Source organism: Salmo salar, chromosome ssa10 (assembly GCF_905237065.1).
Source record: "Salmo salar chromosome ssa10, Ssal_v3.1, whole genome shotgun sequence".
Classification (NCBI taxonomy): domain Eukaryota; kingdom Metazoa; phylum Chordata; class Actinopteri; order Salmoniformes; family Salmonidae; genus Salmo; species Salmo salar.
The window spans coordinates 89,239,048-89,311,136 of record NC_059451.1 but is presented as its reverse complement, the minus strand read 5'-3'; the positions used below and the strand labels follow the sequence as shown (position 1 = coordinate 89,311,136).

General features: G+C 41.2%; 1 long non-coding RNA gene across 1 annotated transcript; it reads right to left on the bottom strand.

Moving 5' to 3' along the window:
* Positions 1-43,579: 43,579 nt before the first annotated feature.
* Positions 43,580-58,271, bottom strand: LOC106560803 (uncharacterized). The gene is made up of 3 exons (XR_001318675.2): positions 58,142-58,271; positions 56,618-57,768; positions 43,580-50,440 (listed from the first exon to the last, which is right to left on the bottom strand). It is a non-coding gene; the product is annotated as an uncharacterized lncRNA (long non-coding RNA).
* Between the last annotated feature and the right edge of the window lie 13,818 nt (positions 58,272-72,089).

Sequence of the window (72,089 nt, the reverse complement as noted above, 5' to 3'; positions counted from 1 at the left end):
CCATCCCCTTTTAAGCCCCCATCCCCTCCCCCACCCTCACCTACCAAACCACACATTCCCCTTAACACCATACAGATCCACCCTCAGACCCTCTGTCCCATCCATATTTCCCTCAGTCTGCCCTTCTGCTTTTCCTCATCTCTCCGTTGTGTGCTAAAAAGCTATTGTCTGCGTCATCTGAAACTCTGCTTGCTCTTATAGACAACAGTAGAAAAAAAACAGAGTGCACAGGTTTGGAACACTGAATAGAAAATTGCACTTAAGTGGTCTTCTTTTGCCCATCACCTCTAGCCTCCACCCCTCCTCCTCATGAGAAGAGCTGCAGGGGTGGGCTGCAAGGGGACGCCAGCGGGGCAATGGCAAACTTGAAAACAGCCAACATTTGCAGCACTCTCGAAAAACAAGCATTTCACACCTGAAGCCTTTCATGCAGGGCCTTGAGGCATCCTCTTTAAGGCTTTTAATTGGCTATTGCTTCAGAGCTCGTTGAGCGCACCCATTACGGAGAGGCGACAAGCAGCCAAGTATGTCGAATGAAAAGGGTCCTTCTCCCAGATGGGCCCGGTGGCATTAAAACTGCTAGATCACTTCTTGCTGTAGTAGTTCAGATGTATACACAACATCTCCTAATACTTCATTTAAACAGGGAAGTTGGGATAAGTGGGAGAGGCAGGAGTGTGATGTCTGTATGAAAAGGTTTCAAAAGGTTTTGTGTGAGGTAGTTACAGTATATTTGTCACACCCTTGTGAAATCTAAAGACAGCATGTGTAGACAAACTGCTCTATTGCCATCAGAGATAGGAGGTAGTGACAGCTAACATGATGCTCTACGTGAGATCCTCTATGAGACTGACGGAGGTGGGCTGAGTGACAGGTGTAAGAGATGACACTGTTACACAGATGCATTTGTTTACGAATGCTAGCATCACCGCTGACTGAAAAACATTGCCTTCACTTATTGTTCTCAGGCTGACTGATAACTGTTTAAAGACACATTGCCTACCCAGATAACATCAAAAGCTTTAAATAATGATGTCTGTAACTAGTCTTTCTCTGTAATCTTAGCTCTAGGATCTTTGTTCCACTTTTGCTAAGCAGCTCTACCTTGCACTTTTATCCTCTCCTCTGCCATCTGCCTCTGAAGTTTCACCCGTACCCGCCTGAGGCGCTACGAGCCTTGGATGGCATTGTTTTTAGGGCACGCTGACTCCACGGACGGCCTTGGGGGAACCAGAGAAAGTAGGTGCTAACTCTCTGGGCTGCTGATGAGGAAGGGATTGGCAGTGAGCTGGGTTGGGGCTCATGGGAAATCTGGCGTGCAAACTAATTATGTTGTGCTACCAAACTGCCTTTGATTACTAAATGGGGAGGGGGCAGGGGTGGAGCTTAACATTTATTCATTTCCTATTTATTTTATTTTAAATAAAATAAAGCGGTTCAAATTAGGGTTCTTTTGTAAGAACACCCCGTTTTATTGTAAAGTAATTGCTTCTGTGAAGATGCATTGATATGTGTTTCAGTTGGAAATGTAACCACTAAAATGAGTGGATTTCTAATGTTAAAAAAATAACACCCACCATTTGTGAAAATATGTCAGTTTTCTAATCTAAGACACATGGCACATTTTTTTTAAATGTCCATCCTCAAGTCACAAAATATCTGGCTGCTCCTCTAAATCAGGACTATATGACAGCAAATATCTAATTATTATTTCTATGTTTCCTCACCTGCCACTCACACTTTTGGGGAATGATGCTTAAAACAGGTTACCTCACAAATGATTTGCTTTATTTGTATTAACACCTCAGCTGGTGGCACAGACGGCCCCTGGAGGTAAGCAATCCGTTAGAGGTGTAGGATGCCAGTCCACTTTCTCAATAATGGAGCACAATACAATTTAAAACAAAAAGAAGCATCAGACCTGAGTGAAATACCTATTCCTGAGTATTTTTTATATTATAATTAATTATATTTGAAGTATTTTAAATCAAGTAAGTCTTTGTTTTACAAGGAATAAGGTATTTGACTCTTGACGTTAAACTTTTCTGTATTTCAAAAAAATGTATATACTGTATACTGTGTAAGTTTGGGAATTCATTAATAACATATATCAATATTTAATGCCCAAATTGTTTTTTAAACCTAAGTCATAATATAATTATAATTTTCAGTGGTCGGAGTGGCTTTGTAGCACTCCTGCAGTCAAATGACCTAGTGGCCTCAAGAGTGGAATGTTATTTATATTTTTCATAATTTCATAATTAATCAACATTATTTAAAAAAACGCTGAAAATCTGGTGTTTCTATTTCAAACTGTGTTGTTATATTTTAGTCTTCTTTGAAGTATATACAGAGTAATATCTGACATTGTACAGGTGTGATCTTTTTTTAAGCCCATAACCATGTGTGTGAGGTGTATAATTTTGTTTCAAAGTAGATTTGTTCAAGACTATCAAGAAACACTCTGTGTCACCCTGATTCAGCCCACTGCAGTAAAAGGTTTTAAGAAAGTACAATACACTGTAGAGAAACAGTGTTATAGATTTGGTCACCAATTGTCTGATTGCATACTCAAATAACTGATATAAAAATACATGATAGCTTGCATAAAATATACATAAAAAATATCATTCAACAACTTTTTTTCTAAATATTATTTGAATGTAGTTGAAGCATATGCAATCAAACCTGGAACAAAGGATAATCGGCTATACACTGTATCAGGGTAGATGCTGCTTCTCCATTTAGCCCAAATGTATTTTTTAAAGACACAGGTGGAAGGTTGCAATAAAAGGTAGCACGGATGATTATAATGGGAGATAAATCTTCTATGTCCCCTGCATTCTTTTTTATTACATTATGTTTCATTATATGTAAACGTGCTTAGCAGATGTCTCCATGCGTTGTGACTTACATTTATATTTTAGCACATAATCCATTTACGCAGTGCTACATGTCACCGGTTCAGATTAAACACATTTTGTTAAGGGTACAACGGCAGCATCCCTTCTTACAACAACCTCATCTCTCTCACTCTCTCTCTCTCTCTCTCTCTGGACTTATTCCCAGCATTTCAAGGGTTAAAAGAATTGATCTGATTTTATAAGGGAATTGGAGGCACAGTCATGGATCTAAACGTGTGGGATGGGATGCAGGTAACATCAGTCATTGACATAGAGCCACATGATATCAGACACAGAATAGATCACTGGCTGTGTGGTATACTGTACATACCCTTCCAGAGACCTCATCCTTCTTCAAAGGGGCAGACTGGTTGTGGTTAGGGAACTGAACTTGGGACTAGAGGGCTGCAGGTTAAATCTCTCCAGTGAGACACTGAGCAAGGTACTTAACCTGAGCTGCTTCAATGAACATCCCGCTTAATAAATAGATGGCATGTAAAATGTCACCACTGCATGCTGAAGTAGCAATGCTCTGGCAACATAAAAAGACAGTAACTGTAAACTACAGCTTATGGTTCATATTGCAGTATGTAATAGCAAGGTATTCCGTTACAGAGTCACTTTGAGTGTGTAGAATATTGTACATAGAAAGATGTGTAACATTAGCCGAAATAGGACAAATGATGTAAACTCTCTGCTTGCTGGATGCATGCTCAGAGCCCCTAGGGCAAGGCATAGGGATCTATGTCTGCCCTCTTTTCGGCACCTCAGTTCTCCGGTTTCTGTCCCAGGTTCTCAAGCAAGGAGAACAAATCAATAAACCAACAAGACAGTGAGTCTCAATGGATTTCACTCTGGATTAGGTGCTGCGTTGAAAAAAGCGGTGGAGAATGCAATGGCGAGATTGCATTATGACATTATTATCAAAATCCACATTGATTATTGAAGTACAAAAATAAAGGGTAATCCTACAAGTAGTAATTGAACCTAAATCCAAAGGCTCACTGTTCGTCCAGCAATGATAGCCAATGACATGACATTAACCAATGAGACAGGGGCCACTGGTTTAAGTGATCTGGCAGGCGGCATGATGCCCTCCCTGTCAGGATCGATCAATCTTGCTGAAACTAAGAGCAAGTCTGTAAATTGGTCATAATGTTGTGTTTCATCCTGAGTCTCCAACACACATTGACTGGAGGCTGGTGTCCTTCATCCCGCTGGGTCCCTGCCCTCCCCTCCTTTCATTCTGTGCACACGGCTGATCTCCGCTCTCTGAGGGGAGGGAGCCAGTGTGCCAGGGGCCAGGCAGCACCCACAACCTCTCATGGCTCACATCGCACCGTGGCAGGGAGCACAAAACAAGAGACAGGCACTAACACTGGGGTCCCCTTCAACATTCTCTCACTGCATAATTTTTTTTTGTCCAACAATGATCAATGTAGAATGCCAAGCCATTTCACTAACAAATCCATTTTTATTTTAGTTTTTGATGGTTTTTAGCAGTAGACATAAAGACAGAACATAATTGACAGTAATAAAACATATATACAACATCAAGTACAAAAACTAAATCCCCCTGTTACATTTAGACATATACATCAATCAAGTTACATTGGTACCACATCCATTTTTCAGTATGCAACGTTAGAAATTGAGAGTGGCATTGATAACCTCACAAAGAGTTGAAGTGCTATTTCTCTAGACTTACAGAATAGGGGTGGCCTCTGTCTCCAGTACATAAAGAGTTGATTTGCTATTTCTCTAGACCTACAGTATAGGGGTGGCCTCTGTCTCCAGTACATAAAGAGTTGATTTGCTATTTCTCTAGACTTACAGTATAGGGGTGGCCTCTGTCTCCAGTACATAAAGAGTTGATTTGCTATTTCTCTAGACCTACAGTATAGGGGTGGCCTCTGTCTCCAGTACATAAAGAGTTGATTTGCTATTTCTCTAGACCTACAGTATAGGGGTGGCCTCTGTCTCCAGTACATAAATGGGACAGACTTGAAAGGCCCTAAAAACCACCCTCTCTGCCCTTTTCCCACTCTGTTGGAAAGTAATCTGCTTACATCATTAGGCTAAGCTTGCTAAAACTAATTACCAGATGTTGTGTTCCTTTTTCTCTCCTCTTTTTGGTCAGCTGTTAAATACCCGCCATCATTTTCTCTCACTAGCGCCCCCTCATTCTGTGGCAACTCTACACAATAAAGCCATTTGGAAATAACAACAATTGAAAAAAGAAAACTCCCTCCTGCTATTCAGAAGACCTATCATGTGCTGTTCACCTCCCTACTCTTTCAAACTATGCGGTCATGTAGGGGCTAATAACCTGAACTGAGAAAAAGAAAATACCTGAAAAAAATGAAAGCAGGATGAACCGAGGCAATTGAGGTCCACCAGTCGCATTTGCACTTGGTAGGGATTTTTGAGGGCCTATTTTAGCTTATCACATTATTACCCATTTAGAGATAAAGAAGTGTCCCAGTGCTTATTATGGCTACTGTAGCATGCTGAGCGTGCAAACATATATTTCAATCCTCCTCCTCTATAATTCTGAGTACTGGTGTGCCACAGCACACAGAGAAGAGTTAAACAAATCCTCAACCAAATCCTGGCCATGAAGATTTATGTCACTCAAAAGACTCGATTTAAAGGTTGTCTTTGTGATGTGTATTTGTGTCAAAGGATGTTTTATTTCCACAGTTGTGTCATTGTCATTTCCTGTTCTTTATGGGCTAACGTACAGTAAATTCCCTGACGAGCTAAACGGTGTATTTGCTGTGACTCATGTTTGGTTTCCCTCAGCAAAGGACAGAGATTTCTTTGTTTTGCAATGCACAGCAAGAAAGCGAGACAATATTATACCACAACCACCACTATCAATAATAATAATAATAATAATAATAACAATAACAATAATAACAACAACAATAATAATAATAATATAATAATAATAATAATAATAACAACAATAATAATGTTGTTGTACATTAAGCCTATTTATGTGTCCTACCTTTGTTATATTTTCTCCAGTCTAAACTGTTATTATATTCAATTGTACTATTTAATTTGACAGAACATTTCTGTTTGGAGTTTTGACATTTGAAAATAACTATTATAAGACACTTTTGCGATGAACTCAGATATAAAACACTGCTTCATACGACCGTTGAATCCACATCACCCTCACACTTTAGTTGTAGTAAATAAATGCATGCCCTTCCAAATAACGTCACGCTGCTTTCTTTACAGGAGTAATGATGATGGTGAGCTGCAAAAAAAGCATTGTTAAAAATAAAACATTTGATTTAAGACTGTATTTTACTTTTTATGAAACTCCATACAACTAAACAGAAATGCTGTTTGTCCTACTCTTACCATCATTTATAATATGGTGACCTCAATAAACAAATAATGAAAACATAGACATATACTTTCTTTTTTTTTAACACTAGCTTGTGTATTTCCCTCGTATCAACAGTCTGGCAGCGATTGTGATTCATAGCAGTCATTTAAGTGATAATGCACTCATTCACTACACTAACAAACACATACCTCCTGGTTATCTGTGTGGCACAGTCGGTGCTGAAGCAAGCCGCTGAACAGGAGGCAGAAACTCAAGATGGTGTTGATTGATAAATTGACAGGTTAATTTTCGTGTGGATAATGAGAGTAAGAGCCAGAAAGACGGTAGAGCAAGTCTCTGGCCCTTTGCTCTACCTTGCATGCAGTGCCATCTATCTATTGCTGCCAGTACAGCAAGCAGAAACAGGTATAGACTATGTCAAGCCCTAGTCAACAGTTTTGACTATCTAGGTTAAACTTGTATTCAACATCCTATCTTTAGTTTGCTGGCATTTTCTCTGCCATTTCCTATTATTATCACATGTCACTTTATTCCTTTTGCGTAAAATAAAATAATTAAAATATATATATACATTTCAGTGAGGATTAAGTTACTATATTACTTGTGTCTACTGTACCAACTGATATTGCAAACAATTGTAAAACCATATAGGACAACATACATTATGAGGTCTACTGTATTGGTTCCTTATTGCATGTTTTACTCTGAAGTCAATGAAATAAGAATAAGAAGACCTTCTGGTAAAAGCACGTTTTTGATGAAAAACGTAGGGGTTACACACCGTAAGGATATGTGTCCTGCAGTAAAATGTGTACATGGCCATATAAAACAGACATTACGCTATACTATATTATTTGTTTTCACTTTACACTGTATTATTTCTGAAGTTTGTAATAAACAATTATCCTTGCCGACTGTAAAAAATAAATAAACAAATCATCCCAACCTCCAGACAGATGCAGAACTTATTATAGACTTCAACTTGTGTATCTAAAAAAAAAAGTATTTTTCACAAATCTATTCACATTATTTGAATCACGTCTACATGCATGTTCATGGTATGGCATTAGGCTACATACTTATGACTGGTGTCATTTCTCATCTCACTTTTTGATTTGAATAGACACAGTAATGGAAGATTGCGGACACGATTTCCAATGATCGATTTGACAACATTATCTACAGTAGTACTGGATTTGATTTAGTATACAAATATCAGTTTTTACTAGGTGCAATTAGCACAATCTTACTTATATGAGTGTTTTTACAAAGTAGGCAGAATTCCAGCATAGAGCTTAATTAGGGGGCAAATTCTTGGAATGGAAGAAAGGGTTTTTCTAGGGGTTAGAAAGGTTGCTAAATCTGACACACATGTTTCTGCTGCTTGTCACTGCAATGTGTCCAGTCTACAAGTCTAATAATGCACTTTTGGGGTATCTGTATCTGCCTAACCCTGTAGGATGATGCAAAAGGACTGAAAAGATTACGGGTTGATCTGTGTTCATATAGTTACATGTTTTTCCTTAATAATGAAAATAACTGTTTTCTTGATTATATATTATGTTTAAATCCTTTTCCTTTAAAACTTAAATGACACATACATATTTTTTGCACAACAATTCTGGAATTCAAAATCTGAATTATAGTAATAAACAACAACTTTTTATCAACTGGAGTACAAAACTCTATCAAAATTGGTGCTAGTGTGGTCATGGGCTACGACAATTATTGCTTGAAAAGGTAAAGAAATCTGACCCAATTAAAGTACTTCTCTGGAGCGTGTTTGTTGTATATCCTGATCCCATTGGGTTTGTGTGAATTGAATTTGCTGGCTTGTCGTTGCGGTTATATCTCCCTATAGTAAAGTAGTTGGCAGGGAAACTACAGTTTAAAACTCACCATTGTGAAGTTGCTGGCTCTTTAGCTATGCTATAAATCTGTAATCTTTCTAACAAAACATCATACGTCATCTTGTTTTTCTTTCTTTCACTCTACATGACATATCTCTACTAAATACTGTTTTATTTTCCCAGTTGATATAAGACCTTTTGTATGGTTGAGAGTAAGTTTGCAAAAGTGTTTAATGAGAAGCAATATACTGCAATACATGTCTATAACTAGTTTGTTGCTTATATCATATCAATATGGAAAAATGCAAATGATTAAAACATGAAAATGTTTAATATAAAGACTTTCCTTTAATTTGGTCCTTTGTTTGTCTTCCTATGAAGCATCATCTGGTACCCAAAGGGGAAATACAGGCATCTGAACAATTTGGCATGATTACAAAGTGCAGCTAGCTACCTGCTTAGCTTCTGTATTCACACAGACACCGGCCCTGTCTTGTAGGAACAGTGTGTGTTCATATGACAATGGAAGTCTCCCCTGAGTGGGAGGCTCACTGGGTCCACAAAATAGGATGCACTCAAACCTTCTTTTCACAAAACTTTATAAAACACAGCGAATGCTTTGTTGTTTGTTGTAAACATGTAGACAAGGTGGCAATAAAATATAATTTCTTTTTTTGTATCTCTTTCCAAAAGTTTGAACCCCCACAGTAGTACTCAACGATAGATATAAATAAATGGCAGAAGCCTAACCTTAACTATGTGGCAGACTGGGAAGGGGCTGAAGTGGGAGAAATCATTGACCCTACACTTTGACTGACAGCTACAACACTGTGCCATACATGCTGAGTGTCAACGTGTTGATGTCAAGACACCTCTAGGAAGCTGATGACCCACTTCATCCTAATGTAGCTACCATGACTTCAACTTCTCACATCGGTTGAGTTCCTATCAAGAGCTCTAAAAGGATGGCTTGCTAAACTGATTATTCATCAGCTTCTAGTAGTGAAATAGCTTGTTGAAACTCAGTATTCATACAAGTCAGGTTGAACAACCCAATTACATCAAGAGTTAACAAAAACAAAAGAAAGAAGTTGAATGTGATGTCTAACTTTTGTAGGTTGTTACTTTGCTCTTTCACAGGAACAAACTTTCAGAGATCAAAGTCTATTTTATTTTGTTTCTGAGTACTTTGTTCCTTTGTTGCATTTTCTTACTCAACAATGCATATTCATGTCATTATACAAACATTGGATACTTAATCAGATAAAGGAAACTGACACACATTTTGAAGAAGATAAAGGAAACTGACACACATTTTGAAGAAGATAAAGGAAACTGACACACATTTTGAAGAAGATAAAGAAAACTGACACACATTTTGAAGAAGATAAAGGAAACTGACACACATTTTGAAGAAGATAAAGAAAACTGACACACATTTTGAAGAAGATAAAGGAAACTGACACATACTGACACACAAATATAGAATATTATTGTCTATCTTCATAGTTACAATATTTTAAAAGATCAAACTGGACTGAGAATGTCTGCTGTGAAAAGAGGGATGAGAGGGATTGTTTGAGGTGCCGCCATATTGGTGTCAATGCTCTTGTTCACCAATAACAGCATGGTAACACCTAGGGGTGCCTCACCCTCCCATTCACTCCAGCTGTACCCTGAGGTCTGACAAACAGACAGCAGAACAACGAGAGCTGTTGATGATGCTGTGGTAAAGGAAGGCTGCAGAGGACACATCGTTGGGAATTCATCCCATCCTGGCCTCCAATGCACCCAACAGCTTGATCCTGTGTCACTCTGAGGGCATGGCTTGGCACTCTCATGATTTGCTTTTGAAATCTAAACGGTTAATTGTGACAGATAAAAAGGGTTCAACCAAACAATGGGTTAAATAATATGGGTAAAGGGAGGGGCCTTTTTAGAGTGTCAGGCTGTAAAATGAAGTACATAAAAAGCTAAAGAAAAAAATCAAGAGGGAATAATGAAATTAGGGATGGGGCGAGAGAGAAAGAGAAAGCGAGGGCTAGAGAACTTGAAGCGCTGACCCCTATCGTCCATGGTGAAAAGCAGGAGATTAGAAAGCGTTTCATGCTAATTTCCATGGAGATTTCTGTAATTTCTCCAACATTACTTCTTCCTGCTTTGATTTGTCCGTCCTGTCTGCCCCCCCACTAGTGTCGTCAGGGTGGTCCGTTTCATCATGCTGCTGCTCTCGTGGGCCCCGAGATGGCCCCTCGCTGCGCCCAGGCGTCGTGAGATTACTGAAGCGGCGCTGACATCTCTATCAACTTGCGTCACCACTGTGCCCTCTCCCAACACCCCCCAGCCTATCCACCACCTCACCTCACCTCACCCACCACCCACCCTCACCACAAACTCTCACAGATCTGTCAGATGATGGCTTCATTGGTTCACATTGCTCCCTGCAAACTCCCACCAGTCTCTTTGCACTACCCCCATCCCATCATTTATTCCCTCCCAGAACCCCCCCCCCCACACACACACACACACACCACAAGAATAATCTCCTCCCCCCTTTTCATTGCAGAATGTTTCACCTTTTGCTATTCCTCTGCCTCCTCTCTCTTTCTGCCTCAGCCTGGTTTGTGCTTCTCCCTGCCACATCAAAGAGAACCAGGGGTCATGGAGCCACAGGCATGGAATATAAATGCAACCAACTGCGTGGCAGTATGGGAAATCAATCCTCTAAAGATAGCTCCATCCACTTCATGAACCCATCATCATCCTCTATCACATATAGTATGATATAGGAACAGTTTGTGATACCATACTCTAAATGGGTTATTGTGCATGGGATTATGTGTTATTGAGAGTTTTTTGTCCATCCATAAAAAAAAAATATATATATATATTTCAGAGTTTGTTAGCATTAATCTGCATACTTGGTGCATATTTGAAAATAAGTATTGACTAGACTAGACTACGTAAGTGAATTATTGAGAAATACGCACATACTGTACGTAGACTGAGGAGACCAACACTGCGAATGCTATTCTCAAACAAAGACGTTCTAGCAATATGTTCTTCTCAAAGGGTAATAAAGATAGAAGTGTAAATAATCTAAGTATAGATGTATATGAGAAATGCAATGTAAAAAAGTGTTAGCATTGAGAGAGGAATGTGATAAGCAAAAGAGACAACTTCTCTATTCATCCAACAAAAGCTTCAATCTCACATGGGGGTGGGGGCATTGTGTTGATTCTGGAATCCTGGGAAAAATGTCAGACAGTTTATTGAGCAAAACACTGCAGCAGAAATATGTAAACAGACTTTGTTGGAAGCCCTCTACCAAAGACCTGCCAACAGAGAGTACTAGTCATGCTTCCCAATGTACGTCACTATAATGCTCCACTTTGATTTGAAAATACCTGTGAAATATGCTTGTATCTTTTACCCAGTCAGATTGACTCCTTGGATATTGATGAGAACATCCTGGGTATGATTTACTCTAGGAGAAATGTCTAAGCAACATTCCATGCAACAACCATATTGTACTGAAGACACTAAAGTTGGGTGAAAACAACTCTTGTGATTGATGAATCCGTATTCACTGCTGAGTGATGAACAATACATTTCATGATGAAAATATGGCTTTCACCAGTTGCCAGGCATCTCTGTTTAGGATAGCATGTGATGGCTCCGTGTGGGGGCCATTGGCTCCAGTTGCTTAGCGTAAGCATCAGATGAACGCTCTGCCGGAAGATGTCAATGTCTCCATTAATGCCAGGCCTGCCACACAGGCAGTGCTTGAATGACACAGGGTTTCGTGGATAGTGATGGGGGGTTGTAAATGTTAAATCTCACTGGCTGGTTGTCCCAGCCTGGCGGTCACATAGCCTGGCAACACCTATAAGGCCTATAAGACAACATTTTAAATGAACATTGGCAGCTGTATTCGTTTAACCATACCGCCACAGTGGTTATAGAGTAGTAGGATGTTAAAAAGGAAATACTACAAAACTATCACCTAAATGTGTGTGTGTGGGGGGGTCTATGTCATTGGTATTTTGAGTAAATACGTGGTTGATTAAATATGTCTAATTGAATGATTATTCTGATATTATAAAAAAATGATCCAAACTAGAGAGTGCATTTGGCTAGAATGTTCAAGCATTTTTGAGAACCATGTTCCATGACTATGACATGAGTGATAAAAGAGGCATTCAATCTACAGTGTATTCGGAAAGTATTCGGACCCCTTGACATTGCCCATATTTTGTTACCTTATTCAGCCTTATTCGAAAATGGATTAAAAAATACATTTTCCTAATCAATCTACACACAATACCCCATAATGACAAAGTGAAAACAGGTTTTTAGAAGTGTTTGCAAAAGTATTAAAAATAAAAACTTATTTACACAAGTATTCAGACCCTTTGCTATGAGACTTGAAATTGAACTCAGGTGCATCCTGTTTCCATTGATTATCCTTGAGATGCTTCTACAACTTGATTGGATCCCACCTGTGGTTAATTCAATTGATTGGACATGATTTGTAAAAGCACACACCTGTCTATATGAGGTCCCACAGTTGGCAGTGCATGTCAGAGCAAAAACCAAGCCATGAGGTCAAAGGAATTGTCTGTAGAGCTCCAAGACAGGATTGTGTCGAGGCACAGATCTGGGCATGGGTATCAAAAAATGTCTGCAGCATTGAAGGTCCCCAAGAACACAGTGGCCTCCATCATTCTTAAATGGAAGAAGTTTGGAACCACCAAGACTCTTCCAAGCAATCAGGGGAGAAGGTCATTGAGCAGGGAGGTGACCAAGAACCCAATGGTCACTCTGACAGAGTTCCAGATTTCCTCTGTGGAGATAGGATAACCTTCCAGAAGGACAACCATCTCTGCAGCACTCCACCAATCAGGTCTTTAACGTAGAGTGGCCAGACGGAAACCAACGTAGAGTGGCCAGACGGAAGCCACTCCTCAGTAAAAGGCACATGACATCCCGCTTGGAGTTTGCAAAAGGCACCTAAAGGACTGTCAGACCATGAGAAACAAGATTCTCTGACCTGATGAAACCAAGACTGGTGGTGGCAGCATCATGCTGTGGGGATGTTTTTCAGCAGCAGGAGACTAGTCAGGATCGAGGGAAATGAATGGATGAATGGAGCAAAGTACAGAGAGATCCTTGATGAAAACCTGCTCCAGAGAGCTCAGGACCTCAGACTGGGGTGAGGGTTCACATTCCAACAGGACAATGACCCTAAGCACACAGCCAAGACAACGCAGGAGTGGCTTTGGGACAAGTCTCTGAATGTCCTTGAGTGGCCGAGCCAGAGCCCGGACTTTAACCTGATCGAACATTCCTGAAAATAGCTGTGCAGCGACGCTCCCCGTCCAACCTGACATAGCTTGAGAGGATCTGCAGAGAAGAATGGGAGAAACTCCCCAAATACAGGTGTGCCAAGCTTGTAGCGTCATACCCAAGAAGAATCGCTGCCAAAGGTGCTTCAACAAAGTACTGAGTAAAGGGTCTGAATACTTATGTAAATCTGATATTATTAAACAATTTTGAATTTGCAAACATTTATAAAAACCTGTTTTTGCTTTGTCATTATGGGGAATTGTGTGTAGATTGATGGGAGGGGGAAAACCATTTTAGAATAAGGCTGTAATGTAACAAAATGTGGAAAAAGTCAAGGGGTCTGACTGCTTTCCGAATGTACTGTATGGCCACTTATCATGTTGTGCCACACTTGCTCTGAAAAGATTATCCTTCTCCAGTGGCGTGCCTACCCCAAAAGGCTTTTCCATGGTCCCTAAAACCACAATATGGAAGCTCTGTATTCAGCACAAATGTAATGCACTTAAAGGATGCCACAAGTGTGCACACCCAGCAGCACAATGAACAGGTTATGGGTTTTTCCACACTTTGATAAAGTGGACAGAGGAGTTTTTCCAGTCAGAAATGGAGCCATGATGTCTACATATCGGATGTTTTTTTTAAAAGTGCAGTAGAGTCATTTTTTCAAATGAAATCTCAGCTGAACTGATGACCGTTTACCTTGGAATAATGCAAACATCAAGGATTGCCAGAGAGTCCGTATAAAGACACATCAACTGTTTAAGTGGCACTGCATGTTGGAGTACTATGCCAAATGCACATTTTTATTTTTATATATATATATATATATTTTTTTTTCACCTTTATTTAACCAGGTTAGGCCAGTTGAGAACAAGATCTCATTAACCTCTATGGGCTAGGTGGGATGCTTGCGTCCCACCTACTCAACAGCCAGTGTAATCCCGTGGCGCGATATTCAAATACCTCAAAAATGCAAAAACTTCAATTTTTCAAACATATGACTATTTTACACCATTTTAAAGACAAGACTCTCGTTAATCTTACCACACTGTCCGATTTCAAAAAGGCTTTACAACGAAAGCAAAACATTAGATTATGTCAGCAGAGTACCCAGCCAGAAATAATCAGACACCCATTTTTCAAGCTAGCATATAATGTCACATAAACCCAAACCACAGCTAAATGCAGCGCTAACCTTTGATGATCTTCATCAGATGACAACCCTAGGACATTATGTTATACAATACATGCATGTTTTGTTCAATCAAGTTCATATTTATATCAAAAACCACCTTTTTACATTAGCATGTGACTAGCATGTGACTAGCATTCCGACCGAACACTGCCGGTGAATTTACTAAATTACTCACGATAAACGTTCACAAAAAACATAACAATTATTTTAAGAATTATAGATACAGAACTCCTCTATGCACTCGATATGTCCGATTTTAAAATAGCTTTTCGGTGAAAGCACATTTTGCAATATTCTGAGTAGATAGCCCGGCATCACAGGGCTAGCTATTTAGACACCCAGCAAGTTTACCACTCACCAAAGTCAGATTTACTATAAGAAAAATGTTATTACCTTTGCTGTTCTTCGTCAGAATGCACTCCCAGGACTTCTACTTCAATAACAAATGTTGGTTTGGTCCCAAATAATCCATTGTTATATCCAAATAGCAGCGTTTTGTTTGTGCGTTCAAGACACTATCCGAAAGGGTAAATAAGGGTGACGAGCATGGCGCATTTTGTGACCAAATATATATATTTCTAAATATTCCATTACCGTACTTCGAAGCATGTCAACCGCTGTTTAAAATCAATTTTTATGCCATTTTTCTCGTAAAAAAGCAATAATATTCCGACCGGGAAAAGGTGTATACGTACAAAGAGAGAGAAAATAAAAACATCTCGTGCCCTCGTGCACGCGCCTGAGTCTCAGAGTACTCTGACCAGCCACTATCCAAACGCGATAATGTGTTTCAGCCTGGGGCTGCCTCGATATCATTCAGCTTTTTCCCGGGCTCTGAGAGCCTATGGGAGCCGTAGGAAGTGTCACGTTACAGCAAAGATCCTCAGTCTTCAATAAAAAGAGCCAAGATGAACAACAACTTGTCAGACAGGCCACTTCCTGTTCAGAATCTTCTCAGGTTTTTGCCTGCCATATGAGTTCTGTTATACTCACAGACACCATTCAAACAGTTTTAGAAACTTTAGGGTGTTTTCTATCCAAAGCCAATAATTATATGCATATTCTAGTTACTGGGCAGGAGTAGTAACCAGATTAAATCGGGTACGTTTTTTATCCGGCCGTGCAAATACTGCCCCCTATCCCCAACAGGTTAACAACTGCGACCTGGCCAAGATAAAGCAAAGCAGTGTGACACAAACAACAGCACAGAGTTACACATGGAATAAACAAACGTACAGTCAATAACACAATGGAGATGAGGTAGTTGGATGGGCTATTTACAGATGGGCTATGTACAGGTGCAATGATCTGTGAGCTGCTCTGACAGCTGATGCTTAAAGTTAGTGAGGGAGATATGAGTCTCCAGCTTCAGTGATTTTTGCAATTTGTTCCAGTCATTGGCAGCAGAGAACTGGAAGGAAAGGTGGCCAAAGCAGGAATTGGCTTTGGGGGTGACCAGTGAAATATACCTGCTGGAGCACGTGCTACGGGTGGATGCTGCTATGGTGACCAGTGAGCTGAGATAAGGTGGGGCTTTACCTAGCAAAGACTTATAGATGACCCGGAGCCAGTGGGTTTGGCGACGAATATGAAGCGAGGGCCACTGAACTCTGTCTGAGAAGTAGTTGGTGAACCAGGCGAGGCAGTCATTTGAGAAACCAAGGCTATTGAGTCTGCCAATAAGAATACGGTGATTGACAGAGTCGAAAGCCTTGGTCAGGTCGATGAAGACGGCTGTACAGTACTGTCTTTTATCGATGGCGCTTATGATATCGTTTAGTACCTTGAGCGTGGCTGAGGTGCACCAGTGACCAGCTCGGAAACCAGATTGCACAGCGGAGAAGGTACGGTGGGATTCGAAATGGTCAGTGATCTGTTTGTTAACTTGGCTTTCGAAAACCTTAGAAAGGCAGGGCAGGATGGATATAGGTCTGTAACAGTTTGGGTCTAGAGTGTCAGCCCCTTTGAAGAGAGGGATGACCGCGGCAGCTTTCCAATCTTTAGGAATCTCAGATTATATGAAAGAGAGGTTGAACAGACTAGTAATAGGGATTGCAACAATGGTGGCAGATAATTTTAGAAAGAGAGGGTCCAGATTGTCTAGCCCAGCTGATTTGTATGGGTCCAGGTTTTGCAGATCTTTCAGAACATCAGCTATCTGGATTTGGGTGAAGGAGAAGCTGGGGAGGCTTGGGCAAGTAGCTGTGGGGGGTGTGGAGCTGTTGGCCGGGGTTGGGGTAGCCAGGAGGAAAGCATGGCCAGCCGTAGAGAAATGCTTATTGAAATTCTCGATTATCGTGGATTTATCGGTGGTGACAGTGTTTCCTAGCCTCAGTGCAGTGGGCAGCTGGGAGGAGGTGCTCTTATTCTCCATGGACTACAGTGACCCAAAACTTTTTGGAGTTAGAGCTACAGGATGCAAATTTCTGTTTGAAAAAGCTAGCCTTTGCTTTCCTAACTGACTGTGTGGATTGGTTCCTAACTTCCCCGAAAAGTTGCATATCGCGGAGGCTATTCGATGCTAATGCAGTACGCCACAGGATGTTTTTGTGCTGGTCAGGGCCAGTCAGGTCTGGAGTGAACCAAGGGCTATATCTGTTCCTGGTTCTACATTTTTTGAATGGGGCATGCTTATTTAAGATGGTGAGGAAAGCACTTTTGAAGAATAACCAGGCATCCTCTACTGACGGATTGAGGTCAATATCCTTCCAGGATACACGGGCCAGGTCGATTAGAAAGGCCTGCTCACTGAAGTGTTTTAGGGAGCATTTGACAGTGTTGAGGGGTGGTCGTTTGACCGCAGACACATTATGGACGCAGACAATGAGGCAGTGATCGCTGAGATCCTGGTTGAAGACAGCAGAGGTGTATTTAGAGGGAAGGTTGGTCAGGATGATATCTATGAGGGTGCACGTGTTTACGGATTAGGGGTTGTATCTGGTAGGTTCACTGATGATTTGTGTGAGATTGAGGGCATCTAGCTTAGATTGTAGGACGGCCGGGGTGTTAAGAATGTCCCAGTTTAGGTCACCTAACAGTACGAGCTCTGAAGATAGATGGGGGGCAATCAATTCACATATGGTGTCCAGGACACAGCTGGGGGCTGAGGGTGGTCTAGAACAGGCGGCAACAGTGAGAGACTTGTTTCTGGAAAAGTGGATTTTTAGAAGTAGAAGCTCGAATTGTTTGGGCACAGACCTGGATAGTATGACAGAACTCTGCAGGCTATCTCTGCACTAGATTGCAACTCCGCCCCCTTTGGCAGTTCTGTCTTGTCGAAAAATGTTATAGTTAGGGATGAAAATTTCAGGATTTTTGGTGGCCTTCCTATGCCAGGATTCAGACACGGTTAGGACATCCGGGGTGGTAGAGTGTGCTAAGGCAGTGAATAAAACAAACTTCGGGAGGAGGCTTCTAATGTTAACATGCATGAAACCAAGACTTTTACGGTTACAGAAGTCAACAAATGAGAGCGCCTGGGGAATAGGAGTGGAGCTAGGTACTGCAGGGCCTGGATTAACCTCTACATCACCAGAGGAACAGAGGAGGAGTAGAATAAGGTTACGGCTAAAGGCTATAAGAACTAGTCGTCTAGTGCGTTCGGAACAGAGAGTAAAAGGAGCAGGTTTCTGGGCGCGGAAGAATAGATTCAAGGCATAATGTACAGACAAGGGTATGGTAGGATGTGAATACAGTGGAGGTTAACCTAGGCATTGAGTGACGATGAGAGAGGTTTTATCTCTAGAGACATCATTTAAACCAGGTGAGGTCACCGCATGTGTGGGAGGTGGAACAAAAGGGCTAGCTAAGGCATATTGAACAGAGCTGGTGGCGCTGCAGTGAAATAAGACAATAACTAACCAAAACAGCAATGGCCAAGGCATATTGACATTAGGGAGAGGCATGCATAGCAGAGTGATCATAGGGACCAGTGAGTAGCTAGGCGAGCTGGAGACACAGCGATTCAGACAGCTAGCGGGCCGGGGCTAGCAGAAGGGCCTTAGGTGGACGTCGCGATGGAAGAGTCTGTTGCAGCCCCTTCGGATGGTTACGTCGGCAGACCAGTCTTGATGGATCGGCAGGGCTCCGTGTAGGCTGTAAAAGGGTCCAGGCCAATTGGCAAAATAGGTATGTAGCCCAAGGAGTGGCTGATGGACCTCTTCAGCTAGCCGGGAGATGGGCCTAGCACGAGGCTAGTTCCAGGCTAACCTGTTAGGGCTAGGGGGCAGCATTGACACGGCTGGATAAAAAACATACCCGATTTAATCTGGTTACCACTCCTACTCAGTAACTAGAATATGCATATACTTATTACATATGGATAGAAAACACCCTAAATTTTCTAAAACTGTTTGAATGGTGTCTGTGAGTATAACAGAACTCAAATGGCAGGTCAAAACCTGAGAGATTCCTTTACAGGAAGTGGCCTGTCTGACCATTTGTTGAACTTCTTTTCCATCTCTATCATTTACTAAGGATCTCTGCTCTAACGTGACACTTCCCACGTCGTCCATAGGCTCTCAGAGCCCGGGAAAAAACAGAATGTCGTCATTCCAGCCCCAGGCTGAAACACATTATCGCCTTTCTCAAGTGGCCGATCAAGAGACACTAGCTTATGCGCGTGACCCCGACCGCCCCCGCCTTTGGGATTTTTTTCCTCTGTTTGCCGAAAAGGAGATTCCCTGTCGGAATATTATCGCTTTTCTACGAGAAAAATGTCGTAAAAATTGATTTTAAACAGCGGTTGACATGCTTCGAAGTACGGTAATGGAATACTTAGAATTTTATTGTCACGAATTGCGCCAAGCGCGTGACACTTCTTTACTATTTCGGATAGTGTCTGGAACGCATCGAACAAAACGCCGCTATTCGGATATAACGATGGATTATTTTGGACCAAACCAACATTTGTTATTGAAGTAGCTGTCCTGGGTGTGTATTCTGACGAAGACAACAAAAGGTAATGAAATTTTTATAATAGTAAATATGATTATGGTGAGTGCTAAACTTGCCGGGTGTCTAAATAGCGAGCCCGTGATGCCTGGGCTATGTACTTAGAATATTGCAAAATGTGCTTTCACCAAAAAGCTATTTTAAAATCGGACATATCGAGTGCATAGAGGAGGTCTGTATCTATAATTCTTAAAATAATTGTTATGCTTTTTGTGAACGTTTATCGTGAGTAATTTAGTAAAATGTTAGCGAATTCACCGGAAGTTTGCGGGGGGTATGCTAGTTCTGAACGTCACATGCTAATGTAAAAAGCTGGTTTTTGATATAAATATGAACTTGATTGAACAAAACATGCATGTATTGTATAACATAATGTCCTAGGGTTGTCATCTGATGAAGATCATCAAAGGTGAGTGCTGCATTTAGCTGTCTTCTGGGTTTTGGTGACATTATATGCTGGCTTGAAAAATGGGTGTCTGATTATTTCTGGCTTGGTACTCTGCTGACATAATCTAATGTTTTGCTTTCGTTGTAAAGCCTTTTTGAAATCGGACAGTGTGGTTAGATTAACGAGAGTCTTATCTTTAAATGGCTGTAAAATAGTCATATGTTTGAGAAATTGAAGTAATAGGATTTTTAAGGTTTTGAAAATCGCGCCACAGGATAGCCGTGGCTGTTACGTAGGTGGGACGAATTCGTCCCGCCTAGCCTAGAGAGGCTAACTGGTGCTTGCTTCGGGACAGAGACGTTAGCCAGGAGTAGCCACTCGGACAGCAGCTAGCTAGCTGCGATGATCCAGGTGAAAATGTTCAGAGCTTGCGGTAGGAATCTGGAGATGTGTAGATTTGGTGGAGAAAAAGGCAGTCCGATATGCTCTGGGTTGAATCGCGTTGTGCAGACTGGCCGGAGTTGACCAGGCTAAGTTCAGCTGATGACCGCTAGCAGTGGCTAACTGACTACTAGCTAGTAGCTAGTTAGCTGGCTAGCTTCTGTTCCGGTTCTAAAGTATAGAAAATAGCAGATCCATACCACATTGGGTGAGGCGGGTTGCAGGAGAGTATGTTGAAATTGAGGTTGAAAATATAAAAAATATATGAAATATATACGAAGGAAAAAAAGATATATACACGGGACACGACAAGACAAAGACAAAGACGTCTGAACAGCTATGCCATCTTGGATCAAATGACACAAAGCGCACCAGAGAATTCCACACATGCAAAGTATAGAAATCATGATGTTAGTAAGGCTGGAGCTAGGATTTCCAAGAGCAAGATGTAACAATAATGGGTTAATACAAAAGCCAATTCTTGCCTTTCACCATATTCAGTTAACAGTGGAGGCTCCTCAGAGGATGAAGGGGAGGATCATCCTCCTCAGTGAATTTCATTTTTTTTTTTACAGTGAAACATTTCAAAAGTTATCATTTTTAGATAAAACTATACTAAATATACAGTACATTCGGAAAGTATTCAGACCCCTTGACTTTTTCAACATCTTACAGCCTTATTCTAATTAAATTGCTTATTTTCCTCATCAAACTACACACAATACCCCATAATGACAAAGCAAAAACAGTTTTTAGACATTTTTACAAATGTATTAAAAATGTAAAACTGAAATATCACATTTAAATATTATTCAGACCCTACTCAGTACTTTGTTGAAGCGCCCATGGCAGCGATTACAACTTTAAGACTTTGTGAGTATTACGCTACAAGCTTGGCACACCTGAATTTGGGGAGTTTCTCCCAATCTTTTCTGCAGATCCTCTCAAGCTCTGTCAGGTTGGATGGGGAGCGTTTCTGCACAGCTATTTTCAGGTCTCTCCAGAGATTTTCGATCGGGTTCAAGTCCGGGCTCTGGCTGGGCCACTCAAGGACATTCAGAGACTTGTCCCGAAGCCACTCCTGCATTCTTTTGGCTGTGTGCTGAGGGTTGTTGTCCTGTTGGAAGGTGAACCTCCGCCACAGTCTGAGATCCTGAGCGCTCTGGAGCAGGTTTTCATCAAGGATCTCTCTGTACTTTGCTCCGTTCATTTTTCCCCTCGATCCTGCCGCTGAAAACATCCCCACAGCATGATGCTGCCACCACCATGCTTCACCATAAGGACGGTGCCAGGTTTCCTCCAGACGTGAAGCTTGGCATTCAGGCCAAAGAGTTCAATCTTGGTTTCATCAGACCAGAGAATCTTGTTTCTCATGGTCTGACAGCCGTTTAGGTGCCTTTTGGCAAACTCCAAGCCTGATTGGTGGAGTGCTGCAGAGATGGTTGTCCTTCTGGAAGGTTCTTCCATCTCCACAGACCATTGGGTTCTTGGTCACCTCCCTGACCAAGGCCCTTCTCTCCTGATTGCTCAGTTTGGCTGGGCGGTCAGCTCTAGGAAGAGTCTTGGTGGTTCCAAATTTCTTCCATTTAAGAATGATGTAGGCCACTGTATTCTTGGGGGCCTTCAATGCTGCAGAAATGTTTTGGTACCCTTCCCCAGATCTATGCCTCAACACAATCCTGTCTCGGAGCTCTACAGACAATTCCTTCAATATCATGACTTGGTTTTTGCTCTGACATGCACTGTAAACTGTGGGACAGGTGTTTGCCTTTCCAAATCTTGTCCAGTCAATTGAATTTACCACAGGTGGACTCCAATCAAGTTGTAGAAACATCTCAAGGATGATCAATAAAAACAGGTTGCACCTGAGCTCAATTTCAAGTCTCATTTAAAGGGTCTTAATACTTACGTAAATGAGGTATTTCTGTTTTTTATTTTTAATAAATTTGAAAAAATGGCTCAACCTGTTTTGCTTCATACTTTTGGGGTATTGTGTGTAGATTGCTAAAGATTTGTTTAAAAACAATCTGTTAGAATAAGGCTGTAATGTAAAAAAATGTGGAAAAAGTCAAGGGGTCTGATTACTTTCCGAAGGCACTATATTCACGTCACCAAATAATTCCTTAAAACACATTGTTTTGCAATGAAGGTCTATAGTAGCCTCAACAGCACTCTGTAGTGTAGCACCGTTATGTAGCCGGAGGACAGCTAGCTTCCATCCTCCTCTGGGTACATTGACTTCAATGCAAACCTAGGAGGCTCATCTCACCCCCTTCCATAGACTTACACAGTAATTATGACAACTTCCGAAGGACATCCTTCAACCTGTCAGAACTCTTGCAGCATGAACTGACATGCTGTCCACCCAATCAAAGGATCAGGGAATTAATATTGCACTGAAAGTATAGGCTACAGCTAGCTAGCATTGCAGCGCAGTTTTGAATACATTCATTTCTTCAAAAATGAAGGAGAAGCAAGAGAGAGAGAATGAGAGAGCGAGAGCTAGCCATATTTCATAGTTTTTTTCACTTTCATTTTCACTGACTTAGCTAGTGAATGCAGCTAGCTAGCTTAGCGTACTCAAACAAACTGCTTAAAAAAAATTGAGGGATGCTATGTTAGATAGCTGGCCATGGCTATCCAACACTGGAACTCTTCCAAGTCAAGGTAAGCTTTTGGTTTTGTTAATTTATTGCCACCGGGGCCCGCCAGAGTTACTGCTAAACTGCTTGGTGACTGTACACTGTACTGAATGATTGTAGCAGGTTTACTAATGTGTTAGTTCAAGTAGCTATGTTGACTATGACATTATCTAATATGGTGACAACAATATAGGATGTGTGTAGCGGTTAAGATATGAAGGTTTGACTTGGAAAGGTTTTTCCACCTGGTCACAGATGGAAAAAGTGAGAGGAGAGCGTGTTGATACGTTGTAAACTTTCATTCATATGCCAGGTTGTAGCAACCTAATGATGGGTACCGGGAAAATTTGAGGATCATGTAGTAGCCTAAACCTATCGATGTTACATAGAGCTGGGTGAATGGAATATGAATGTCAGTCATCCAATATGCTGTAATAGAAATAAGGCCATGCTCATTAAAAAAAAAAGCGTCCTCCCTCGTCTTAAACGGCACCGACCGTGACTGTCAGGTAAGTGAAATACAGTCACAAACAGCCAAATCATAAGCTTAGTATTATGGGTTCACATAGAAATAAATGTACATCTGGAAACTGCAAAAGCATCAAAATTCTTGAATCTTCAGAATGCTCAAGCAGCAACAGGAATTGTGGGAACGTTTTTACTCTCTCTAACCTGCCTTCAGCTCAATATGACTAGCTGTCTACTGTACACGCTGGTTTGTTGTGATCTAGGCTGGAGGGCTGGACAGGGTAGTGTACTCTTCCCCCTAATGCCCTGTTCATTGATCTTTCCCGTAAGTACAGCTCCCTACACAAACCCACACAATCTTGGCGGAGGAGTGCTCCCAGGCACTCCTCACTTCAAAGGAGCATATTTACTCTTATAAATTTAGAGAAAGTGCAGCTGTGTATGCATCCTGCAACCTCAATCAATGACGGGGCTGGTCCTCCTGACCCCCCCTGCTGGCTAATAAAGTGCTTCTTAGGCTTGGTGGTTTCAGTCTTTGGGGTTGGCTCAAACTAGCACTTACAGTATGTTACAGTATGTTTGTTTCCGCTGCCTCTTCTCGTAAATAGATTTTAAGGTAATACTTATCTGTCGTTTCAAACACAATAGTTTAGTGGGGGTTGGTCGACAAATTATTATCCCACATTAATCCTATTGTAACTAACACTTCAGAATTTGTGTAGTAATACAACAACAAAAACTTTCAGTAATATGAATTCCATGTCTTGTCAATTGGTAAAAGGAGTCTCTGTTTAATTAAAATAAAGATTTGTCTAACACATTATATAAATGTAAACGTTGGTGAAACCTGTTTTCATGAGTTTTGTCATCATATTATCTAAAGACAAAGCTAAATAGATCATTACAATAGCTTTAATTTGTTGTTTTAAGGAACTAGATATATGTATCATGTCTACTTAAGAGATCTCTTTTTCTGTTTTCAACAAAAAAGTTTCATGCTGGGATGCAGATTATCATAATTGTCTTTCCCACTCTTCTAAAACAAATGTGTATTAAGACAAAGGCTAGAATGGGCCTTCCGCCGCTGCGAAAATGAGACAATCAGAATATTTTGTAATTACGTGCAACGATATTCTAATTACTGATGATTTAAGCTCCTCCATGCTGCTTCCTCTCCCCCTTGCTACAATTAGAAAAATATAAATGTCAGCTGTGTTTTTGTCGATCATTTCACTTAAATGTAAGTCTCCCAAGTGGCACAGTTTGAGATTTATTTTAAAAGAATGAGAATATACCGTAATTCCCCTCCATGAGAATTGCATGTGTCTTCTGCTCACCACGTAAGGTTTAAGTGATAGAAGTGGAGGTCTGCACAGATTTGCATATCTGCAAATTCAAAAGGGGATACAACTTGTCACATGTTATCTTGCCGTCTTGCTGTATTTTGACAATTAAGCATGCAAAATGGGACTAATTTCTCTTATAAAACTAACTAACTAAAGGAAAGTTACAGTGGTTTTGCAAAAGACAAATGCACTCAATTAAGCAGCATACAGTATACATATTTAGGCATGAGCATGCACATACACATATACACCATGTACGACAAAAACACAGCTGATATTTATAGGATCTTAATTTGACCTGCATTGTCACAGCAAAATAATCCTGCAGCAACAGGATTTGAACATTTAGTCCATAATGTTGCTTGATCGTGGTTAGGCTATTAGCTGGCCAAAAGTAGGCTACATCAAAAGTGCAATACTGTTAATATAACCATGTGTTAGTGTTGGTTTTCAGTGAATTTATCTAAATCACAAAGCTCATCTGCATTTGCTGCGGTGCATGAAAATTCTCAGCAACAAAAGAGTGATCAAATGAAGATCCTACATCTGTATTAACAAGGTGAGGACTGGGCCAAAATGACCTAAATTAAAACACATCTTTGGAGAGACCTGCTTAGAAATGTCCTTTACTAATACTCATCACCTGAGCAGATCTCTGTTGGAGGCCACCTGTCTACCCGGGCCAGCTCCTTCTCCACTTGACTGCACTCTGTGTGTCTACCACAACTGTGACTGAACAGCACAGACTTGCCTCCCAATCATTAATCCTGACTGCCTTCTTCGACTTCTCCTCCCTCTTAAAGAGCACCTTTCTTTCTCTCCCACTCTCCGTCCTCTCTCTCCCTCTCTGCTCTGCTAACATGTTGACAGCCGTTTGTTAATAGGTATCAGTTTTCAGCAAGCAGGATGAGAGGGATGGATGTGGTAATCATCTTTATCTCAGGCCGCTTGGCAGCGCTCCCCTCCACATGCTGGCGGACACTTGCCATTGAGTGGCTGTCAGGCAGAAAGGGTGTGGGATGCGGGCTCAGGCTGCACAGGTCACGGTCATTTCGCACCAAAAGCCACTGAAGCTAAAACATTTGAGCTACCTGCACTGTCAGTCCTGACACTCACAACACTAACAATGAGACCACCAGTACAGAGGAAAACTTCATTATTTCTCCCTGGTGGAGTTCACTAATACAACAACTGTCACTCTGTCAAGATCCACGCTGATGCATGCACCAGATATTGAATTTGATGGTAATGAGAATTGTAGCCAACATTTTTTTTAAATGCACCCTGTCTACACCCTATTTTTTTGACTAGGCAAGTCAGTTAAAAACAAATTCTTATATACAGTGACGGCCTACCAGGGAACAGTGGGTTAACTGCCTTGTTCAGGGGTAGAACGACAGATTTTGATCTTGTCAGCTCAGGGATTCAACCCAGCAACCTTTCGGTTCCTGGCTCAATGCTCGAACCACTAGGCTACCTGCCACCCCTATGTCTTAAGGTGTCCACATGCTTCCCAGCCGAAACAGTTCTGGACAGTTCATGCATATACACTGCTCCAAAAAATAAAGGGAACACTTAAACAACACAATGTAACTCCAAGTCAATCACACTTCTGTGAAATCAAACTGTCCACTTAGGAAGCAACGCTGATTGACAATAAATTTCACATGCTGTTGTGCAAATGGAATAGACAACAGGTGGAAATTATAGGCAATTAGCAAGACACCCCCAATAAAGGAGTGGTTCTGCAGGTGGGGACCACAGACCACTTCTCAGTTCCTATGCTTCCTGGCTGATGTTTTGGTCACTTTTGAATGCTGGCGGTGCTTTCACTCTAGTGGTAGCATGAGACGGAGTCTACAACCCACACAAGTGGCTCAGGTAGTGCAGCTCATCCAGGATGGCACATCAATGCGAGCTGTGGCAAGAAGGTTTGCTGTGTCTGTCAGCATAGTGTCCAGAGCATGGAGGTGCTACCAGGAGACAGGCCAGTACATCAGGAGACGTGGAGGAGGCCGTAGGAGGGCAACAACACAGCAGCAGGACCGCTACCTCCGCCTTTGTGCAAGGAGGAGCAGGAGGAGCACTGCCAGAGCCCTGCAAAATGACCTCCAGCAGGCCACAAATGTGTATGTGTCTGCTCAAACGGTCAGAAACAGCCTCCATGAGGGTGGTATGAGGGCCCGACGTCCACAGGTGGGGGTTGTGCTTACAGCCCAACACCGTGCAGGACGTTTGGCATTTGCCAGAGAACACTAAGATTGGCAAATTCGCCACTGGCGCCCTGTGCTCTTCACAGATGAAAGCAGGTTCACACTGAGCACATGTGACAGACGTGACAGAGTCTGGAGACGCCGTGGAGAACGTTCTGCTGCCTGCAACATCCTCCAGCATGACCGGTTTGGCGGTGGGTCAGTCATGGTGTGGGGTGGCATTTCTTTGGGGGGCCGCACAGCCCTCCATGTGCTCGCCAGAGGTAGCCTGACTGCTATTAGGTACCGAGATGAGATCCTCAGACCCCTTGTGAGACCATATGCTGGTGCGGTTGGCCCTGGGTTCCTCCTAATGCAAGACAATGCTGGACCTCATGTGGCTGGAGTGTGTCAGCAGTTCCTGCAAGAGGAAGGCATTGATGCTATGGACTGGCCCGCCCGTTCCCCAGACCTGAATCCAATTGAGCACATCTGGGACATCATGTCTCGCTCCATCCACCAACGCCACGTTGCACCACAGACTGTCCAGGAGTTGGCGGATGCTTTAGTCCAGGTCTGGGAGGAGATCCCTCAGGAGACCATCCGCCACCTCATCAGGAGCATGCCCAGGCGTTGTAGGGAGGTCATACAGGCACGTGGAGGCCACACACACTACTGAGCCTCATTTTGACTTGTTTTAAGGACATTACATCAAAGTTGGATCAGCCTGTAGTGTGGTTTTCCCCTTTAATTTTGAGTGTGACTCCAAATCCAGACCTCCATGGGTTGATAAATTGGATTTCCATTGATTATTTTTGTGTGATTTTGTTGTCAGCACATTCAACTATGTAAAGAAAAAGTATTTAATAAGATTATTTCATTCATTCAGATCTAGGATGTGTTATTTTAGTGTTCCCTTTATTTTTTGAGCAGTGTATTATGATTAAATGTTTTGTTTTTGTTCATTTTGGTTTTCAGCAAGGGTTTTTTCAGTTGTTCGTGCACACAAAAAAAATTCTCGAGGCAAGCTGAAGTCGGCAGCCGAATTCTATGCCCCTTCGTCGGTGATTGGTCAACAGTAGGGATTCTTCAGTGAAGTGTTTGTTTTCATTTAATGAGAGACAAATCTTTTTCATGCAAATGTTTTCACTTGAGAAATACTGCACCAAACAGCTTAGTTACATGCAAAAATAATGCTACTAAGATTTCCCTGGCAAAAACTTAGAAATGTATGACAAATTTCTTGAGTTATCTTTGAATAATTCTGACTATTTCGTCTGGCTACGGCATCTCAAAATGGACAAACAGTACTATTTTTCAAGTGAAGGTCTTTTAAGGGAGTAGTTGAACTGAAGCATGCCTTTAGTCTTAAAAATTATACAGTTTTAATGCTAGTTTCCTGCAATTCTCCACATGTTTTCATTTACATTTTTTAAAGCAAATGTCCTGAATTTATACACATTTTGCAATGGGTATAAGAGAACATTTGTTGATTTAAAAGAAAATATCCACCCACAACAACTCATTCCTATAATTTACAGTGTTACATAAGACTAATATGTGAGAACAATATTTTTGTGGAAATCGTCGTCGAAATCTGTTGCAGATCAAGTCGACTACAAAACACAAAATGCAATGCTCTCTCTATGGGCTGGCTGGCTGGCTGGCTAGCTAGCAAGCTAGCAAGCAAGCAAGCTAGCAAGCAAGCAAGCAAGCAATCTAGCAACCAAGCTAGCAAGCAAGCAAGCAAGCAAACGTAGCTACACACAATAATACCAAAGTCAATATCAGCATGTGAAGTAGCTAATTAGCTGTATAATCTCCTCAACAAACTACACTATCAATTTAGGAGCCATAATCTCACTATGTTCAACCTGCAGATCGTTGTGGGGTCTGACATTCGCAACAGCACCATGCAATGCACCCTGAACTGAAGAGGCAGACAAATAGGAGAAATGTGTTAGACCCTCTCGAGGTGGGAATATTGCAAAAATATGATCAATGGCTCATTCGAGAGAAGACAACCGCCTGCGTTATGACATTGGAGAGTATTGAAATCTGACATGTATGATAGACCTTTTCGCTATTTAAAAGTCGTATTCCTATTAACTTCCAGTGTCGTGAGGGTGACTTTATCACAATGCTACATCATACCGGCCAAATTTCTGCCTGCTTGAACGGCAATAGCTCAGATACACATGAAAAAATACAATTACCCAAGGAATCGATAGAACATTGCTCAGAGATTCACAAAAACAATGTAACGGGGGGAACACTGCTTAGGACAAAAGAGAGAATTACACTCTTCCGTTTTGTCTAAAGAAGCTGTTACATTGGTGAACAGGCCAGTCCAAGGTCATTACAATACTTTCTAAGATGTCACTATCCAGGTTGTTAAATGTTCAATATGTTCAACAATTTCCAAAGTCAAGTTAAAAGAGACTTAGTACCTGGATTCAATATGTATCGCGGAAGTATCACAGACGATCCAAGTTGAAATGTAAAGGTAATTTCCAATTGAGCCAACATATGCAGCATTTACTGTCAATTGCCTTTAAATTTCAATCAAGATATAACGCAGATCTTTTACTTCAACGGATTGAATCCAGCCCTTAGAAAATACCATCATATCAGATAAATGATCTTTGTTGAAAGACTAGAAGTCAGTTTTCATGTAATGTATCTGCCTACTGACAGTCTCCATAGCTGATAGATGACTAATTGTGAGAAAGAGAACTTGCTGACAGCTGCATTGATTGCCCACTTAGGTACACATTTTTTTATTTAACTAGGTAAGTTAGTTAATTAAGAACAAATTCTTATTTACAATGGCGGCCTACCCCGGATGAGGCTGGGCCAATTGTGCGCCACCCTATGGGACTCCCAATCACGGCCAGATGTGATGCAGCCTGGATACAAACCAGGTACTGCAGTGATGCCTCTTGCCCTGAGCTGCAGTGTCTTAGACCACTGTGCCACTCGGGTGCCCCTGTTGTAAAAATAAGCTTTCTTTCCTCAATTGCCGTAACCTCTTAACCTAACGTCCTTGCAACAACAGCAAGGACGTTAGGATAGATAGCTGTTCACACGGCATAAACTTCATACAGTATGTACTTCAATCCCTTTTTGTAAAGATATGACAGCTGCTACAGGGGTGGTTTTCATTGAGTCCTTCAAGCAGTAAGTCTCAAGGCATGCGTGGAAGCTCTAGCAGTAGTAGATGAGCATTGAGTAAGCTGTTATACGGCACAATTGAAACCACTCTGTCCTCGTTCTCTCTGTTGCGGCAGTGACGGATGAACTGTTGAATAGGTATTGGATTTGGTTAAACACAGAGCAGTGAAAGATTTACAGCCACTGGTCAGTGGGTTTACAGAAGTCCGTCAATGCTCCACTGTTTTGTTTTGAGGTGCACTTTGTGTAATGTTAATGCCCAGAAAAAGCACTGAGGAGGTAATAAGCCCTGAAAACCCCAGGCAAAAGGCTGCCTTTGAAGTGAAAAAAGGCAATTTATTAGAATGACATTTTGACTTTTTTGTTTAGGGCAGAAACTCTGTTATTATAATTTTCTTGACGAGGTAATGGAAAAAAGAAGGTAAAAAAAAGTTACTATTTTATTTTATGGGTTTTGTCCTTTTCTAAATATTTAGAAATAATGTGCAGTTTCAGGGCCAGGTGGGAAATGATTAAAGGAGAGAATTATATTCCAGAACTTTTGTTATCAATAACACAGCACTATTCGTCAAATAAAAGGTTATTTCACTGGGAATACACTCTGAAAGTTGTGCACCAGGATAGTTTACCATGTCTTGCTCTTTTTTTGTGACAATTATTCTGCATTAATGCAAGTTCTTGTTTAGTTCAACAACCAAAGCCCTTTTAGTTCACGCTGTGTTATTTGGCAACAGAACTAATTAGCAATCAAAATCTCAAGTTTCACCAAGAGGTTATCTCCCTAAACAAAACGACATATGAAAAATAAGTCTTACTTGTGTGGATGTGAATTGGATTCTGCTCGATATGTTACAGGCTCTCGTAACCTGGACCCATGATCTTTTGAGGGAAGCCCTCAAGTTCACAGCAACAAATGCACTCAACCACTCAGGGAGATGCAAACTCTCTCTGTTGGCCAATTACTGTTTTTTAAAAGCCTGAGGTGCCCAGGAAACTTTGACTCTTGGAAATAAAGTCCAATCTTAGAAAGAAACATAGCTGCTATTAAAATCTTTATCATTCTGTAAATCGCAAGTGATTCGTTTTACCCCATGGCTTGTTCAGATTCATCCTTGCTGTTGTTGCAGAGGTTAAGAGGTTACTGCAATTGAGGAAAGAAAGCTTATTTTTACAACTGGGCCTGGAAGAAAAGGCAAGTCTTTTGGCAAGTCTTTTTTGGGGGGTGGAGGGGTGGGGGCACTGAACAGCCAAAGATCTCCTCTGTGTCATAATTGCCTGAAGTGAGTGAGCAAAGGCCCTGGACTCCTGATGTTATTGTGGGTCTTTCATGAGGGGTTTGGAGTCAGAGCTTCTTTAAAAGATCAGTGTCTCTGAAGGATAGTACTGTGTGTTGTTTATGTAATAAAAGCATTTTGAAAGAGAAAATACAATTTAAAAAATAATTGTTTTATCTAGTGTTCCTACCAATATTTTTCTACTACTTGAGATGTTCAATCTGGACTATTGTTGTTCTTCACCATGCAGTTGTTCTCCCTGAATTACAGTTATACATCTTGTATTTCTGAATACTAATAGTGTGTATATTGATTCATTTTGACAATATATTACGAAATGAGTGGACACCAAAAGTGGCAGAGAGGAGGATCATGCAATTATCACTCCAATTAAACATCTCCATGTTAACTTTTAGAGAGGACACACTCAGCTCTCAACTGCACATAATGTAATGACAACATTTTGAAAAAATATCTGAAAAAGAAAACACTAAAATTAGGGTATGAACATTAACGGCAGATGGATTCTCAAAAAGCTGTTCCTGCCTCTGGTACTCTGGGTTAAGAATGGCACTTTTACTCTAGCTGCTACCCCCACCGCCACCCTGCCTATTGAGAGCTGATAGGCCCTCTGGTACTAGACAAGGGCCCTGACTAAGGACGCTTTGATACTCCAGCCTCTAATCACCAGAGTGTCCCTAGTGCCCAGCTGATGGACCACATGGGTCGGAGGGAGGATGTCCCAACCATAAATCAGACTACAGGGGTGACAGCACACAAAATAGGTGGATTGTCCTTGGGTTTCCCAGGGCCGACGGCCACCCTTGTGTCCCCGAACCACACCACCCTTTTTATTATTTGGGGGTGAGTCAAACGGATGCCCTACCAGCTACTCTGCCCTCCCCCATCTGCTTTCCTCTACTCTCCCAGGCGCCTGGGCCCAGCTATGAACTGTTTCCAGAGTCAGTTACCGGTGTAATTGAAAGTGCTTTGTCATCGCTTTCAGCCAAACACTGATGGATGTGAAGTTGAATGAGGTTTGGGTTTTAGTTATACAGGGGAAGTCTGGTGGAGATTTATCACTGGTGGCTTCAGAGGCAACAAGAGGCCATTTAAGCAGAAACCCCATCTACCCCTCTGTGATCTGTTAATTATTACTTATTAAAACAGCACAACTTAAATCAGTCTAGTTTAACTTGGACCTGAAAGTTACTGCAGTTGACATGAGGCTTTACATGGGGAAACTTAAATTAAAACAGGGTTGATTGTCAAGAGCTAACTACCATAGACCCAATTCAATGTAACTCAATATTTTCTATGAAGAATGAGTATGCACTAACTAATAGTCAACCCACTTGAATTAAGTAGCGAGCAAAAGAAGATGTCATGCCCACCTTAAAATTAAAACATGACACTAGCTGTGATAACTGCTCTTTGAGAGAATAGATTTACTGGGGCTTCCGAGTGGAGCAGCGGTCACTACAGACACCCTGGTTCCAATCCAGGCTGTATCACAACCGGCAGTGATTAGGAGTCCCATAGGGCGGTGCACAACTGGCCTAGCGTCATCCGGGCTTGGCCGGTGTAGGCCGTCATTGTAAATAAGAATTTGTTCTTAACTGACTTGCCTAGTTAAATAAAGGTTAAATACATTTTTTTAAAATAGTAATAAACTAAAACACAAATACCATTTCCATTTGACTACCAAACCAAACTAAATTGTGCAAGTGTTGTCAGCTGTCACAGCTAACTATGTAGTAACCAATTAACAATATCAGCTACATCAGTTGGCAAGGTGCTCCTCAGAAACAAACCAGCCATCACCATGAATTTGAAAAACAAAAAAACAACCATAACATCACACATCGATAAATTGTATTCAGGATCAGTACATAATGTAGTTAATAATTTTGTATTTTCCAACTCTGTCATGTCTAATTACCTAGTTTGCTACTCAACTAACAAAAACACAGCAGTTGAAGCTATATTTTCTGTAACTTGTTGATGGAGACAATGCTCCTCTCCAATATGCTTGTACTGTAAGCCTATCAAAAGCAGATATTTCTGAGGGCTGAACCAGCAGGCTTTTAGCCATCTAAATCAACCTGAAGTAGACTCAAAACTAAATGGGAAACACAAGAACTCTGACACGGTTTGAGACGTAAGTTGAAAATAAGGTCTGTTATGTTTTCGTCCATCAGCATCAGAATCACCTTTATTCCCCAAGTACATTTACACATACCTGGAATTTGACTTAGGGAATAGGTACTGCCAGCAATAGACAATGTACAAACAAAATACAGACACAAAGTCAACATACAGAATATACATTTATCAGATCTTAATAGTTTTTTGAATATAGATTGTCCGGACCAATATATACTGTATATGAAAGCAATATTAAAAGAATTCCACACACTCCCTTTCCTCACACACACACCCCTAGAGTACGTGCAGTATTTCCAAAAGTCAATGGAGACTGGAGAGAGAAACATTTTACAACGTTTTCTCTCTTTCTCAGATCTTAAACATGTTCAGATGATAATAATGTTTGGTATATAGATTGTCTGGACCAAAATAAAGATGGTCTGGACCACATGGGTGTGCATTGATGTCTGTGGTATGTGTGCTTGTGAGAAAGGGCGAGAAAGAGGGAGAATGCTGTAGCAGGCCTCACTCGCTATTGACTTGCAATGAATTGGCTTATGCTGTATAATATACTCTAGGAGTGTGTGTGAGTGTGTGTGGAATTCTTTAGATATAGTTTATATATATATATATATATATATATATATATATATATACTATATTCCCTATATATATATATATATATATATATATATATATATATATATATATATATATATATATATATAATTATATATATAATATATATATATTGGTCCAGACAACGATTAAGATCTGAACATGTTTACGATCTGAGAAAATGCAGTACATTTACTCTCTCTCCAGTCTCTATTGACTTGCATTGTATTTGCTTATACTGCATGCACTCTAGGGGTGTGTATGTGTGAAAGAGAGCATGTGTGGACTTCTTTAGAAATTGTTTTCATATATATATATATATATGGGGGGGGCCGGACAATCTAAACTCAGAAAAAAAAGAAACTTCCTCTCACTGTCAACTGCGTTTATTTTCAGCAAACTTAACATGTGTAAATATTTGTATGAACATAACAACATTCAACAACTGAGACATAAACTGAACAAGTTCCACAGACATGTGACTAACAGAAATGGAATAATGTGTCCCTGAACAAAGGGGGGGTCAAAATCGAAAGTAACAATCAGTATCTGGTGTGGTCACCAGCTGCATTAAGTACTGCAGTGCATCTCCTCCTTGTGGACTGCACCAGATTTGCCAGTTCTTGCTGTGAGATGTTACCCCTCTCTTCCACCAAGGCACCTGCAAGTTCCCGGACATTTCTGGGGGGAATGGCCCTAGCCCTCACCCTCCGATCCAACAGGTCCCAGACGTGCTCAATGGGATTGAGATCCGTGCTCTTCGCTGGCCATGGCAGAACACTGACATTCCTGTCTTGCAGGAAATCACGCACAGAACGAGCAGTATGGCTGGTGGCATTGTCATGCTAAAGGATCATGTCAGGATGAGCCTGCAGAAAGGGTACAGACATGAGGGAGGAGGATGTCTTCCCTGTAACACACAGCGTTGAGATTGCCTGCAATGAAAACAAGCTCAGTCCGATGATGCTGTGACACACCGCCCCAGACCATGACGGACCCTCCACCTCCAAATCGATCCCGCTCCAGAGTTTAAGCCTCGGTGTAACGCTCATTCCTTCGACGATAAACGCGAATCTGACCATCACCCCTGGTGAGACAAAACTACGACTCGTCAGTGAAGAGCACTTTTTGCCAGTCCTGTCTGGTCCAGCGACGGTGGGTTTGTGCCCATAGGCGATGTTGCTGCCGGTGATGTCTGGTGAGGACCTGCCTTACAACAGCCCTACAAGCCCTCAGTCAAGGCTCTCTCAGCCTATTGCAGACAGTCTGAGCACTGATGGAGGGATTGTGCATTCCTGGTGTAACTCGGGCAGTTGTTGTTGCCATCCTGTACCTGTCCCGCAGGTGTGATGTTCGGATGTTCGCAGGTGTTGTTACACGTGGTCTGCCACTGCGAGGATGATCAGCTGTCCGTCCTGTCTCCCTGTAGCGCTGTCTTAGGCGTCTCACAGTACGGACATTTATTTCCCTGACCACATCTGCAGTCCTCATGCCTCCTTGCAGCATGCCTAAGGCATGTTCACGCAGATGAGCAGGGACCCTGGGCATTTTTCTTTTGATGTTTTTCAGAGTAAGTAGAAAGGCCTCTTTAGTGTCCTAAGTTTTCATAACTGTGACCTTAATTGCCTACCGTCTGTAAGCTGTTAGTGTCTTAACGACCGTTTCACAGGTGCATGTACATTAATTGTTTATGGTTCATTGAACAAGCATGGCAAACAGTGTTTAAACCCTTTACAATGAAGATCTGTGAAATTATTTAGATTTTTACGAACTATCTTTGAAAGACAGGGTCCTGAAAAAGGACATATCTTTTTTTGCTGAGTTTATATTCCAACAGTTATTAAGATCAATTGAATATGTATTCACATATATTCATGTATTCATGACTTGATTCATGACATTTGTAAAACAGTAACCCCATGTGTCCAAAGACTAAATATAGTAAGTACACTGTCACAAACTCACTTTGTAGACAAACACAAATCTCTTCAGATTTGCCCATTAGTAAGCCCAAAGAACCAGCGTACTAAAGGAAATTATAACATTTCCGTTATGGACATCAATGGGTTAATTGGTAAATTATGAAAATCAATTGGGCTAATGTTAACATGCTCTATGTAAATGCCATACTAATGTGCACATCATTATGTGCCTTACACACAGCTTCCATAGCAACATTTACAAGACCTATGGAAAAACCTATGAAATTCCTAATTTAAACTCTGATTCGACATCCAAATGTAAAGCGTAGGAGGTGAGAAAGTTCTCATTGTATCCCCCTTATTGAAGCACGCCCCCAGCTGCATGGGCTGTCAGGGCCTGGATCCTGGCTCCCGTCCAGCACTGCTCTTATCTGGGCTTCTTTGTGATTTAAAGAGTATGGTGGTTTGCTGAGCTGCTGTCCTAAAGCCATGTTGGAATGCTAGAGCGGCGGTGGAGGTGCAGAGGAGGGAAGTGACCTCACTGTGTGATGTTTGAGAATGGGCCAAGGGTTACACAGCGAGGTTGGCTACATTATAAATAAAGCAGAGCGTGGTTTCCTCACTGAGATAGGGAGATGGGTAAAGGTGAATGCCAGCGTTCACAGCACAGTTGTAAACGGTGCCCTCTCTAGTAACTCTGGCTCAAGGCAGCCAAAATACCATGGCCACAAAATAATTGAGAAAGAATTGAGAGTTAACAACCCCCAAATATACCATACGCTACCTATCACAATATTTCAACATTTTTCACTGGTCTTTTTGTTCTTACTCTGTTGTAACATTGCAACATGGCAGATTGACAAAAAGTTTGACAGATACAAAAGTGCCTGACAAAAGCTTTTCCAAAGACTGTCAGACAATATCACTGAGATGCTTATCAGACAAAATATGAGGTTTTGTGAGAAAGTAAAAAACACCATTCTTCTTTCACTACAAAAATGCACATTAACGTTTCATAAACTCAACCAAACAATGTTTACAATGTGAAACTACAATAAAGTTAATTTAACATTTTGCAGCAGGAAAAAAAAAGTTATATCCCCAGAACCCTGCTATCAGTTTCTGTTTGAATGGAACCCTGAGTTTACATTGTACATGAGAGAACCTATTGGAATGTAGAATGTATGCTGAAGAGTGCTCATGACTGACCTGCGTGGATGGGCCTCTGGGTGTCTGGTCTCTCTCACGTGTGAATGATGGAACAAAGGACCAGGACCCTGCCTTCCATAGGCACAACAACCACAGGCACCAACACCTGGAAGGAGACACAAAGACAGACACACTTTAGCAGGAAGCACAGTTTCCAGGATAAACAGAGCTCACCTAGATTCATTAGAAATAAGTGAAACGCAATCTGATTTTTTTTTTTACTGTTGTCCCCGTCTAGGTTGTCCCACTGGAACCAATAACAGACCGATATAATCCACTGGGTGTTGGTTCTGCTCTGTCGTTTATTTTGGTAACATGTAGAGAAACAACTTACCACCATCAGAATTCAATATCACCCAAGTGGTTTAACTCGCTTGGACCTTACAGTTCAATCCCACACAGATTAAATTACACTAAAGGCAACCTTTTATTTTATTTGGTTAAAACATTTCTCCTACAGAAATCATTTCATAATTTGAAGGGTGGCTGAATCCCCCAATAAGAAATCAATATAACAACTGTTGCCTATGGGAAAATTAGCAGAGTAAATTAATATTAACTTGCAGATGGTTGGGTATAGGGAATCACTGCGGCTCCTAACTAACAATTGATTAACTTGTAAATTCCCATCGCCCAGCTGTTGTTCAGGCTGTTTACCATAAATAAAAGAGGGGGAGAAGAGAAAGGATCCAGATGCTTTGAGTGCAGAGGAAAGGCAATCTGTCATTGTTCTGAACTAACACTGATGGATTCTGCTTTGAATGGGTATTGGTTTGTAGTTAAACATGACAGAGTGAGGGATGACACATCATTGGTCACAAAGGTTTAGGAGTCCGACAACGCCTCAGCAGTTGCTTTTTTCAGCCAAGGCAACCTCTTGTGCATGTACCAGCTGCTAATTAAGGGAAGAATTTATTGGGGTATTTTTTTGGTTCCCGGTCCTGTTCGGCTAAATGGAAACACAGACTAAACCTCCCACATATCTGTGTAAGGTGATGTTTAGAGTCAACTAAAGGTGAATTAAATAGAGCAGTCCACTGAAAACTCAAGGTCAGAGCTTTGCACTGCAGACATAGCCTGCAGTTCTCAGTTGAAAGTTCTCTGTTGGATATCAATGAACTCACTTGTTACAACTAAGGTAAAACTAGTTATGTCAATTGAGCAATAGTATTGCATTTAAAGTGTGTTATCACATTCTGTCTAGAATTTACATGTTTAAGGGTGTTAATGGTTTATGCCAGGTTAGGACAGGTCCTTTCAGGATGCCGAGAGACTACCAAATTAAGCTGGTTGAGAGAATGCTAAGACTGTCATCAAGAAAAAAAGGGTGGCTATTTGAAGAATCTCAAATATAAATATTATTTTCTTTATAAATAATTATTTATGTGTTATTTCATAGTTGTGATGTCTTCACTATTATTCTACAATGTAGAAAATAGTAAAAATAAAGAAAAACCCATGAATGATTAGGTGTTCTAAAACTTTTGACCGGTAGTGTGTGTGTGTGTGTGTGTGTGTGTGTATATTTATTTATTTTTTCATTAAAATAGCATCAAATTGATCAGAAATACAGTGTAGACATTGTTAATGTTGTAAATGACTATTGTAGCTGGAAACGGCAGATTTTTTATGGAATATCTACATAGGCGTACAGAGGCCCATTATCAGCAACCATCACTCCTGTGCTCCAATGGCACGTTGTGTTAGCTAATCCAAGTTAATCATTTTAAAAGGCTAATTGTTCCTTAGAAAACCCTTTTGCAATTATATTTGCACAGCTGAAAACTGCTGTCCTAATTAAAGAAGCAATAAAACGGGCCTTCTTTAGACTAGTTGAGTATCTGGAGCATCAGCATTTCTGGGTTCGATTACAGGCTCAAAATGGCCAAAAACAAAGACCTTTCTTCTGAAACTCATCAGTCTATTCTTGTTCTGAGAAATGAAGGCTATTCCATGCGAGAAATTGCCAAGAAACTGAAGATCTCGTATAAAGCTGTGTACTACTCCCTTCACAGAACAGCGCAAACTGTCTCTAACCAGAATAAAAAGAGGAGCAGGTGGCCCCGGTGCACAACTGAGCAAGAGGACAAGTACATTAGAGTGTCTAGTTTGAGAAACAGACGCCTCACAAGTCCTCAACTGGCAGCTTCACTAAATAGTACCCGCAAAATACCAGAGTTCCTCTGTCCAGTGTCTGTGTTCTTTTGCCCATCTTAATCTTTTCTTTTTATTGGCCAGTCTGAGATATGGCTTTTTCTTTGCAACTCTGCCTAGAAGGCAAGCATTCCGGAGTCGCCTCTTCACTGTTGACGTTTTAGACTGGTGTTTTGCGGGTACTATTTAATGAAGCTGCCAGTTGAGGACTTGTGAGGCGTCTGTTTCTCACTGTTTCTACACTGTATTTCTGATCAATTTGATGTTATTTTAAAGGACAAAAAATGTGCTTTTCTTTCAAAAACAAGGACATTTCTTAGTGACCCCAAACTTTTGAACAGTAGTGTATATACTGTATATATTATACAGGTGAAGTTGGAAGTTTACATACACTTAGGTTCGAGTCATTAAAACTCGTTTTTCAACATTGACATCATTTGAGTCAATTGGAGGTGTACCTGTGGATGTATTTCAAGGCCTACTTTCAAACTCAGTGCCTCTTTGCTTGACATCATGGGAAAATCAAAAGGTAAGGTGTATGTAAACTTCCGACTTCAACTGTACATGTTCCAAACCCACTTTACTACTAGACTAATGTGCTATAACAAACATTAAAGAAATGTATTCTACTTAAATCTGTAAAAAGAACATTATCACAAAACAAACAGCTGGTTGGTTCAACTTATTTACATAAGAATTTAGACCCTTTGCTGTGAGACACGAAATTGAGCTCAGGTGCATCCCGTTTCCATTGGTCATCCATGAGATGTTTCTACAACTTCATTGGAGTCCACCTGTGGTACATTCAATTGATTGGACATTATTTGCAAATTTACACACCTTTCTATACAAGGTCCCACAGTTGACAGTGCAAAAACCAAACCATGAGGTGGAAGGAATTGTCCAGTATAGCTCAGAGACAGGATTGTGTCGAGGCACAGATCTGGTGAAGGGTACCAAAACATTTCTGCAGTACTGAAGGTCCCCAAGAACACAGCGGCCTACATCATTCTTAAATGGAAGATGTTTGGAACCACCAAGACTCTTCCTAGAGCTGGCCGCCTGGCCAAACTGAGCAATCGGGGAAGAAGGGCCTTGGTCAGGGAGGTGACCAAGAACCTGATGGTCACTCTGACAGAGCTCTAGAGTTCCTTGGTGGAGATGGGAGAAACTTCCAGAAGGACAACCATCTTAGCAGCACTCCACCAATCAGGCCTTTATGGTAGTGTGGCCAGACAGAAGCCACTCCTCAGGAAAAGGCACATGACAACCTGCTTGGAGTTTGCCAAAAGGCATCTAAAGACTCTCAGACCATGAGAAACAAGATTCTCTGGTCTGATCAAACCAAGATGGAAATCTTTGGCCTGAATGCCAAGCGTCACGTCTGGAGGAAACCTAGCACCATGCCTATGGTGAAGCATGGTAGTGGCAGCATCATGCTGTGTTTTTCAGCGGCAGGGACTGGGAGACTAGTCAGGATTGAGGCAAAGATGAATGGAGCAAAGTACAGAGAGAGATCCTTGATGAAAACCTGCTCAAGAGCCCTCAGGACCTCAGACCAGGGTGAAGGTTCACCTTCCAACAGGACAATGACCCTAAGCACACAGCCAAGACAACACAGGTGTAAGGACCGACGCTGGATGCGAGAAGCAACTACAGGGAGTGAACATTTAATGGAAAACGGACAACAAACAAAACAAGAAGAGTGTCTGGACGGGGGGAACAAAACTACATTATTATTAGCTGTAAAGCTGTAATCAAGGTAAAGGATGGCTACTTTGAAAAATCGCAAATATAAAATATATTTTGATTTGTTGAACACATTTTTGGTTACTACATGATTCCATATGTGTTATTTCATAGTTGTGATGTCTTCACTATTATTCTACAATTTAGAAACTAGTCAAAATAAAGAAAAACCCTTGAATGAGTAGGTGTGTCCAAACTTTTGACTGGTACTGTATAATATATACTATTCCTTTATTTTAAAAAAAATTATATGTATGCCTCTTGAGCCCCCCACAGGCCTGGGCCCAGGGGCTTCAGTCTCGGTAAGCCCCTGCATTAATCGGGTCCTGTCCAAACTGGGCTGCACGGTCCTCTATCTTAATAGGTGCTGTTACGTTAGTATCCGTTTATTTTTTACGATTGCAGTTTTGATCCAAATTTTCAAAAACATCTCAATGGTAGCTATTGATTACAACAAAATGACATACAATTAAAAAAGTGAATAAAACATTGAGTCTAATAAAAAAGTCTAACAAAAAGTGAAAACTGTTTTGAGGTTTGGCCAGTCAGATAAAAATCTTAAAAAATCTAGACATCTGGGTTTAGTCAAACAAAAAGAAAACCTTCAAAAATACATTTGATGGCCTCAGTTAGATGGTGATGTGTATGGACAGGAGGCTCCAATGAGAAAGCCAGTCTCTAAGCGGACCTGAGCCAGATGTGACGTCCAGATGAGACGTGGCATAGTGAATGGTCCACTGCACCCTGCCTCTCAGTGCACCCTGCCTCTCAGTGACCCCCAGCTCCTCAGGGTGAGGCGAGGTACATGTGGACCTTCCATCCAGCTCCAGCTGCAGAGGACCACATGTGTTCAGTGTGAAGTCTGCCACCAGAGACCAGGAAGGAACCAGCCAATCCAGAGCCCCCAACTAGACCCCAGGTGAGCTTTGGCCAGCCAAACACTGGGGTGAAATCTGGAGAAGGTCTCACAGGGATCGTATACACAACACTTCTGCAGAACTCATCAGTTGCTGCCAAATCTTGTTAAACTCTCATTCATGCATTTTAAGGACTAGGGTATTGAGTATTGCTTGATTTCAATACTTATGTCAGTATATTGAGCTATCACTGTCTGTATGTACAACAAATATATATATTTCAAATTAAACCCCAGCAACATCCATTTTAAATATAAAATCTAACATTAACAGTTGAACAAAATATAAAATAAAAAAAATCTGATCTACAATAAAAGCAGACTGTGGGATCAGCATCTTCAAGGGTTGCTGTGGTGCTGCAGTGAGAGGTCTCTAGATTGAGCCCATGTAGCCAGACTTCTGACAGACATGACCACTGACTGAAGCCAACTGTCTGAATGAGGTAGGAGAAGACAGGACTCCCCACATGGAGAAAAAAGAAAGAACAGGAAAAAAACTAGTGGAAGGTTTTCAGCAGGCAGCCTTCAGACAGAAAGGCTCTGGAGAAAACACCAGAAAGCCATTAACTAACCACAGTATTATCGTGATCTATTTGCTGGAATGAGCTACAGACAGCTAATGAACTAGCTTTAATGTTTTTTTTTGGTTTTTTTTTTCAGAAATGCACCAGTGAGAGCTCATGCTTGTACAAAACAGCATGACAGATCAATGGCTAAATTCCTAAATCAAGGGAAAAGGTTATTCTCCATCTCCCTGGGATTACACCCCCCCACCCCACCATATATCGAAAACCCTCCCCTACCAATTTAAACCAAACAAGTCTCTTTTCCCCCCACTCCTAATTAAGAGAGAGGCGATAGAGCTTTTTTGTCTTCTTGGTTATGCTTGCAATGTTAGTGTGTGGAGTGTGAAAACAGATCTGATGGACTGGTGCCCTCAGCTCTCCCTGATCAGGCTCCAGCAGGTATCTTCAATGATTGACAGCCCACAGGTCAGACGCCCATCTCTCAGACTGTTAGAGGGTGGGCGTTAAAGAGATTTGGAATGCCTGGGACCCTGATTGCTTTATTGCTTGCCTGTCAGAACCATTGTACAGCTCTGTATTATTAGGGCTTGCCATCTCTCACCGTCTGGAAGGCGTCGCGTCTCAGCTCTGCATAAAGAACCACCGCCACACTATTCAAAATCCTCTTTCTCTTTGGCTCAAAGAAAAAAGGCACAGATTTTTCCACAGAATTGCTTGTGTTGGTTTGTCAGATTGTGTCACCAAAGTGTCTCCTGGGAATGGGTTTGATGGCAATGTGCAATATCAAACTGAGATGCAAGATTCTGTTTTGTTTAATTCTTTACAGCCATATCTACATTTGCGTTTTCCAAAATGACAAACTTGAACGTGTCCATGACTTACCTGATATAATCTCTGATTACTTCAAAACGAAGAGATATGCAATTTGCTTTCAGTATACTATTTACATGAATCCATGAACTATCAATATTACAATAATTTTGCTTTTATACACTTTCAACAAAGACTATCACAAAATCAACATTGTCCTGTGTGATAGCCATGTTGCCATCCAATGCCAAAACACATATGAATTAAAGGAAGACTATTTACATATTATATTTGTATTATCCCCATACAATTGAGGCAATTGAGACTACTGAGGCACAAAAAAAAGTCACCCTGGCACACAAAATAAATAGCCTCTTTAGAAGCACCATGCGACAGTATTTGCAATATAAGGGGCATATAGTGCAGATAGTAAGTAATGTACTGTATGATTCACTACGTACAGTACCTACCTGGTTTACAGACTGTACACATAACTTATGATTGCTGTTTTGGTTAGCTGCTCTGAGAATATGATAACCACAATCACTCATCCTGAGGATAGGTTAGTAGGGGACAGTGAACACAATGCTGTACTGACTATGCTTACTTGCAGCACATTGTGCAATGTAGACCGCTTCAGTGGTTTGGTCTGAAGTAATGTTTATCATTACATTTTTTCATTTGACATAGCCTGTAATCATGGCAGGTGCTACTGATTACATTTTAGAGATTTCTCTCTTTTAACTCAAATGTTGCGAACTAAAATGCTGCCTGGGGGCCTGTCCAAACAGTAATTTCACTCCATTGTTCTGCTCTTAGAAATAAAGACTGAGTGTAGAATATAAGAATTGGGATGATAGTACTGCTGCCTAATTATGTTAATTTACATTTTTTTATTTTCTCCTCTTCTGCCAGCTGTTACATTTTTGAGAGACCAATCAAATCCAAAAGTAGATCGCCTTAGTCCAGCATTTAAAACCTTTCCTCGTCAGGATTGGGTAATATAAAAAAGGGACGTTTGAGTATATCAAATGAGCCTATTCCCCGTCTGATCTTATAGCGCCTTCTCTACCACAATATAGAATCCCTTTTGTTCTCCAAACAAATATACACTGGTACGGTCAATGTTGTTTCTATAGACTTCCCCAGTTGAATATATTTTTTATTTCTCCTAATTCCCTAGGCCAAGATGACAGGTTGACAGGTTGTTGAAGGTCATTGGAGCTGTGGCTCCTGGTCCCTCTGAAGCCCAGGCGATGGCCAGGCAGCATCCCAAACGCTCCCGCCTGCTCCGGGCCACAACGGAGACAAGCCCACGGGGGGGCCATGTCCCTGTCTCCGTGGAGACGAGGCGACGGGCAGGCCACGGCTCAGACTCACACCTTTCTGGTCAGCGCCTCCAAGTCTCAGAGGAGACCAGCCCAGCCTAGCAGCAGCAGTCACACACAACTAGTTTTTTCCCCCACTCACCCTCTCTTTTTGTTGTCTTCTTTAATGCCAGTACAAGCACATAGTGAGACGCCCCACCTCCAGTCTGACCTTCCTGCCCTGGCAGCACTACCCCTGTGAGGCCTGCTGGGAACAGTGGTGAGATGTGAGATGAGACCTGCGAGTGTGGGCAGGGCCTGAGAGGGGATGGGACGCTCTGGGACAGCCCACGCTGTCTGTGGATCATGCTCCATTATGTTTGTATTGGGTGTGTGAATCCACCATTCCCAAATGCCGCCTCCTTAAAGATCTTTTCAATTCATTTCAAAATTGGCTGTTGCTGTGAGACAGGCTGGCCTAATTCAGTTCATTATCCCTGCTGATATACTGTATACCCCCACTTTCGGTTGGTATTCGTGTCATGTCTTTGTATCTTATTACATCTACAATGTAATACTGTGACTATGTTGTGTATCAAATACAGTATTGAAATGTGTTTACAATGACAGACCGCTTTCTTCAATCCATGTTCACAACAGTAGGCCTATTGATTTTGAGCAAGCCACGACTCTGTTCTTCTATGTCCTGATCTGAGAAATAAGTGTTAACCCCTTCATCCCTTTACCCCAGTGTGTCCTTACTGGAAGCCATATTGATTTGGTTTTTGGGAGCGTCCTCCCATTGCCCATGCCCTTTACCGCTGAGACTCATCTAATTGTTTATCTCTGGACACTTTCCTGTCTTCACTCCCTTCTGTCTCATTATGTGCCAAGATTTGACAAGTCAAGTCTCCCCACACTCTCAAATCTCGCTTTACAACATGTCGCTCGGCAGAACACTACAGATGGCTTGCTTCTCAGCAGACCCTCCCACATGGAACGCTACAAACATGACAACAGAAAACACTTGCTAAAATACACAAAGATCGACACATAACCACCCACTATGGACCTGACTACACACACGTCACAAAGACAAGCAAACACAACCAGATCCCCACACAGTAATTGCAGACACATTGATTCTACCATAAATGTGCTGACAAACGTTGAAGAACACTTGATACTTGAAAAGGAAAACTAGAAGGAGATCTTTAGTTAATGTTGGCAATAGTGATATTGAAATAACAACACCACCAGCTACTTGCCAGAGCTACTTTGTTACATATTCGGGATTATATTATTCTCCACTTGTAACTGTCCAACTGTCTCTCACTAGGCACAAAGGGAACATCTGTGTTACAGGCTGAGTCTTTTGACTAGCGTTCTTATTCTTTCTTTTTTAATTTATTGTTTTCTCACCAGCATTCAAATGCTTTCAGGCCCAAGAAAGCCCTCGGTCAGTATATATCAGTGAGTTAACTGCACAGAAGAGGGCTAAATCAATAAGCACATTCTCCGAGAGGAGCCAGAGAGAGAAGAGTTGGAGGCAGGCGCTGGGGAGAGAGGCAGGGAGCAATCAGAGCTCTGTGGATCTGTGTAGCTTCAGGAGCAGATCGATGCTCTGACAGGAGCTCCGCTTTGTTCTCTCTCCCTGCTCAGATGTTACACGTGCTTTACATGATTGCTTAAAGGTTTTTGTTTGCCTACTTGTGTTTGTTTGTTTGTCATTTTTTGTTCTGTCTATTTAAACTATTCCCCCGTTGTCCATTTTGTTAGTAAGGTAGTGGACTAGGCCATGTCCGTGTATTTATCATTGAGTATGACTCACATAAATAACAGATATATAGATATTTAGATTGTGATCATTGTAATAAACTGCAACACAATCTGCTATTCAAAATTTCAGGATATATAACATACACTACATCACAATTAGCTGATTTCTGCATTCTCTCCACAACGATTAAACACAAGTTAATCCTGTTTGTAGAACTACGAGTTCTAAATATTGATGAACATTACCCAGGCTCTCTATATCTCAACAAGGGAGTAATGAGACTCAAAAAGTGATTGACGCTTGTGTGTAAGTACCCACACAGAGAGGGCATCCTTGGGGTTTATTCCAAATTGAAGGGCAGTTTTCTTCTGACTGGAATGGTCTTAGACATCCTTTGTAATCTTCTTAGTCTCAAGGAATTTTTCTTCATCATTCTTCTGAATTCCCGACTGCTTATGCCATTTCTCACATGGACACCTAAACCAAGTTAAGCAGTTGCCTCTCCAAATAAGCTTTCCAAAATTACTCCTAATAAGAACTTGTGAGTGTAGGCTGCTCCTCTGAAAGGTGTTGACCGCAAAGGACAAGTAGGTGTCAATAGATCTGGCCATAGCGCCTATGGGACGTTGAAAAGCATGAGCTCCTTTCCAAGGCTTAATAAGACAGCACAGATGCGCCCTTGTCTCAGCATAGCTCTGTGTCTCATTGTACTTTGGCCTTCCAACCCTGCTAGCACAGGACCAGTATTGCTTTGGCCGTGTGAGAGGGTCTCATTAGGACAGCCAAAGGAAAAGCGGGGTCAAGGTACATAAAAGGTACCCCGAGCTAAGGAGCATGCCTCTAAGATGAGCTGGGAGCTCTACCACGTCCTAGTGCCACTCCTCTAGACCTCTGGCCCTCCCCGCCGTGACCTTCTATCGCCACCATTATTTGATGAAGCGGAGCATGATAATTATTTTGCGTGGATGGAGAAGGGGGCACAGTTTGAAAGGAGTGTGTCACTCTGAGGGAAAGGATAGCAGGGGATGACAGAAAAGAGAAAAAAATCTGAAAAAAGATCAAAAGCAGCCCTTTCACTTTTCAGGCTCCAAAGAGGAGGAGGAACAATAGGGCCTGGGGTCTCCTGTCCTCTCTGGCAATTAGACTCAGCTGATGAAGTGAAAGGGATGAATGGCAGGGTTCAAGGCCTTCTCTAGGATTCACACAACAGGGTGTGTTTTTACCGTTCTTCTCCTTTATCTTCATCTCCCTTCAGAGTGGCAGAAATGCAGCTGAAATATTTCCAAAATGAAGACAATGTGGTCCAAGATGCCAAATCTTAATCATGAGGGCTGATGAGATTGAGGGGGTGTAAGAGTCTGTGATGAGGAATCTTTGCACATTACCAAAATCACACTTATTAGAAACTACTTTTGTTTCACATACACTTCTACAGGTTGATCTATCTGTTTAGGTAAATTAATAGTTTTTACTTAATTCTGGATGGAAAGGTACAATACCAAAGTGGTTAAAGCAGCTGGTACTCACATGTGGCAAATTGTTAAGACGTGTGAATGTGTTGACTTATTTGGAGATATACTGTACCTGACAGAGGGAGGTGGCCAATTAAAAATCAATTTCATTACCATTTGATTGAATTTCTGCCTCTGTTTCAGATACAAAGTAGTGTTATAGTAACGTATAAGCCGGTATAAGCCAGTACATGTTTAAAACCTATAAATTAACTTATTTTAAATGTAAAATGAACAAATAAATTTAGCTAAAACATTGAAACAACACTGAGGTATCCAACTGACTCTTTTTGACCTTTACTCCAGCTCTTCAGTATCATTCTTTCTACTCTACTTAATGTTACCCAAACTCAATTTAGCATGAGGGAAGTTTTCTCCACCCCCCTCGGCCTGTTTTCTCAGCCATTGTTAATACAGTATATGGCGGTAAATGGCCCCAGAAGCCCAAACCATGCCGCCACACTGCACTAAAACCTTAAGATGCTTAGTGATATTCTTTAATCTGGCCCACTGATGTGTTTAAAGAAGCGATTCAGCTTTTCCAAACTTTGAGGGTTCAAAGTCTCAGAAGCATGGTGTCAGAATGCCAATGAGCTAAATAAAGAGTAGCCAAAATGGGCTTTGGGGGATTTGAAACTTAGGCCCCTTGAATCCCTTTGATCTAAACAGAATTACGGCCAAAATAATGCAGAATATCACATGCCAGGCACTGGGATTCTGCCAGAATATTCCCTATTTGGCATGTAGAATACAACGTTCCCGGTTCAATATGGAATGGTCAATATGAACTACATGTGGATTTCATCTAAATTGGATAGTTTGAGGTTCTTTGGAGAGAATATTCTTATGAGATTAGAGGATGGCCCATCTGAATGTTGTTGTATTGACCATCTCTAAATTAAACCTCCCACTGTTCTTTCATTCCCAAGACCTCCATGTGAAAATACATGTCCTTTCAGATGAGCAAGTTGCCCTGGTGCTGGTTTTGGCATCTTCATATATGACCTTCTCCCCAATCTTAATGCAATATCAAAGTCTTGCTAACATTATCTCAGATGGATAAATCACAAAAAATAACCCATTTCCTGTCATAAACAGTTATGGAATCATACAATTAAAAACAGCTATGCACTAAGGGTAATACAATTCATTTCTGCTCTTTCTATCACATATTAGAATATGTGCCAAAATATAAACATTCAAATGAGCTAATAATCAAATATGGCATTAATTAAAACCATCCATTATAATGGCTTTTTATATTGTTACTGAAGCATAGATGATACCTAATTATCTGACTGTCAATGACATGAAACACTCAGGGACAGCAATATCAACAACTGATTACAGTTAGTAACAGAGGCACATATAATGTTAAAGTCAACATAGCAGAGTGAAATAATATCAAATGTTTTGAAGGACTACATATTTCAACTATAATTGTGATGCCACTTCACCTTTTGTTATACGTAGGAGGAAATTAATATAATGTGCTTTGCAATTAAAAATATCAACTTAAAAGTTTATATATGATTCCATACACTTTTTGCTCACACAATTGAGGGTGAAAATGTCAAACTTTTATAATTCAATCTCTAATTACCATAATTCAACACACTAATCTCTTTGCCAAGACACAGAAATTAGGGTGTTCACTACGGTCAGGGAACCAGATTATTACCCCCCGGCCCAAACACGTCACATTGCTTTTCTAGGGCAAAGCTCCCAGTGCAAAAGTTTGACAGAGTTTTTAAGGACAATCAAATGTGAATGGACTTAATTCCAGATACAATATACTCCTGTCATATACTGCAGCTTGAGAAAGTACTTTCAAATAACTAAACAACAGGGGTGCCTGGAAAGGTCAACACATTATAGCCAGAAACTTTAGCAGGTGTCATGAGAATTGACTTTTCTTCAGAACAGCATTTGTATATGTGTTTCCTTTTTTACATGATTTTCAAACTTGACAAATATGCACCAAGTTAAAATCCACAGATAATGAACAAAAAGCCAGGACTCAATATTCCGTTTAGTAACAAAGGGACAGATCAATTACAATACTGCTAAAGAAAAGGGGAGTAGGGACTTGCCAGATAATGTCCATCTTGTTTTAATTGTCCACATATTTTTATTTTTCTAGGCGACATGGCCATTACTTCACAGTCACCACTTATCAGAAGAATCTCACAGGATTAATGGTTTCACTTCTGCTTGTAAGAAAGGTTTAAATTGTCCGGATTATCACTGCAAGAAAAAAAGAATGGTTATTTGTCATTGTGTTAAGCAGTGAGAGTGAGTAATCTAACAAAACACTGAGTTAAGCACACTACTAACCCTTCAGGGGAATGCAGCCAGGTTGAATGGGATACACATGTCAGACAGGCTATGCACAAAGCTGTGACTTCTCTTGCCTATCATGTCAAACGTTTAGGCTAAAACTTTCCAGAGACATTCACAGAACATATTGTGTTGAATGTTGAGTCTGATTGTTAGCTATAGTTAGTTCAATTTATGTGGCAAGAAGCTAAGTAACATGATGGGAAGTCTTAAGTTGATTGATTCTCAGGCAGATAATAATTCTTACCGTTCAGGTCCAAGGTAAAATTGATGGTCTGGATTGAATTTGAGACTTCCCTCCACAACAAAGACAGTCAATAGTACTGAATAACCACAATACACACTTGCAAAAAAAATATGATATTCAAGAAGTTATACAGTATGTTTTACAATCCACAAAAAGCACAATGTGTGTTTATAATTTTAGCAATAATGCTTCATTACTTAGCTAAACTAACAGAGGTATTTACAAATAAAAGCTATCAACAGCATGCAACTTAATGGTCTGTGTTTTAAAAGTAAGCCCATATCCATTCATACAGTAATAGCCTAATGAGAAATAGCCTATTCCTACCCACATCATAATACCGCTTGTAGTATTGTGACTACTACTGTACAACACGGTTGACACAGGTCTTATCTGGTTGATTCAAAGTGAGTACCTCTCCAGTGCTCTCAGGACCATGGTGTCCACAACTTCCCCTCCTTACCTTTAAGTCAACAACTGATCTAGACCTGGGAAACTAGAGTGGACCCTTGAGCCAATCAATATCTTTACTCGATAAAATAAGTGTCAAGAAGAAACGAAAACAGACACTACATCTGTCAGAGGCTAGAATAGTACATCCATTATATAAGAAGTCTGGATGACTGAAACCTTGTCTATATCTTATCAAAAACCTCACTACAGTCTCATGAAAAATGTTCAGGGACTATCTCAAAAGAAAGTACAACTATATTAAAATGAGAATAAATTAGTGTATATATTTTTTTATATATTCTGATATGTGATTTATGATTAGAAAAGTAGCTATGTGGTATCAAGTTTTTATTTATATTAAATTCAACAACCGTAGCCACCACATTTCACAGATAGGGCTGGAGTTCCGGAAGGCAGATTTTTCCTATGGCAGAGTCTCTGTACATTTGTACCGCCAAGGTACCGGCATTTACCTCTCCCTTTAATCTACTACATTATTTTTCTTGTCTGTCTCTTTCCTAGTATCTATTAGCCACTCTCTACTATCTGTTTGAGCTGTATTTTTTCTCCTTTTTTCCCATGAATGTTTTATATATTGGTGGAGAATGATTGTTCACTGCAATGAGGCCGGCCCCAGCCTCAGTAAGACAAATTGCTCCAGAACGCCTAAATGGCAGTCAATGATAACTCACTGTAAGGAGAGTAAGTGACTTCCAATGGAGTGGATGGGGGACGGAGAGTAATGGCAGAGCACAGGTGAAAAATAGATGTTTGGCTCTGTGTAATTACTCCATTAGGGGGCTCTCTGTTAATTTACCAAACCACAGCAAGTGTTTTTACAGCGTCCAGGAAAAAAGTACTGCGACTGGACCAAGAGGAGTCCCACAAGTCTTAACAACACCCTATCAAAAAAGACTTTATGAAGTGTTAACTAATGGCCACATATGTACTCTATGTATGGTCTAATAGCACAAACAACAGCTACTCCACAGTTAAGTTCACTCATAGATGTAAAGATAAAGTTAATGTATTGACTTGACCAATGAATGGCTGCACATGTTTAGACAGCTTTAACCTCCACATCGCCCGCAGTTGAACGGATCAGCTGTGAAACATTCAAATTTAGGTTAGCTATAAAAATGGACAAACGAAAAACTATCCATTAGATATCAGCACCCACGCCCTGCCCATTCCCAGACAAACATAATGATCACCATTCTTTGGACTATTTGGTGTCAGGCAGCAATACAGCCTGTAGCAAACTAGACAAAGGAAGCATGAAAAAAATGCTGCAATATGGTCTTAAGAGTTTTGTCTGACCATACAATCTGCTTTGTTAAGTCAACTTTTAAAACACTGCTAAGAGCGGTGCCCACGGCTTTATCACTGAATCTCAGATTGACCTTGGACTCGTCTCTTACAGTACTTCCCATCTGTTAGGGTCCCATCCCGGGATGCATCCCGACGGGCTTGGGCTTTAAATCTGCTTTGCTTTCTTTCAGCTATCAAACCTTCATAGGGGGCTATCTTATTGGTATACTGGGTGAAGTACTGCAAGTGCAAAGGAGTTTCAGTCTGGGACCTTATTCAGAGTGTGAAATCTTGACCATTGTTTGTATAATATGGCTGGGGACGATTATGTGGTCCAATGCTAATCCTTCACCAGCTATGTAATTTGTAGAAAGGAGTGTTACTGTTTCCCGACTTGTCGCATGTTTCAAACTTGTGTAACTGATTTGCAGGTAATGAACATTACTAAAGAGTGAAGGCTATGTGTGTGTGTGAGAGAGAGAGAGTGAGTGAGTGAGTGAGTGAGAGAGAAAAACATTATAGAAATATAGATTGAAGTGAGGAGACATTTGCTTTGTTGAACACCATACCATATTGTCCTGTGAGGGTCTATCAACAAATTATATCTTACAATACATCTGTGACTACATTGATGATGCTGAATATACTGTATAAACTAGGCTATAAAAGCTGTAAATTACACTATAATAGTAATTCTAATCAAGCTTCACATTAGTGTGTCTTATAGGCCTACATTATAGTGCCATATTCCTGCATTGTATGTGCTTCCATGCGCACGCGCTTATAATTTACAAACAAGGCCGAACCTGGACCGTGTTAAGGCCACCCCAGAACAGACAGTAGGAAAAATGAATTACCCACTATTTGAAAATAATCTATTGTAAATTGTTGTGTGTATTGGTGCATTGACTTACTGTTTGACTGTGTCGGCGGTAGGTAGGTGAATGAATCGCTAACAACTCATACACAGAGTTATCTCCACCCTTACACCATGTTAAAAAAAATATGCACAGTGCCCTGATGAATCATTCATTTCTTGTTTATAAAGTCTTGTATGCAATGCTTAATATGTATACTCGACATAAGCATGGTATGTGGATTTCACCTACCTGCAGTTTCATTTTAAATAACTGTTGTTCACTCTCCCGATCATTGTTCAACTGTTTAACACATACATGACACCGTGCATTTGCTAAAGGAAGGATTCAAGCTTCCAACTCTCCTTCACGCGCATGTCTAACTTAAAAATGCGGACTACGGCGCCGCTCAGTGGACATAACTGTACAGTCCGGTCCATCAACGTGATTTCCTACTGTTCCGCGCTGATGATTCTGGATTTTGTTCCGTGTTGTCAATAATGACTTTAATGATCTGCAAATTGATTTATAGTCGAAAAACTGAAGCATCATTGCCTACTCAGTAAGACTACTGGGATATTATGGTTCAAGTTTATGTTTTTTATGTTCGGTGGATTTACTTTTGAAGGCCTAAATAATATTATTGTAGTTTCAAAAAACATTAACGGAGGATAGTTCTGCAGCCTCGCAAGCAACAACGTAAGTAGCCTAATATTACGTATTTTCTTGTTTTATATTGCACATTTGATGAAGGCTACAGTGGATTTCTACATAACTTTACACTAACCAGAGTAGCCTACTACTTTCCAAAAAGTGTTATACAAACATGAAATAAAATGTAATGTGCAATTTATAATTTAAATAAAGTTATTAAAGGTATGCATGACAGTTTATAGGTAAGCCAAAACTTATTATATGTCTTAACCCAACATGTTAATTGTCAACACTCATTCATAATATTTAAATTCATACATATATTTTCGTTTTGTGAAATAGGTCATATTCACATTGTAATCTATCCAATTTTGCACCTGACCATTTGTTATTCACATAGCTCTTGTGGTGTGTGGTGTGTGTGTGTGTGTGTGTGTGTGTGTGTGTGTGTGTGTGTGTGTGTGTGTGTGTGTGTGTGTGTGTGTGTGTGTGTGTGTTGAAATAACATACACTTTATATAAAGTATCAGCACAGCAGCCATATTTTCATAGTATCAGAAGCCTTGTTTGAATCCACACTTATCTTCAGAAAAGGATCCTCTGTGAGCATAGTGCAGTATTTTATGAGTGCAAAACCCCCAATGTGGAACAGTGTGTGTTCTGACCTGTTTAAAAAGCAAGGTTTACCTTGGTTAGTTTTGATTGATTAATTAATAACAGATCATTGAGCATGCATGCTGAGATCTAACTGAGGCCCGGCCCATGACAGAGTACGGGTTAGGCTGCTGCCTTGCTCTGGGTGTAATTGTGTGTGGCTAGGTGGCCTCCTGCACTGCAAGGGAGGGAGAGAGCCTGCCTCCTGCTCTCTGGAGCAGCCTGCCACAAAATGCTCGCAAGCACCTCCCTATGCTAACACCTAACTACAGAGAACAGAGAAAGACTGCAAACACTCAATGGTTTCTCTCGCCATATGGAATTGTGAAGGAACCATCTCATTAGGTAATGCTGTACATGTATAAATTAAATATAGTCTGCTTTTCGTGAAAGTTTTTGTGTCCTGAAAATAGTATTACCCCTCAAATATAATTTTGACAATTGGTTGGACTTAAAACATATCCTTATTTTGTAACCATTTACACATTTATGTTCTAGTAAATTGGTATTTTCCATTTTATTTAAGCCATTTTTTGCTCTAATATAATTCTGTCACAGTTGAATTGTCTTTAGATTAAACATCTGTTTCCATACAAGGTGCATGATTTGTTGTCCCATATCCTCCACTACCACAACTGGTTAGCCTGCATTGGTGCCCTTTTGTGCACAAGCAACAAACGAGTTCACAGCGTCTGTGGTCTAGGCTTCTCCGGGTTTCCGTTGCAATAGATGGGCTACCCTTTATCTCATGCTAATGTAGCACAGAAAATATATCTGCCTTTAAAGACACGACAGTCTGTTAAAAAAGGCTTTGCCGAGCATTTGAAGTCATAAAAGTGACAGAAGACTTCAAGAGGAAGACCCCAGACTGGCAGTCTTTAAGATGAGTGAGAGGAGAACAGGCGACATGCTTTTTCTTCCCATCCAGAGGAATATTCTGTGGCCAAGCTTGATTGTTAGAGATGAAGGACAGGCTGAGAGGATGTGGAATTGTTAAGTCCTTGAATCCTTTCACCAAAGCCTTCCATAGTAACATTATTCTGCTCTTCGTTTCTACAGTATGCAGTTGAAGGTGCATCCTTGTCCTTGATATATATATTTTTTTCTTTTCAGGATTAGCTCAACTTGAGATGCATTCAGACTGATTATACGAATGGAAAAATAATACATACGATTTCATATCAACCACCCAACTCATCAGAATTATTTCTTATTTTCAAATTTAAGGTGATGAACTATATAGACGTAAAAGCAAATAAAATTGTCATTCTCCACACAAAGATATTAATATCTTATACTCTAACACATGACACTACATTTCTGTCTTAACTCAAAAGCGACTTACTGAATGATATTTGGAATTATATTGCATCTCAGTGTACTATTTGTGAGCGCTGGGTGCAATCTGTGCCATAAACCAGCTTTGTGGTGTTATGTGACACCCTGAGCTTGGATTCAGGACCTCTGCACCCTGAATGTTGCCTGCCACTAAAACCCTCCACGTGAAAAGCTGTGTTTCATTTGTAGCTCTGCTATCCATTATTGTCAGCATATTTGATAAGTCCTAAACCCTAAAATGAGTCCCAAATGATTTCAGACTAGACTGAATATTGCACGGCAGGAGGCTGAAAATGAGACCTTCCCTCAAGAGAGTGCCTGCAGCGCGTTCTACATGGTGCAGAACCGGGTGGTTTCATGCTGCGTGAAAACACACTCTTTGACCATGCAATTATATATTTATTAACAACTCGTAGTTGTTGTTAGTTGTAGAAAAAAAGAGGGAGGAGATGTAAAACTGCAGTGAAAATAAGGGTGGCCTTGTAGTTTTGTGGGAGGAAAGATTAGTAACAGCGCCGACATCAGAGTGCAGAACGTAATCAGTGACTCATAAAATAAGGAGTTTTCTCACCCTCTCAGAAGCAGGCACACAGCACAGGGAAACTGAGTCGTACAGCTCAGAGTCACAGGCGTAGTATGGGAGTGGCATCAGGTTCAGTAGAGGAAGCAGGCACACAGCACAGGGAAACTGAGTCGTACAGCTCAGAGGCACAGGCGTAGTATGGGAGCGGCATCAGGTTCAGTAGAGGAAGCAGGCACACAGCACAGGGAAACTGAGTCGTACAGCTCAGAGGCACAGGCGTAGTATGGGAGCGGCATCAGGTTCAGTAGAGGAAGCAGGCACACATCACAGGGAAACTGAGTCGTACAGCTCAGAGTCACAGGCGTAGTATGGGAGCGGCATCAGGTTCAGTAGAGGAAGCAGGCACACATCACAGGGAAACTGAGTCGTACAGCTCAGAGTCACAGGCGTAGTATGGGAGTGGCATCAGGTTCAGTAGAGGAAGCAGGCACACAGCACAGGGAAACTGAGTCGTACAGCTCAGAGTCACAGGCGTAGTATGGGAGTGGCATCAGGTTCAGTAGAGGAAGCAGGCACACAGCACAGGGAAACTGAGTCGTACAGCTCAGAGTCACAGGCGTAGTATGGGAGCGGCATCAGGTTCAGTAGAGGAAGCAGGCACACAGCACAGGGAAACTGAGTCGTACAGCTCAGAGTCACAGGCGTAGTATGGGAGCGGCATCAGGTTCAGTAGAGGAAGCAGGCACACAGCACAGGGAAACTGAGTCGTACAGCTCAGAGTCACAGGCGTAGTATGGGAGCGGCATCAGGTTCAGTAGAGGAAGCAGGCACACAGCACAGGGAAACTGAGTCGTACAGCTCAGAGGCACAGGCGTAGTATGGGAGCGGCATCAGGTTCAGTAGAGGAAGCAGGCACACAGCACAGGGAAACTGAGTCGTACAGCTCAGAGTCACAGGCGTAGTATGGGAGCGGCATCAGGTTCAGTAGAGGAAGCAGGCACACAGCACAGGGAAACTGAGTCGTACAGCTCAGAGTCACAGGCATAGTATGGGAGCGGCATCAGGTTCAGTAGAGGAAGCTGGCACAGATTGATTCATGAACTGTCAATACTGCTGGAAATCAGATCCCAGTGGTTGGAGATTAGCCTCCAGCAGTGGCTGTGATGTCGCGCATGATGCCATAGGTGTGTTAAGTCACACTGTAGACAAGAAAACAACACGTGTGATTATTTACTTGGTAAAGTGACATATTTCAGTGTTTCTGTTTCATTGATGGACATATTGGTGCCCAGTATAGGTATCACAGTATGGTCTTTCAACTCTGGGATAAAATCCAGGATTAAAAAAAATCATAGCTTTACATTTGAAGTCATCTCCCCGAAATATGGTATATTCTTAAAATGCAGTTATCATTAGGCACTAACATTTACCATATAGAGCTTTAGCTTGATTGAACTTTATTCCACAAGGTTGAGCCAACGACACAATTTTCTCCCAAAAGTAAAGATTTCAACTGGGAAAAGTCAAACAACAAAGCACGACTTAATCATGGAAACTTCAACACACTCTGACCTTTGGGAGGGATCCATATCTCTTTTTCTAGAAGAAACGATGACAATGGCAAGCAGTTGTGTGTCCTTTGTGTTTTGTGGAGATATTGAGTGTTTGAAGTGTTAACACTGACACTAAGCCTCTGGGGGCGAACGGGTGAAGGAGGCGTGTCACACAATGGGATGGGACTTGGATCTTTGCTTCCAGTCCTCTGACCTCTCACCCTGGCTGGTTTTCAGGGTTGCAGTAGCCTGAGTCCTTGGGGCCAGTGTCTGCTTTGATCACATCATGAATTTGCTCGCATAAAGTATTACTTAGTATATAATAGGAGGTACACACACTTAAAATGCTCTAGTACATACAGTATATACTGTATTACCACAAATTATAACAACTGAAATACTTGTTTTATGTTAATTGTATAATAGTTCTGATCATGTAAATAGAATATGTCATCAGAATTTAGATTAAGATGCCTAGAACTACAGAATGTAATAACTACAGATACAGTATACATTTTTAGGAAGATTTTCAATTTACTCTTTGCCTCTCAGTAAGGCTTATTTTTAGCTGTATAGAGACCCAAATGTCTTGGCAAACCAGTGAACATTCCTTGTCATGGAAATGACCTTTGTAAATGATTATTAGAACTTTGGATGACCATGTTTTCGCATAATCCTTCTATATTATATGCCTCCAGTCTCCAATGATCCATTGAGGCCACACATAAAACAGTGGGCCATCTGCACCTGGAGCATGGCTATCAGCTGTATTTTTTTCTCTCTTTGGTTTAGCTTTTTCCTGCTTGTGTGTAGCCTGACCCTGCACTTCCCTTTTCAGGCTACAGAAGCCAAACCAAAGGGAGCTTTCAAAGGGGACTGTCTGCTCGAATCAAGTCAGGGGCCTTTTTAGAATCGGTTCAGAGATCATAGCAAGTTGAAGTCGGGGAAGAGGATGACCCTCTCCTCCAGGCTTGATGGGATCTTGGCCCAGTCAAACCCAGCAGGGCTCAGTCTCTGGACAGCTCCGTCTCTGCAGGCTTTGACTCTGTGATAGTGGGAATGAAAGAGGGCACCAAGAGAGCAGCAGTTCTGATGTGTCAGGCTCAATGTCCTGGCAGTCTCACAGAGCAAACTGGGCAAAGCAAAGGACACAGCCAGCAGGCACAGGGCCAGAACAAGACCCCAAGATTGTGCGACATGTCATCTAATGGCTGTCCTTTTGTTTTAAGTTTATGCATCCAGGATGAGTTGGGGCCAATGATGAAGGTCAGCGTTCATGAGACAAAGAGGAAGTCCTGAACCGGATATACAGTACATGCAGTACAGCATAACAGATATGTCAAAGATGCATAGTTCAGAGTACAGGTCACATATGGATAAATGTCATTGTACTCATGTCAAGTTGCATATGGGATAATCAGAGTCTTATGATTTCTTATTTTAATTTCTATTTAGTTGATTAGCTGTCGTACCTAACTCCTTGAATCCTTTTCTTTGGTGGTGACCATGCTGTAAACTGCACTCAAAGAGACTGATTTGGTTTTCAAATGTATGTTGTGTACAGCAACTGAGCATTTGGCTGCAGTCCCACACTTTATTGGTGTGTAGATTAAGCATATCAAAGGCTGGGGACTCCAGGTTTTTACTCACTGTAAATGTTTCTGCAGGTTGTGATGGTAGGGAGCTAACAGTCGTCTTGTTGACTCACAGGATTATTCCCTCTGTGTTTCTGACCCTGCCCTGCTTGACTTGGGTTCCCCCTACCCCCCCAGATCCCTGCATTCATTAAGATTACGTATTTACTTAAAGCCCTGCGTCTCTTTACATAATGGCTAGTAGGTTTCGTGGAATGGCACTGTGTGTTTCAAGTGCTCAGCAGTGGGGAGAGGACTGAATTTTAAACATGGTGTGCCTCGCCTTGCCTTGGCGTTGACCTTGCTCAAAAAGCCCAGTGATCTCATTCTTCGCTTCAGTAGAATGCTGCTGATTCTCTCTGTTGCGCTGTTACTCCTGTTAGAAAGGAGCTCTGTGTTGGCTGACAATGGCATATCACTGCACGCAACTCTCTCTCTCTGTCTCTGTATGCTCAACGAAATAAGAGGGAAGGAAAATGGCTAATTTCATAATGCTTTGATATGGAGACTGACCTGTTTAAGTACTTGAAAGAGAGAAATTAACCACAGGAGAACATAATCCAACTGTATTTTGAAAATCATAGACCGAAAATATGAGGGCGAGGTGAGGAGGGGGGTAGGATTCCTTGTTTAACTGTGGCAGTCTATCCCTATGGTTATTAGCAAAGACGGTGCATAATGTGTATGGTTGCTGCTGTGCAATTCATATTTGGATGCAGATAAGTATTGACAGTGATGTTCTAAATCCTAAAGAACATTTCATACTGTAGCTGACTCAGCTAATTGAGTGACTGTCAGTGACTGACATAACAAGAGAAAAACTGTTGATGCACGTGGTTGCACGTGGGTGAAGTGGTTTTTGGGGGGCAGCGGACTCTTTTCGTTGCGTCACACCCAGAGAGGAAGTCCGCCTTGTATCGTGTATATCCACTAGGGGCTCGGGGAGCCAGAGTAGCTTACTGAGCAAGAGGGGCCAAGGCAGTCTTTTTAACTAGCTAGTGATGACATTTGAACTTCCGGATCCGGTGTTATATACCTGTGTACAAATGCTAGATATATCTCAGGCTAGTCTGATGATTTACGACTACTTTTTAGCCACAGAAGCAAGTATGTCTCTTTTTGAATTGCAATTGCAGGAGCTTTAACAGCAAGAGTTTGAACTGCTACTCACTACTCAGGAGTAGAATAATAAAAATACTGAGAAATGCAAGTTCGTCCACTGAACACTACAAGAGGGGACGATGGAGAATACACGTCTCTTGTCCAACCTATGTGAAGCATTGATGAGGAAAGACATTTTCAATACTTTCAGATGTCGGTTGCCAGATTTGACCACTTGCCACTCAAATCTCGCACAAGAGAACTCACAGCTTGCCCGTAAGTGCTGCAGAAAGGCAGTCTGTGACCCTTGGGTTTTTGGTGAGTGGCAGCACACAGCAAAGTATCGCTAAGCTAGGAATCTCTACAGTTTGTGCCATTGTCACAGAAGTGTGCCAGGCTATCTGACATGTCCTGAATGAGAATTTTGTTGCTTATCCCTCCGTGGTACAATGGGCAGAAATCGCCAGAGATTTTGGGGATCGTTTGAATTATCCGTTTTGTGCAGGAGCTGTCGACATCACGTTCGGATCCGAGATCCGACAAACTCGGGAAGCGATTACTACAACTACAAGGGCTTTTTCTCAATGATCTTGATGGCAGTCTGTGATGCAAGACACCCACCATATCCAGGTAAGATAGACTAAATACATGTGACTATATATACATATGATGTGAAAATTATACCAATATAGACGTTGTAATGATATGCCTCACATAAAAGTGATCTCGCCTCCCAATAAAAGGATGGAAGCCTATATCCAAAGCATAGGCTACAAAGTTGTTACAGTACACATTTCAGGGCTCCTGAGTGGCGCAGCGGTCTACGGCACTTCATCTCAGTGCTAGAGGCATCACTATAGACTGTGGTTCGATCCTGGGCTGTATCACAACTGGCCATGATTGGGAGTCGCATAGGGTGGCGCGCAATTGGCCCAGTGTTGTTAGGGGAGGGTTTTGCTGGGGTAGGCAGTCATTGTAAAATAAGAATTTGTTCTTAACTGACTTGCCACGTTAAATATTTTTTTAAATAGCCTTCATGTTCCTGTTCAATACTAATGACCTAGATGACTACTGTTCAATACTGGCCTTGATGACGCCAAGAAGATCTATAACTACCACCACTCAAGAGCCTGGAAAATGTCAGAGAACTGCTTTGGGATCCTTGCTGCAAGATCAAGGTTCCTGGGACAAACCCTTGAGGTTGCCCCAGAGAAAACGGAGACCATTGTGAAGGCCTGTGTGACCAACCACAACCACCTTTGCACAACAGACACTGACAACACAGATTCATCAACACGGTACGTCCACCCCACGTATGTTGACCACTCCACACCCACTTCCAGGAGAGTTGAGAACGGTGGTACAAGAGGACATCAGTTTCCTGGACCCAAGAAGCATGTCGGCAGACAGTGCATCCAAAGTTGCTATAGACATACGCAACAACTACAAGGATTACTTCCTCAAATCAAGTGTCTTTCCAGGATGCTATAATCATGAGTGGCACCCTACAGTAAATGTTGGAGTGTGGTTTGGAAAACGTGTGCACATACTTTCTCTTCTTCTGGTTGATGACCATTTGTGTCAAGTTGTGAGCTACAAACTTGGTTTTGCTGTTTGGATTTAGCAGTTTTTCTTACTTATTCACACTTTACAAATCAAAATAAAGAGTACTACAAAGACAGTCACTTCATCCTTGTTTTAGTTGCTCATATATTTTTGGGGAGGCTAGACCATCAAGACATTTACCTAACCTTGTTATGTGTAGTGGCCTTTCAATGACAACTTTCCTGCTATGGTATATAGGTAAGAATGCCTGTCCAGCTGTAGACAAGGCTAGACCCTCAAGACATTAACCTCATCTACATAACACAAGGTTGTACATGGTCATGTGTAGTGGCCTTTCAATGGAGACCTTCCTGCTTTGGTACATGGGTGAGTGTCAAGCTGTAGACAATAAGGACAGACTCCTAAGACATTAACCTCATCTACATGACTCATGTAGAAAGCAGTACACGTTTACTGAGTGACTGATTCAAAACAGTAATATTTTCTGTCCAAATAAGTACAAATAACCAGGCAAATACATTTGCAGACCTTTTATTTACTATCACAAGAGGAAAATAGTGCAATGTAATACAGAGGTGAAAGTGTGATGAAAAGGTAAATAAGAGAAAAAACGAAGTACCACCAGTAACATGTGAATAACGAAATAAGTATAAAAAACATGCAAAAACCCCCAGTAAATTACCCACCACCCTAATGCATGAATAAGAAAAAAAGCACAACAGTATTGGGGTGAGACAAACGGGAGATGTTTATCAGCAGACACCATCCATGGTACCATGACGTCGTAGACGGTCTTTGCTGGACACTGCTGCTGTTTCTGTAACTTCTGCTGCCGTTTCTTTAAGTTATCCACCCGCTGCATAATGTCAGTGTCCAAAGGACCGGCCGTTGGAGCTGGGTCAGGGAGATGGGGTGGTGGGTGATGAAGTTTCAGGGCCGAGAGCACGGGTGCTCCTGGATGGTGGGTTGGGTGTTGGTGAGAAGGGCGGAGAGGTGATGAACCAGGCCAAGGAGATGATGAATCAAGGGTTGATGAACCACCTGTAGATGGGTTCTCAGGGCTCTGCTCCTTCTCAAATCAAATCAAATGTTATTGGTCACATACACATATTTAGCAGATGTTATTGCAGGTGTAGCGAAATGCTTGTGTTCCTAGCTCCAAAGGTTCAGTAGTATCTAACAATTCACAACAATACACACACATCTAAAAGTAAAATAATGGAATGAACAAATACATACATATTAGTTTAAGCAATGTCTGAGTAGCATTGACTAAAATACAGTAGAATATAGTATATACATATGGACTGTCCAAAACACCACCCCCCTCCAACACCTACAAGCAGATGGCAAACACATTAGAATACAATGCAAGCCATCTTAAAACATCTCCATGGGCTTCTTTTACCCAAAATAACTGATTTTATAAACATCTCAATCTAATTAACACACACAACACACTGTCTGTTTCTGATGTTTGAACTAGCCCTGTTAATCATTATGATAACACAGACACTGGTTCTTTCCCACTCACAATTTCTAGCATCCAGAAAAGAGCTGATTTAACATGTTCTAACTAGGTCTGCTAAACATACGATCACAAACACACACACTGACTGTACAAAAGGACTCGGCTGCATGACGAGTGCATACCGTATCTGGCATATTCGTGTCTGTCTTACAATGTTTCAGTTAAGAACAAATTCTTATTTACAATGACGGCCAATGACAGCCTACGTGAACACGAAGCCAATCCAGTTGTCTGAGACACACACCAGTGGCAGCCCCACTAATTTCCTTCACCCGTTTCAGATTGCGAACCTGCCAGTCCCGAATCTTTCACCATGTTTTTTTGATATCACTATCAGTGTTCAAATCTTCCTCCAGCTGTTGTCTTTTTCTTGCTTGTCTGAATACAACTGTGTTGTAAAGATTCCCGTATTGTCTCACCAGCTTGCACAGACACTCCTCCAAACAGGACATGGACGTAATTGCGCTTAGCCAATCTCGAAATAAAAAGCACAAAAAAGGAAACTTGGAAGTAGTAGAAGCGAAGTAGCAGAACGTTCATCTCTTCTGTGTTTATACCTTAAGGGATACTGGAAAATATGTGATGTAGACACAGAGGCGGGACTTCCGTTGCAAAACTCACTCAATACTGCCCTTCAGTCTTCGCAAGGAATGATACTTCGGGTCTCAATTTCCAGGTAGGAAAAAACAGTGTAGGTTGACGGAGCATATTACAAGGAGCCACCCCTTTTGTGACGAAAAATGACGTTCCGACACTGCGCTACACTCCATCGCCTCTGTTTGCGAATTGTCTGTAGACCCCTTAAGTGACCGCTTATGTTGCTTATGTCTGCAAACCAACCAACCTCATACTATAAGTATCATCAAGTATTCTCACAGCTTGCTGGATTATTGCGAACTGCTGTAGCGCAGTGGTCTGAGCAGTGTGCTTTGACTTCAAACATCGCGAGTTCATGCCTGGTGCTCGGCAATCTTTATTTTGGAGAGCGCCAAGGAAGGCATATATTGACGATCTCAGGACCTTTTCAAATGCAGAAATAAAAATATATTTCTAGTGATTGGTCTAGTTGCTGAGCAGGATGAGCAACCCATGGTGTCAAAAACACTTAGAAACGTCTAAATTTGACCATTTGAGAAATGTGGATAAACATCAGAATCTGAAGTAAAATTGGAAAAATCATGAGCTCATGTTAGCCCACTTACATGCTCTAGCATTCAAAAGCAGCCCTGCTTTAGGCTATGAAATAACTGTAAATTAATAATCATATCACTGGGTGGAATCAGAGAATGAATGGCTGCAACAACGGTCTGACAAGCACATCTGACACCTGGCGCTGAATAACAAATGAGGCTTAATTAGACAAAGAACCATTACATTTTCTGAACAAGATAATAAGTTGTTCGAATGACATTAGTATCTTGTTCGAACAACTTACTATCTCGTTTGAAAAACGTACATAAAATCTAAGTCTTTTTTGGGAGGGTTGAGGATTTCAGGAATTCTGTATATTTGTATATTTTGTCATTTGTATTTTTATGTTTAGCTCACAATATAATTTTAAAGTTTGCATTAATGTAATAGTATAAATGTGGCAAAAACATGTGTAGACGTTAATAAATGCATTTCTATAGCTTCCTAAATATATTTTCTTAAAGGTTGGGGAGTGCCAAGATGGAGGTGCAGTGGCTTCAAAACAGAGCCCCCTTGTCAGTCATCTAGTGTATACACAAAATTGCTCTAGACACAGAGACTTTCAGGTCAGGAAAGGTCACAGAGGTAACATCCTTGCATGAAGGTCACATTGTTCCACCCACTTATATGAATCAAAGGCTTATATCAGATGGCCATGAGCTGCCTGTTGCAATACCAGGGCCTGCGATCTGAACTGATCTCCACTTGGTTTATCTAGCTGTTGGAGTGGAAAGCCTCTCCTGTGCCACTATGTTCTCTGTTGTTTAGGGATGTACATGACTAACATGCGTGTCTGAGCAATTTGACAGCACCTCTTTGGGGAGTTACTCTCAGAAAGAGGATATCCCAAAATAATGCTGTTGTGGTTTACATTGGAGGACAAGCCACAATGGAGTCAGACAACGACAGGGCAGGATCTTCCCTAGTCTTTAAATCTAAGTGAAAGGCCACTTAATATTAGGTGTTCAATGTTCTCATTGGGGCTAGTGATAGGATTTGACTTTTATGAAGTGCTTTAGGAATGTGTGTTATCACTTAAGTGGCCTTTATCCATGGCTTTATGTGACTGATAGCATTTATTAAAGTGATACACAACAGCTACTTTAAAACTTGGGCTGTCAGTGCTTGGCATTGCAAAGCTGTCCTAGTCTGCAACTTGGGGTTAGGAAGGTTAATACTGCCAAGTGCTCAAAATTCAAATCGAGACAGGAGTAGCTCATTGATGAATGACTGATAGTTGACCCCATATTTCACTTGTCATTGTCTCCACTAGAGGTTTGTCAGAATAGGTTTACAGCTTATCCTTTAGTTGTCTCCATCTTTCCTCTGCGTTGTCTCCATCACAGCAGATAAGTCAATCCCTTATCACAACTCATCGCCAGGCCTGATTAAATAGGATCCACTCTACAATCAGTTTCCCTAACCTTAGGGTTATGTTTTAGATGATTGTGTGGTCAAACTGAAAAAATAATGCACCAGGCGAAATGAAGAACAAGTTCTGCTTTATCTACTAACATAGTGCACAAGATGACTGCGGGTATTTCTATATTTGTATTTTATTTGTTCAAATTTATGAAAAAACTACGGTATTAGGGCCACTTTCCCGTGGGTATTTCAAAATACCCTGGTATACCGCCTAGTGTGTGTGTGTGTGTGTGTGTGTGTGTGTGTGTGTGTGTGTGTGTGTGTGTGTGTGTGTGTGTGTGTGTGTGTGTGTGTGTGTGTACACATGAACAGCTTCTGATCTACCTGGGAAATTCTACCCAGTGAAATAGACTATTATTGCAGGCAGACTCAGTCAGAAGTTACAGATTATTCGGAAAAGGCATTTTAAGGACTGTAGGCTAAACATTTTGTTCCTTGAAACCGTGGTGAAAGTTGAAAAGTGACTCGTCTAACCATGTTTTCCCTATCCTACAAATGACCTTTAGATATGGACACTTGCCAACAAAACATGTGATACCACTTCTCTGTCACATGCTATACAGCTAGATGGTGATCCCAAAGAGGCCTGATTTGGTCACCTTTGACATCTAACATGTCCATGTCTTGTGGAAGGGCTGATACCCACATTTTACCCAATGTTTTGCCCTTTCCAGAATTTAGCTGGAGGATAAGATACTGGGACCTTGCAATGATTAGGGCAATGTGTCAGTCAGAAGCATTTAAACTCTAAGCCAGCAATTAGTCCTATCAACATTGGATCAGTGGTCTGGTTGAGGAATCATAGGACAAAGTGTACTGTACTCAACAAGCATGATTTGATTTAATTTAATGACTCATCTGTAAAGGTCAGTCCAAACAGACTAGGCTTGATGTAAGTGTATTACAAAGTTACTGCCCAAATACACCAGTGTGGTCCAACATATAACTTTTTGACACAACATTAAGACGTGTAGAGAAAGTATGTTGGACCTACGTTGAGGAGCATGTTACATACATCTATACATGTTGTATACTGTTCTCTTGGGATATATTTTTTTTTAAGTTACCATAACATGGCAACCCTTTCCCCAACCAACACATTGACAAACCTTGAGGAGTGCCTGTGTACAGATAATGCAGAGAAAGAGACAAAGTACAAAGAATAGCCTACATATCAAAATGTTCTAGTGGTGCTGTCTTCTTGCTAGTCTCCACCACTGTGTCTTAGATCCATTGATCATTGCACATGACAGTGAGTTGGCAATTATAACATCAATAAGATGCTATCATCACTGGCCTGACTTCCCTCATCTCATCCCTGAACTGTACAGAAACCCTACAAGACCAGACAGAATCCCCCTGAGTCAGTCTCCCCCCTGCCTACCCCCTGCCTACCCCCTGCCTAGCCCCAGCACCGCTGCACCACGCAGCCATTAACCACCATTACCGGCAGGGCCATTTCATGGTCAAAGAGCATTTCAGTGTTAGCTCTCCCTGGGGCTACAAACTCACCCATGTGAGTTTCAACCATGCATGCTGAGCTACATTCTCAATGTTTTACATTTCCCCTATTCTTCCTTTTATTTTTTACCCCTAACATCTCCGTGTTGTGCACTTTGACTCTGCAAGTGTGGCACAACGGAAGTTAACTATACATGATCAATAGTGTGTAACTCTTGGGGGAATTGGGCAGTTATACTGAACTTCAAATGCTGCTAAAGGAAATGTATCCTCAAAGGCAAGTCAATGGTATGTTAAAGTTGGAATTGAATGCCATTTGTTTATTGCATTACTGTAACAATAACATAGAAGTGATGTCAGCCCAACATTCTGGAGGTTTGATCATACATTTCCCCAATAAATAAACCATCAAGGTCTCACATCAGAATTAGACGTTCATCCATGTTTCTCAAATGTCAAGTTGTTCCAAACGTCAAATTTCGGAATCTTTAAGGTTAAGTTTAGGCATTAACTCTGATTTTTTTAAGCTTAGGGTTAAGATTTTGGAGAGGCTTAAAACAAAAAATATCAGAAACAACATTCTATTGCTAGACTCGAACATGCTGTCTTTGGCACCAAAGACAGATGTTTCTGCCCATTCACCATCCCAGTCCATAATACAAAACTGAAACCAGTTTGAAGGTAACAGCGCTCACTGTTGCCCCTAGTGGCCAGTAATTTGGAACTGCTTAAATGTTAACCATCCTGATTACGGTTAAGATTGTGTTAAATCCTCCATTGGCCAAAACATATTACTCAGCTTACTTTCCATGCCAAACGTTAACACCGGGTTTGAGTCCTGCACCTAAAAAACAAGAGGTAATGGCTAGAATGGGGTTGCCTTACACAGGCATGATAAGAAATGTTCTATAGGTGCTAAATCTGTAACAGTGTTGGGAGTAGGGTGAAAGCTGATATTTATGCTGGTGTAGGATAGTAATTGCTTCCAAATGCAAATATTTGGGGCTTCTCTCAACCTTATTTCCACTATCCCCCTGTGTGGAGACTGAGTCACACGTCGGAGCATCTGGAATTCTTCAAAAATAAAGTAATCAAAATTGACGCCATGCTGCTCTGTGAAGTTTATTCCCAAGAGTAAGCAATCTGGCTCACAATCAATATGCAGTGTAAAGAAACGTTTTCATTAACAAATAGCAGTGCTTTAAATGATATATGATAATATACAGCAGTGTGGAACATAGCATGCAGCTGTTGTCAGCAGCAGACAGTGCAGTCTTGTGAGGGGGCTGACTTTGCCATCTGGCTGATCCCATTGTGTTGAGTTAAAGCTGAGTTTAGCCTTCATGTTCGGAATCTCATGTTTGACCAACCTGGGAAATTTTACTTGTGTTATCTTCCAACCTCTATGCATTTCCTTCAGACCAATTCTCTCACTTTCCATATACTGTATACTTGTGGAGGCTCGTCAGCGGAGGAAGGGGAGGACTATCCTCAGTGAATTTCATAAAAATAAAAATAGTGAAACATTAAAAAGTTATCATTTTTAGATTAAACTATACTAAATATATTTACGTCACCAAAAAATGTATTAAAACACACTGTTTTGCAATGAAGGTCTACGTTAGCCTCTAGCACTCTGTAGGGTAGCACCATGGTGTAGCCGGAGGACAGCTAGTTTCCATCCTCCTCTGGGTACATTGACTTCAATACTAAAACCTAGGAGGCCCGTGGGTCTCACCCCCTTTCCCTTCCATAGACACAGTAATTATGACAACTTCCGGAGGACGTCCTCCAACTTATCAGCGCTCTTGCAGCAAAAACGTACATGTTGTCCATCCAATTAAAGGATCAGAGAATTAATCCAGTACCGAAAGCATAAGCTACAGCTAGCTAGCACTGCAGTGCATAACATGTGGTGAGTAGTTGATTCAAAGAGAGAGAAAGACAATAGTTGAACAGTTTTTAAGAAATTCATCTCTTCAAAAATGAAGGAGAAGCAAGAGGGGGGGAGAGAGAGAGAGCTAGCTATATTTCATATTTTTGCAGCTAGCTAACTAGTTTAGCCTACTCAAACACCCGGCTGAAACATAGAGGGAGGCTATGTTACCTAGCTGGCTATGGCTATCCAACACTGGAACTCTTCAAAGTCAAGATAAACTTTTGATTATATTGATTTATTGCCACCGGGGCCCACCAATGTAACTGATAAACTGCTTGCTAACTGTACACTTTACTACATGATTGTAACAGGTTTACTAACGTGTTAGTTCTAGTAGCAATAGTGTTGACTTTACGTTAGCTAATATGGTGAAAACGATGTAGGCTGTGTGCAGCGGTTATGATATGAGGGTTTGGCTTTGAAAGGTCTTTTCACCTGGTCACAGACAGCTAATGTATTGTGCACTGAAGTTCACAAGCGAAGGGAAAAGGTGAGAAGAGGAGTGCGCGTAGATGCAAGAAGGAATTATACTTTCTGGCTGCTATGAAAGTGAACTGTGTTTGCGTTTGATCAGGGGTGTATTCATTCCGCCTATTCTGTTGAAAAACATTTCTTAAACGGAAGAAAATGGAACGAGAATAAACATACCTGAATATGTCCAATAGAAACTCTTGTTTGCAACTGTTGCACTAATGATTACACCCTAGATCAGCTAGATGCAGGCAAGATTGTGCAAGGCGGTATTGAATGTGTCAATGTCTGTCACCTTGATTACTCAGATTTCTCTCGACCTGTGCACCTACGTTGTAAACTTTCATTAATAGGCTAGGTTGTAGCAACTTCATGATGGGTATAGGGAAAATTTGAGTATCATGTAGTAAGTAGCCTAAACCTATCCATGTTACATTGAGCTGTCTGAATGGAATTTGAATGACTGTCATCCAATATGCTGTAATAGAACTAAGGATTTGCTCATAAAAAAAAGACTGTCCTCCCTCATCTTAAACGGCACCAACCGCCACTGCTGTATACGTCCACCTTGAGACATGTTCTATCAAATCTGACAACCAGGTCACTAGCACAAGTCAAAAAACGACATTATGAAATTAAAAGATGCTTTCTTTCTGCACAAGATAAATGTTATTTTCAACTTTTCTGGAAACCTTTTTGTCTAGATATGATTGAATGGGGCCCATATAGTCAATCATGTGATGTACAGTATTATGCTACAATTGTATTCAAGTAAAAAGCCACTACAATGTCTTAGGTTGGCAGGATATCATTGTGTATACTCTGTAGGTGGTTCTCAGGGAAGCAAGGGATAGAAAATTCAACCACTGTCAAAATGCACACAAGCTCAACAGCCCATGGAGCTCTGACAGTCCCCACAGCTGTACGTTTTATGCTATGTGAAGCCCAATAATTAGCATTCAGTTTTAAGCTAAGGAAAATAAATGGTCATTCATCCATTACTGCACACACCACGTTCATAAATGTGTCAATTTTTGGAGGGCCTCAGCTTTCAGAATTAAATTCCCTGTTGTTCAGATTTGGTATAATTTGTGTCACTGTTACAGTTGTCAGCACTAAGCTGTCAAGGTAAGCCATCTTCCTCTCGTAGAAACCTAAACATGCCAGTTCTGCCTCATGCAACTGGTGAATGATAGTCAGATGGGATCAGTCCTGCTCAGTATGCAGTTTCCTCTCAGTTGAACCAACCAGCTGTTTGTTTTGTGATAATGTTCTTTTTACAGATTTAAGTAGAATACATTTCTTTAATGTTTGTTATAGCACATTAGTCTAGTAGTAAAGTGGGTTTGGAACATGTACAGTTGAAGTCGGAAGTTTACATACACCTTAGCCAAATACATTTAAACTCAGTTTTTCACAATTCCTGACATTTAATCCTAGTAAAAATTCCCGGTCTTAGGTCAGTTAGGATCAGCACTTTATTTTAAGAATGTAAAATGTCAGAATAATAGTAGAGAGAATGATTTATTTCAGCTTTTATTTCTTTCATAACATTCCCAGTGGGTCAGAAGTTTATATGCACTCAATTAGTATTTGGTAGCATTGACTTTAAATTGTTTAACTTGGGTCAAATGTTTCGGGTAGCCTT